Raw genomic sequence first — 60948 nt, 5'->3', positions numbered from 1 at the left:
ACCCTTTTCTGGTCTCAATTCATAAATCGGCAGGTCTGAACCCATTTGTCTCACCACTGTGTGAATTGTATCTTCCCAATAGTTACGGAGTTTTCCTGGTCCTCCTCTTGGTGTCAGGTTTTTAATCAGAACTCGCTCGCCAGGCTGTAGCACTGAACTCCTAACTTTAGTGTCATAGTACTTCTTACTTCTTTCAGCGGCTTTCTGAGCATTTTCATTTGCAATGGCGTATGCTTCTTCCATCCCTCGTTTCCAGTTCACGTATTCTCGCTGGTTACTGGAACCTGCCTCTGTGCACAATCCAAAGAGCATATCAACTGGAAGCCTGGGTGATCTCCCAAACAGAAGATAAAATGGTGAATAGCCAGTCACTTCGCAACGGGTGCAGTTATAGGCATAAACCAGTTTGTTCAGAGACTCCTTCCAATTTGACTTTTGTGTCTCAGTTAGTGTCTTTAACATTTGCAACAATGTTCTGTTCATGCGTTCCGCTTGACCGTTTCCCATCGGGTGATAGGGTGTTGTCCTGGACCCCGCCATGCCACTGAGTTTCTTTAACTGATGGAACAACTGATTTTCAAATTCTCCCCCTTGGTCATGGTGGATGCGGGACGGAACCCAAACTTCAGGGCAAAATCATTGAAGATGAGATTTGCAGCAGTTTTACCTGACTTTGATGTGGTGGCGTAGGCTTGAGTGAAACGTGTAAAATGATCAACAATCACGAGGATGTACTCATATCCCCCTTTGCATCTGTCGAGATGAAGGAAGTCTATACATACCAGTTCAAATGGCTGTGTTGTCACAATGTTTGTCAGAGGAGCTCTTGTTGCATGGGCTGGCCTTTTCTGCTTGACACAGCTACAAGTTTTAGTCACATAGTGCTCGATGTCAGATTGCATATATGGCCAGAAGAAGCGGTCACGTACTAGTGATACAGTGCGGTCAGTACCTTGGTGTCCCATGTTATTGTGCAACTCTTCCATCACTTTACCTTTGTACTGCTCTGGTAGAACTAACTGCTTGCGGGCTGTAGTGATTCTGTACAAAATGCCATCACTGTTTATTGTCAATTTGTCCCATTCTCTGAATAGGCATTTTGTCTTTGGACTGAATTTCTTTTGCTCTTTAACTGGCGGTTTGGAACCCGACAGTTTGAAATTGAGCACAGGACGGATGACTGGATCAGATTCTTGTGCTTCTCTAATCCCATCTTTTGGGATCGAGCTGGTTGTTGCAGTGGTTGTCTCACCTTCAGCTGATACTGACATAGATGCAGCTGAAAATGACCAAGGTACAACAGCCTCTTTCTGTACCTCAACTGCTTGTATCGTGGCGGCGATGGTGTCTGGTGGAAGCTCCTCAGAACATTCTCTCATCAGTGACTCTACATCCAGTGGCATCCTTGACAAAGCATCTGCATCACCGTTCTCTCTGCCTGGCCTGTACTTTATTGTAAAGTGGAAATCAGCCAAGTCTGCAACCCACCTGGAAGTGGTTGTGTTCAGTTTTGCAGTAGACAGAATGTAGCAGAGCGGGTTGTTATCGCTGTATACAGTGAAGGTCGGAGCATAGTACAAATAGTCATGGAACTTATCAGTGATTGCCCATTTTAGAGCTAGAAATTCTAGCTTGCTCGAGTGGTAGTGATAGTTCTTCTCAGCTGCTGTTAAGGTTCGAGAGCCATAAGCAATGACCCTAAGATTCCCCTCTTGCTTTTGATAAAGAACTGCTCCCAAGCCTTGGTGTGACGCATCAGTGTGTACAACAAATGGCTGAGTGAAATCAGGGAAACCTAAAACTGGTGGGTGAAGCAAACACTCAATCAGCTGTTCAAGTGCCTGTTGATGCTGGTCAGTCCACAGGATTGGCTTGTTTGAGGGCACCACATGACTTACTTTCTTTGTTTTTGTTTTCCGTGGGTGGTCAGGTAATTTCTCTGAATCTGCTTTCAGGAGGTCATACAGGCAGCTGGCACTCCTAGAAAAGTCATTGATGTACTGTCTGTAGTACGTGAGTAAACCAAGCATTTTTCCGAGCTGGCCCACAGTCTCTGGTCTGATTTCTTTCAATGCTCTTACTGCTTCAAAATCGGCTGGGTCAACTCGGCTGCCCTCTGCAGACACTATTCTGCCCAAATAACGGACCTGGGGTTTAAAGAGATCACACTTACTTGGTTTGAGTTTAATGCCATACTCTCTGAGACGCTGCAAAACTTTTCGCACATCATTCACATGGCTGTTGAATGTTTTACTGAAAACTAGCGTGTCGTCCAGATAAGGAATGCAGATGTTATCCCGGAGCCCTTCCAAACACTCCTCCATACACCGCTGAAAAGCTGCAGGAGCGTTCATGAGGCCGAATGGCATACGTATCCACTCATAGAGTCCCCACGGTGTCACAAATGCTGTCAGTGGTCTGCTTTCTTCAGAGATGAACCCCTGGTGATACGCTTTCCCCTGATCTAAGAGGGAGAACCAGGAATTACCACCTAAACTGTCCATGATGTCTTGGACCCGAGGGATGGGCTGGCGGTCGGGATGTGTCTTTCTGTTCAGATCTCTGTAATCTATACACAACCGGAGGGTCCCGTCCTTCTTACGAACGCACACGACAGGTGAGGAATATGAAGAGTTTGACTTCCTAACCCAGCCCTGGACTATGAGGTCATAAATGTAACCCTTCATCTCCTGATACAGTGGCCTGGGCACTGACATGTATGTGCGCTTTACTGGTTCAGAGTCCTTTAGAGAAATAGTCATTTTCAATCGTTCAATGCAGCCAATGTCATTGTCTGATCTGGAGAAGGAGTGACACTCTTCTCTAAGCATTTGCCTACCAATCTCTCTCTGTTCTTCGGTTAGGTGAGTTAAATCTACTGGTGGATCCCACTGTTCAGTAGCAGTACATGGGGTTCGAACGCTGGTGTGATTCACTGTGGCTGAGGTGACAGTTTTTTCAAAGACTTGGGCAGGTAACACAGTCATAATGGTTTGTACTGTACCGATTATTGTGCGTCCTAGCAGGGCAATGTCGTGGTCAGTGGGGTTAGAGACATCAAGCAGGATAACTGGAAAAACACCTTTACTGACTCTGACTAGTGTGTCAAAGAACTCAAGGTCATCTGGCCACTGCGGGTTCAGGTCTGGCTGGAAAAGCATTGTCATGTCATCTTTGAAAGGCTGGGAAGCTACACGGCACTCAATCTGAATGCTACTGTGTTTTGGTACAGCAACCTTCTCTTTCTTGGTTTTCACTGCGTATTCATCTGTCTGTTCTGCGCTAACAGCCTGTATAAAAGCTCTCACCTTGTTTCTTTTGAGGCTTGGGAAAGCTGTTTTTACTGTACTGTATAGTTTAGTCTTTTCGGTCATTGTCAGGATGTGCTCGATAACATTGAAACCTATGATGGGATGAGATAGGTGACAGCCTTTCATTACCAGCACTGGGATGATCAGTTCCTTTGTTTGGTCAGTTTCAGAGGCTAGCCGAAAAGTTGTTTCAATCCATCCCAGGTACGGCATTTCAGTCCCATTTGCTGCAGTCAACCTTAGATCATCAGGTGAGTCCAGGATTTCTGAAACATCTCTCAGCCTTGCGTTTGGGAGAGATTCCTCTTTCCATCGTTCATCAATGACCGATACCTGAGATCCTGTGTCCCATAGAGCTTGGAGGTGGTGGCGATTCAGGTGACACTCAATAAGGCACTGTCTGCCGACTAGCGAGGTGACCTTACGGGGGTGGCAACCTTGAGCTAGGGATGGTAAGGAGTGGGCATTTTCCTCTGTGCAGGAAAACCTTTCACTGGTAGAGTCACTTTTCAGGTGAGTGCATTTTTCCTTATGTTTAGTCCAATGTTGGTTTTGACATACTTTGGAACAGTACAGTGTCTCTTTACATGATGAACATTGTTTCAGGTTCTCAAATGACTCTTCTCTGGCACAATTTGCACATTTCTGGGACTTTTTGGTAGCTACGGTTAACACTCGTCCCTCAGCGGTAACCCGTTTCCGTTTAAAGGGGCCTCCTTGATGGTCTGGCTCCCAGGATTTTACATCCAGCTTGAAAATGTTCTCCACTCCCACATCGGAAGCAGTGTGTGCAGCGTGCATCTGTTCTGGCCTGCTGGCAGACAAAACACCTCCTTGGAGCTTGAGCAGAGTGGTTGGTATACCGGTTAGGTGCATATTGATGCTGTGCAGGGTCAAGTGCTTGGGACCGACTGTAGTTGCTGTAATACTGCTGCTGGGAAACAGGTGGCTGGGGGTCCCTATCTGGCCTCCTAACTGGGGTGGGGCATAGGCACAAGGCTGTGACTGAAACATAGGCTGCTGTAATGTCTCCTTAATCTGAGCAATCTCTGCACTGAGACCTTTTAGAGAAGCTACACCTGTCTTAAGTTCAGCTAACTCTGTTAACAGTTCTGCGGGTATCGTAGCTTTGGCTTCCTTCACAGGATACTTTGCAGATGGTATATCCTCTAACTGGACTACACTTACAGTTGTAGCAGGCTGTGGGGGCATTAAACCGCTTTTTGTTTAGTCTTCCTCTCTCATTAGCACAAGCAATGTTAAGCTTCTCTAGCAAAACCTCATCTGATGTTTCGCTCTCTAGCAGGAGAGGCTGCAATGTCTATCCTGATACTGTCACTCTGGAGACCCGTAAGGACTGTGTGAAAACACATGCTCTGGACTAGAGCAGGGTCATACTTAAGCCCTGATTCTGACTCCTGGGATGCAAACAGTACTTTTTGCCTCAAATCTAGAATGCGCATCAGGAAGCTTTGAGGGGTCTCCTTGCTATGCTGTGCTTCTGAAGCTAGCTGTTTGTAAAGCTCTGTTGCACTCTTCTCTTGGAAGTGGGAACGCAGGATACATCTGAGTGTGGGAAGAGTTAGCTGGGGTTTACCTTCCAAGTAGCTGCGTAGCTGTGAGCCTGGAGAAATAGCCCTGACTACTGCGTCTACTATTTCTACCTCAGGATATCCTCTGTTAAGTCCATTTTCAATCTGATGGGCAAGGCTGGAAAAAATCAGTTTTTCTTTTTGGCCCGGTTCACCTATCTGACCAGAAATGTTAAACTCTTTGCGCCAGTATGAGCTGGGCTGTGCATTGGGTGAGAGCGGCACGCTCCCCTGAAGATTGGCATGGTGTTGGGGCTGACGCAGAGAGTTACAGTTCTCAGTTCCTCTATTCTGTGGTGTGTTCCGGCTGGTTCAATATCATGGTCAATTTGCCCTGTTTTGTTATCTATGCCACTGATCATCTCTGTCATTTCGTCTCTAAGTAGCAACAATTCCGACATGCCGCCATCTTCTAACTCTGTGACTTCCTCTCTTCCAAGGAACATCATAATGCGAGTCATTAATGATATGCGGGATTTATCTTTAACATCTCTCCTCTGTTCGCCTGATATTTCAAGGAAATCACATATCTCTAGTAATTTGTCTTTAGTCAGGGTGTGTAATTCTCCTACTACCTCTTCCTGTAGTTCTTCCAAGGCGCTTGTCATGTTGACAGAACAGGAGGAACTGTTACTGTGCAGGAGTTGACTCTGAATTAGATGGTTCTTACTGTCTCTGATGGTCGATCAATGGCCTCAGTTGACACGTACTTAACCACTAACTTCCAACTTCCCCCAAACAGCAACACTTTCCTCACTGCAGCCTGCCTGAGTTGTTATGTGGAGATTTAGCTGGCTCGGAATTCAGCGACCAGGATGTGGAAACTGGACATCTGAGCAGCTATCTCAGCGGAGCCTCCAAAAATGTTACGCCCCTGAAAACAGGGGAGAAATAATCACGACAGTGATACGGTGTTGTATTCTCAATTCAACGTATAGTTCAATCATTTCACAAAAGTAACACATTACATAACAGAAAACCCATTATACAAATAACACAGCAAAATATCTTATTAACAACACGCACGTTCATTCACAATCGACATAAAATGGCAGATACTCTCAGTACGATGCTATCCTTCACTTCAACCGAGCAGGGCTAATATTACTCTCTTCAAACTTAACTCTAACTTCCTCAAGACGTTACTAAAACACACCTTAAACACTCTTGACATGTTCGCTAGTTATAACATTTAAATTACTATTTTTATCATCAATAAAGTACCTGAAAACAGGGGAGAAATAATCACGACAGTGATACGGTGTTGTATTCTCAATTCAACGTATAGTTCAATGAGAAAAGACCGCGAATTTCCCCAGGAATATGGGTGGAGACCAGAGCAATCGATCTCCGGCTCATAGATTAAGAACATTTCGTAGATCACAGATTAACACTTTTAGCCACCACAAAATAAAGTAATCAATATAACGTTTACACATTACTCTCACAATTCGTACCCTTTGACAGATTTGAACTTTAACACAATTATATGAATGTTATCAATCTCTATCCACTAATACTGAATGCATCTTTTTAACCTTAGATGTTTTAAGATCCTCACATACTATGAACTTACTAATACTTTTTAATGTATAACAGGCTATGAATATTTCCTTTAACCTGTCACATATGCTTGGGGTTATTGTTCATTTGGAAGACCCATTTGCGACCAAGCTTTAACTTCCTGACGGATGTCTTGAGATGTTGCTTCAATATATCCACATACTTTTCCTACCTCATGATGCCATCTATTTTGTGAAGTGCACCAGTTCCTCCTGCAGCAAGCACCCCCACAACATGATGCTGCCACCCCTGTGCTTCATGGTTAGGATGGTGTTCTTCGGCTTGAAGCCTCCCCATTTCCCTCCAAATATAACAATGGTCATTATGGCCAAAGTTATATTTTTGTTTCCCTAACGCTAGTCTGGCTTTTTTATGGCGGTTTTGGAGCAGTGGCTTCTTCCTTGCTGAGCGGCCTTTCAGGTTATGTAGATATAGGACTGTGGATATAGATACTTTTGTACCTGTTTCCTCCAGCATCTTCACAAGGTCCTTTGCTGTTGTTCTGGGATTTATTTGCACTTTTCGCACCAAAATACGTTCATCTCTAGGAGACAGAACGCGTCTCCTTCCGTAGTGGTATGACAGCTGCGTGGTCCCATGGTGTTTATACCTGCGTGCTATTGTTTGTACAGATGAATGTGGTACCTTCAGGCGTTTGGAAATTGCTCCCAAGGATGAACCAGTCTTGAATCATTTATTTGGATTTTCCCATGATGTCAAGCAAAGAGGCACTGAGTTTGAAGGCAGGCCTTGAAATGCATCCACAGGTACACTCGAATGATGTCAATTAGCCTATCAGAAGCTTTTAAAGCCATTACATCATTTTCTGGAATTTTCCAAGCTGTTTAAAGGCACAGTCAACTTAGTGTATGTAAACTTCTGACCCAATGGAATTGTGATACAGTGAATTATAAATGAAATAATCTGTCTGTAAACAATTGTTGGAAAAATGACTTGTGTCATGCACAAAGTAGATGTCCTAACCGACTTGCCAAAACTATAGTTTGTTAACAAGAAATGTGTGTAGTGGTTGAAAAACGAGTTTTAATGACTCCAGCCTAAGTGTATGTAAACTTCCAGACTTCAACTGGACATTTGTAGTAGTGATATCTAACACTAACATTAATATTATTATCAAATGCTATTAAGACAAATGAATAATTATAATTATGCGGACTGTTAATAATAGTAATTAGTAATGCCAATAATGATGTAATATACCAGTTAATTACTGCATGGGTGTGTAGGCCTGACAGCAGTTGTAGAATCTTTAAAAGAAATAGGTCACAACCATGGCATTAGAAAATAGAGTGGGTGTTCGTGTGCCTGGCTGGTCTCACAGTAAAGCTGCTGGTTTATTTATGCTTGGGTTTTATTTGAGGGACAGAAGAGGCAGGCGAGATTAAACTACCGTGGAAACAAATCACAGCGGCGAGGGCAGAATTCGATTTAAGCGCCTGCGCCACGTGCCCGCCATCAGGTTTTAGCTAGCGTTTTGTGTGTGTGTGTGTGTGTGTGTGTGTGTGTGTGTGTGTGTGTGTGTGTGTGTGTGTGTGTGTGTGTGTGTGTGTGTGTGTGTGTGTGTGTGTGCATATGCAAGGAACTCTGTTCATGTGCATGTACATGGATGAGTGCGTGTGATTGAGTGAGTGAGAATTTACTCTCTATCTATCACCCCTCTGTTATTGTACTCCCCTCTCCAGGTTATTATATATATCCCTACATCGCCCAATTTAATGAGAAAAAAAAGCAAGAGTCAGGAAATTATATTTCTAATCAGTCTCCTGCAAAAGGCCTCTTTTATTAACGCAGAGATGCTGCTCTCTCTCTTCTTCTCCCTCTCCTCCCCTCTCTCTCTCTCTCTCTCTCAGCTTGTTCTCCCTCTCCTCCCCTCTCTCTCTCTCTCTCTCTCGCTTCTTCTCCCTCTCCTCCCCTCTCCCTCTCCTCTCTCTCTCGCGCTTCTTCTCCCTCTCCTCCCCTCTCTCTCTCTCCTCCCCTCTATCTCTCTCTCTCTCTCTGTTAATGGCCTAGTAGCCAGCTAGACTACTCATCCTATTAAAGCTCTCAGCTCTGAAATACACACTCCTTCCACTCTCTCTCTCTCTCTGTTTCTCACCTTCCCTTCCTTTCTCTCTCTCTGACCCACCTGCTCCACCTCTCCTACAATAATTAGTACTGAAAGAAAATAATTAGTACTGAAAGAAAATGTTATTTCATTGAATGAAAAACCCCAGCATACTGGTGATCTCGAAGCTTCAAAACATTGTAATGGATTTTATTTTGCTAATGTTTCGTTCTCAATAGAAGTGCACCGTTGTGAAAAAAGTGCCAATATGTTCTTTCTTCTGGGAAATACTACAGTAGACAGATTTTGCACCACGGCAGAGGTTTACATCAGAGCTCTAAAAGGCCTCGTGAATTGTATAGCAATAACGTTAGCCTGAGCCCACAGCATGGGCAGTAGATGATAGAGCGCAAACACTGTGCATGAACCACCAACTTGTCTTACTGTTACGCAGATCAGTTCATCCGAATGTGATGGATATGATGATATTACGTCTTTTGTCGTTTCAATTCAATTGAAGAGACAAGAACAGGCTAGTTTGACCTCGTTAGAAGTAATGAAAGAATTTCTATACTCATCTTGACTTCTAATGTATTTTCTTTACTCTATTTGAAAATTACAGTTATTTCTGCCACTCTGTGTGTGTGTGTGTGTGTGTGTGTGTGTGTGTGTGTGTGTGTGTGTGTGTGTGTGTGTGTGTGTGTGTGTGTGTGTGTGTGTGTGTGTGTGTGAGAGAGAATTTTAGAACTTGGACACTGTCTCATTGGCCTAACGTTATATCCTAATTTGACTTTGGTGCAGGTCATGTTCTTCACATTACTGTCTCTGGTAAACACATACTATATCAAATAAAATCTATGTTTATTTGTCACATCCACAGGATACAGAAGGTGTAGTGAAATTGTTACTTGCATAGTTACTTGTCTTTTGTTTAGTCATGTAGCTAGCTAGCTAAACAATGAACCATAACCCCAACTCATAATGTTACTACCCCGCATGAATCTGCAGGTAGCTAACCAATCAGGTTCAATGCTAGCTAGCTAACATTAGGCTATAACTAGCAATGAGATACAAATAATATTACTACACAGATCATACACGTAACGTTAGCTAGCGAGCCAGCCAGCTAACATTAGCTTGCTAGCTAACAGTACACCTTAACTTGAAATGAAAATGACTTTCTGACAAAATGTAAAATGTGTAATATGTGAAAATGTAACAAGCTAGACTATCTTATGGATGGACGCTTCTCCCTCTCTGTCACGGATGCCAAGGCTACCCTTAGTTTGAAGATATAATCCGGAGACGGGTGTTTTATACAACAGTGTGTTTGTTTTCTTTTGCATCCCTCTGCATATTTGCAATCAAACGTTCTTTGTATTATCTTTTACCAGATCTAATGTGTTATATTCTCCTACATTCCTTTAACATTTCCACAAACTTCAAAGTGTTTCCTTTCAAATGGTACCAAGAATATGCATATCCTTGCTTCAGTGCCTGAGCTACAGGCAGTTAGATTTCATTTGTCATTTTAGCCGAAAATTGGAAAAAAAGGGGCCAATCCTTAAGAGGTTTAACAATTTTATTCGTATTTATAAATGGCATACAAGTTTGTTGTTAAGGCACATAAAATTGCACATGTTCCAGAAGGCATTTCTGCTTAACAGCATATTTAAAAGTAACCCATGTCATTATATTAAGATATTGGGAATCTCCTAGATATCTGATTATCACAAAAGTCTAATGACAACTGTGATACACAACTAATTTTAACATTAAAAAATGCTCCTGATTAATAACAGAGTTTAACAGAAAATGTGCATAATATAAATCTTAGCTGGTTACCCATGAAGTGCGTAGATAAAACCCCCACATAGATGAAGGCCCTCTGGAACATCTCATACCATTCAATAACCCATTGGGTAACACTTCCCTCACCATCATCACGTTTCTCCCAAAAATGCATTCGACAGGAAGACATTTTGGCTGCCATGTTGTGTTTTCAAACACTTGTCTCCATATATTCCTTTCTGCGGTGCTCCCTCACCATTTTCTGCATGGCTGTGTCTGGCTTGAGGTCAGTTCGTCTTAGAAGTTTCTTTGTTTTTGGATCAGTCCTTTGCCTGTAAAAGGGTAAGAGTGTAGACCATTCTCATAAAAAATGGGGTCAATTCATTTATTAATTTAGCTATTTCATTGTAATGTTTACAGACATAACGAACTACAAAAGATTCTCCCAGTCCTGGCAAATACTTGTTTATACTTCTTGTTTGCAGAACATTGAGAGAAAAAACTCAATCAAACTCAATGTGTTGCTTCAGTTCTACAGTTGTGCACGTAAGGAATGACAAACAATTGATTCCGTCACTACAGAAGGATCAAAGATTTACTTGTTGTAATAATTTGAGTGCACTATTAGTAGTAGTACATGAATGTATAATTCTAATCAATATTCAGAATCCAGCAACACACTTACATTTGTAGATGTTTCTCAATGTCCTTTCGCTCATAAACTGTTCCATCCTGGTTTTTAACTGGATCAATGAACATCTTCTTGGATAGCGGACAAATTAGATGTGAGGGAGTGAACTTCTTAGTCAACTCTTCACCCACCAATTTCTGTAAGTAAACAATATAGGATTATCTTACCGTGTATGCTGTTAAACAAAAGTACTTGCTGTTCAAACAAATGTAGAACCTGACAAACCTGGAAACCAAGAAGGTGTGCTGCTTATAGACATAGTAGTATACTACACACAACAGTGGTATGTGTTTCAGCATTTTATTCTTGATTTTTTATTTTATTATATATATTTCACCTTTATTTAACCAGGTAGGCTAGTTGAGAACAAGTTCTCATTTACAACTGCGACCTGGCCAAGATAAAGCAAAAGCAGTGCGACACAAACATCAACACAGAGTTACACATGGAATAAACAAGCGTACAGTCAATAACACAATAGAAAAAAGAGTCAACATACAGTGTGTGCAAATGGAGTGAGGAGGTAAGGTAATAAATAGGCCATAGTAGCGAAGTAATTACAATTTAGCAGATTAACACTGGAGTGATAAATGAGCAGATGATGATGTGCAAGTAAAGATACTGGTGTGCAAAAGAGCAGAAGTAAATAAAAACAATATGGGGATGAGGTAGGTAGATTGGGTGGGCTATTTACAGATGGACTATGTACAGCTGCAGCGATCGGTTAGCTGCTCAGATAGCTGATGTTTAAAGTTAGTGAGGGTAATATAAGTCTCCAGCTTCAGCGATTTTTGCAATTCGTTCCAGTCACTGGCAGCAGAGAACTGGAAGGAAAGGCGGCCCTGCTGTTGGCTTTGGGGATGACCAGTGAGATATACCTGCTGGATTGCGTGCTACGGGTGGGTGTTGTTATCGTGACCAGTGAGCTGAGATAAGGCGGTGCTTTACCTAGCATAGATTAATAGATGACCTGGAGCCAGTGGGTCTGGCGACGAATATGTAGCGAGGGCCAGCCGACTAGAGCATACAGGTCGCAGTGGTGGGTGGTATAAGGGGCTTTGGTAACAAAACGTATGGCACTGTGATAAACTGCATCCAGTTTGCTAAGTAGAGTATTGGAAGCTATTTTGTAGATGACATTGCCGAAGTCGAGGATCGTTAGGTTAGTCAGTTTTACTAGGGTAAGTTTGGAGGAGTGAGTGAAGGAGGCTTTGTTACGAAATAGGAAGCCGATTCTAGATTTGATTTTGGATTGGAGATGTTTAATATGAGTCTGGAAGGAGAGTTTACAGTCTAGCCAGACACCTGGGTATTTGTAGTTGTCTACATATTCTAGGTTAGAACCGTCCAGGGTCGTGATGCTAGTCAGGCGGGCGGGTGCCAGCAGCAAACGGTTGAAAAGCATGCATTTGGTTTTACTAGCGTTTAAGATCAGTTGGAGTGTTGTATGGCTTTTTAAAAAATGGTTTAAACCTTTATTTAACTAGGCAAGTCAGTTAAGAACCAATTCTTATTTTCAATGACGGCCTAGGAACAGTGGGCTAACTACCTGTTCAGGTATTTGTACCTTGTAAGCTCGGGGATTTGAACTTGCAACCTTCCGGTTACTAGTCCAAAGCTCTAAACACTAGGCTACCCTGCGCTCGTTTGAAGGTTTGTTAACACAGTGTCCAAAGAAGGGCCAGATGTATACAGAATGGTGTCGTCTGCGTAGAGGTGGATCAGGGAATCACCCGCAGCAAGAGCGACATCGTTGATATATACAGAGAAAAGAGTCGGCCCGAGAATTGAACCCTGTGGTACCGCCATAGAGACTGCCAGAGGTCCGGACAACAGGCCCTTCGATTTGATACACTGAACTCTGTCTGCAAAGTAGTTTGTGAACCAGGCGAGGGGGTCATTTGAGAAACCAAATCTGTTGAGTCTGCCGATAAGAATACGGTGATTGACAGAGTCGAAAGCCTTGGCCAGGTCGATGAAGATGGCTGCACAGTACTGGTTTTTATCGATGGCGGTTATGATATCATTTAGTACCTTGAGAGTGGCTGCACCCGTGACCAGTTCAGAAACCGGATTGCCAAGCGAAGAAGGTACAGTGGGATTCGAAATGGTCAGTGATCTGTTTATTAGCTTGGCTTTCGAAGACTTTAGAAAGGCAGGCAGGATAGATATAGGTCTGTAACAGTTTGGGTCTAGAGTGTCACCCCCTTTGAAGACGGGGATGACCGCGGCAGCTTTCCAATCTTTAGGGATCTCGGAGGATACGAAAGAGAGGTTGAACAGACTGGTAATAGGGGTTGCAACAATGGCGGCGAATAGTTTTAGAAAGAGAGGGTCCAGAAAGGGGGGGGGGGGGGGAACAGGGCTGTTGGCCGGGGTTGGGGTAGCCAAGAGGAAAGCATAGTCAGCCGTAGAGAAATGCTTATTGAAATTTTAGATTATCATGGATTTATCGGTGTTGACTGTGTTACCTAGCAGTGGCTGCTGGGAGGAGGTGCTCTTGTTCTCCATGGACTTTACAGTGTCCCAAAACTTTTTGGAGTTAGAGCTACAGGATGCAAATTTCTATTTGAAAAAGCTAGCCTTTGCTTTCCTGACTGACTGCATGTATTGGTTCCTGACTTCCCTGCACAGTTGCATATCGCTGGGACTATTCGATGCTATTGCAGTCCCACCACAGGATGTTTTTGTGCTGGTCAAGGGCAGTCAGGTCTGGAGTGATAATGAGGATTAGTCTGACGCTTTGCTTCAAATTCCTTGTGTGTGTGTGTGTGTGTGTGTGTGTGTGTGTGTGTGTGTGTGTGTGTGTGTGTGTGTGTGTGTGTGTGTGTGTGTGTGTGTGTGTGTGTGTGTGTGTGTGTGTGTGTGTGTGTGTGTGTCTCAGGAAGGTTATAAGTTAAAAGTCACAATTCTGTTCACATGTTTTCAATGTTTACATTTCAAATTTCTTGTGACACAATACATTTATGGGGTGAATTGGTTGAATTACATTTGATAACATGTTAAACAGGGGAGATTGGTTTACAATTGCTAGTATATCAAAACCAAAGTGTGTAATGCAGTTACTCGTTGTCCTTAGACTGCTTTTAAAGTAAGGAAACACATATCTAAATAAGTCAAATTGCTGAACAATACAAAAAAGAGGGGCGAGAGGAATATGTGCATTTACCTGTTCCATGTCATTCATTGAATTGCCTGCAGTTTCCTCTGTGTTTTTCTTGGCCTCTTGTTCATATTTTTCTCTGCTGGTTAGGAATTCCTCTGCCAAAATACTTTTACAAAACATTTTCATTTAGATAATATTAATGTAGGCATGAACTCAACATATTCAATATAATATATACAATATACCATTTGGAAACTAAGATGGATTTGAAATGACATCAAAATAATTCAAATGACTGTTGAACAATTATTTGACACTATACAAGTCAACCTGTCCAGTGGATCTTCAGGTTCAGGGACGATGAGCAGTCCATACACAGCATCCAAGATCTCTCTCATGGTTATGTTAGCCGAGTAGTTGCGGTCAAATATGTTGTGGCAGATACGGCCCACATTGTTTACGTTGCAGTGGTACACCTTTGTCCACATTAAGAGTATTTCATAATGGTTCATATGAAAGCATTTAACAAACATGATATTTCAGCCTGAAATCACACCAGAAACATATCGACAGAGCTATATTTGTGGTCCATTTTAGTCTGAGCTTCTGAGAGTGGCGGCATTTCAAATCCATGGGTGTTTTTGTTATGAGGTGTTCTCAATTTAACCTTACCCTAACCCTAACCACACACTAGCCTGCCTCAATTTAACCTTACCCTAACCCTAACCACACACTAGCCTGCCTCAATTTAACCTTACCCTAACCCTAACCACGCACTAGCCAGCCTCAATTTAACCTTACCCTAACCACGCACTAGCCTGCCTCAATTTAACCTTACCCTAACCCTAACCACGCACTAGCCTGCCTCAATTTAACCTTACCCTAACCCTAACCACACACTAGCCTGCCTCAATTTAACCTTACCCTAACCCTAACCACACACTAGCCTGCCTCAATTTAACCTTACCCTAACCCTAACCACGCACTAGCCAGCCTCTATTTAACCTTACCCTAACCCTAACCACACACTAGCCTGCCTCAATTTAACCTTACCCTAACCCTAACCACACACTAGCCTGCCTCAATTTAACCTTACCCTAACCCTAACCACGCACTAGCCTGCCTCTATTTAACCTTACCCTAACCCTAACCACGCACTAGCCTGCCTCTATTTAACCTTACCCTAACCCTAACCACACACTAGCCTGCCTCTATTTAACCTTACCCTAACCCTAACCACACACTAGCCTGCCTCAATTTAACCTTACCCTAACCCTAACCACACACTAGCCTGCCTCAATTTAACCTTACCCTAACCCTAACCACGCACTAGCCAGCCTCAATTTAACCTTACCCTAACCCTAACCACACACTAGCCTGCCTCAATTTAACCTTACCCTAACCCTAACCACACACTAGCCTGCCTCAATTTAACCTTACCCTAACCCTAACCACACTAGCCTGCCTCAATTTAACCTTACCCTAACCCTAACCACACACTAGCCTGCCTCAATTTAACCTTACCCTAACCCTAACCACGCACTAGCCAGCCTCAATTTAACCTCCTCAAATTTAACCCTAACCACGCACTAGCCTGCCTCAATTTAACCTTACCCTAACCCTAACCACACACTAGCCTGCCTCAATTTAACCTTACCCTAACCCTAACCACACACTAGCCTGCCTCAATTTAACCTTACCCTAACCCTAACCACACACTAGCCTGCCTCAATTTAACCTTACCCTAACCCTAACCACACACTAGCTTGCCTCAATTTAACCTTACCCTAACCATATCCACGCACTAGCCAGCCTCAATTTAACCTTACCCTAACCACGCACTAGCCTGCCTCAATTTAACCTTACCCTAACCCTAACCACGCACTAGCCTGCCTCAATTTAACCTTACCCTAACCACGCACTAGCCTGCCTCAATTTAACCTTACCCTAACCACGCACTTGCCTGCCTCTATTTAACCTTACCCTAACCCTAACCACACACTAGCCTGCCTCTATTTAACCTTACCCTAACCCTAACCACACACTAGCCTGCCTCTATTTAACCTTACCCTAACCCTAACCACGCACTAGCCAGCCTCAATTTAACCTTACCCTAACCCTAACCACATACTAGCCTGCCTCAATTTAACCTTACCCTAACCCTAACCACACACTAGCCTGCCTCAATTTAACCTTACCCTAACCCTAACCACACACTAGCCTGCCTCAATGTAACCTTAACCTAACCCTAACCACACACTAGCCTGCCTCAATTTAACCTTACCCTAACCCTAACCACACACTAGCCTGCCTCAATTTAACCTTACCCTAACCCTAACCACACACTAGCCTGCCTCAATTTAACCTTACCCTAACCCTAACCACGCACTAGCCAGCCTCAATTTAACCTTACCCTAACCACGCACTAGCCTGCCTCAATTTAACCTTACCCTAACCCTAACCACGCACTAGCCTGCCTCAATTTAACCTTACCCTAACCACGCACTAGCCTGCCTCTATTTAACCTTACCCTAACCCTAACCACACACTAGCCTGCCTCTATTTAACCTTACCCTAACCCTAACCACACACTAGCCTGCCTCTATTTAACCTTACCCTAACCCTAACCACGCACTAGCCAGCCTCAATTTAACCTTACCCTAACCCTAACCACACACTAGCCTGCCTCAATTTAACCTTACCCTAACCCTAACCACACACTAGCCTGCCTCAATTTAACCTTACCCTAACCCTAACCACACACTAGCCTGCCTCAATTTAACCTTACCCTAACCCTAACCACGCACTAGCCAGCCTCAATTTAACCTTACCCTAACCACGCACTAGCCTGCCTCAATTTAACCTTACCCTAACCCTAACCACGCACTAGCCTGCCTCAATTTAACCTTACCCTAACCCTAACCACGCACTAGCCTGCCTCAATTTAACCTTACCCTAACCCTAACCACGCACTAGCCTGCCTCTATTTAACCTTACCCTAACCACACACTAGCCTGCCTCTATTTAACCTTACCCTAACCCTAACCACACACTAGCCTGCCTCTATTTAACCTTACCCTAACCCTATCCACACACTAGCCTGCCTCAATTTAACCTTACCCTAACCCTAACCACACACTAGCCTGCCTCAATTTAACCTTACCCTAACCCTAACCACGCACTAGCCTGCCTCAATTTAACCTTACCCTAACCACACACTAGCCTGCCTCAATTTAACCTAACCCTAACCACGCACTAGCCTGCCTCAATTTAACCTAACCCTAACCACGCACTAGCCTGCCTCAATTTAACCTTACCCTTACCCTAACCACACACTAGCCTGCCTCAATTTAACCTTACCCTAACCACGCACTAGCCTGCCTCTATTTAACCTTACCCTAACCATTTAACATTTACATTTAAGTCATTTAGCAGACGCTCTTATCCAGAGCGACTTACAAATTGGTGCTTTCACCACACTAGCCTGCCTCTATTTAACCTTACCCTAACCACACACTAGCCTGCCTCTATTTAACCTTACCCTAACCCTAACCACACACTAGCCTGCCTCAATTGAACCTTACCCTAACCCTAACCACGCACTAGCCAGCCTCAATTTAACCTTACCCTAACCCTAACCACACACTAGCCTGCCTCAATTTAACCTTACCCTAACCCTAACCACACACTAGCCTGCCTCAATTTAACCTTACCCTAACCACGCACTAGCCTGCCTCAATTTAACCTTACCCTAACCCTAACCACGCACTAGCCTGCCTCAATTTAACCTTACCCTAACCACGCACTAGCCTGCCTCAATTTAACCTTACCCTAACCACGCACTAGCCTGCCTCTATTTAACCTTACCCTAACCCTAACCACACACTAGCCTGCCTCTATTTAACCTTACCCTAACCACACACTAGCCTGCCTCTATTTAACCTTACCCTAACCCTAACCACGCACTAGCCAGCCTCAATTTAACCTTACCCTAACCCTAACCACATACTAGCCTGCCTCAATTTAACCTTACCCTAACCCTAACCACACACTAGCCTGCCTCAATTTAACCTAACCCTAACCACACACTAGCCTGCCTCAATTTAACCTTACCCTAACCCTAACCACACACTAGCCTGCCTCAATTTAACCTTACCCTAACCCTAACCACACACTAGCCTGCCTCAATTTAACCTTACCCTAACCCTAACCACACACTAGCCTGCCTCAATTTAACCTTACCCTAACCCTAACCACACACTAGCCTGCCTCAATTTAACCTTACCCTAACCCTAACCACACACTAGCCTGCCTCAATTTAACCTTACCCTAACCCTAACCACGCACTAGCCAGCCTCAATTTAACCTTACCCTAACCACGCACTAGCCTGCCTCAATTTAACCTTACCCTAACCCTAACCACGCACTAGCCTGCCTCAATTTAACCTTACCCTAACCCTAACCACGCACTAGCCTGCCTCAATTTAACCTTACCCTAACCCTAACCACGCACTAGCCTGCCTCTATTTAACCTTACCCTAACCACACACTAGCCTGCCTCTATTTAAACTTACCCTAACCCTAACCACACACTAGCCTGCCTCAATTTAACCTTACCCTAACCCTAACCACACACTAGCCTGCCTCAATTTAACCTTACCCTAACCCTAACCACGCACTAGCCTGCCTCAATTTAACCTTACCCTAACCACACACTAGCCTGCCTCAATTTAACCTAACCCTAACCACGCACTAGCCTGCCTCAATTTAACCTTACCCTAACCCTAACCACACACTAGCCTGCCTCAATTTAACCTTACCCTAACCACACACTAGCCTGCCTCAATTTAACCTTACCCTAACCACGCACTAGCCTGCCTCTATTTAACCTTACCCTAACCCTAACCACACACTAGCCTGCCTCTATTTAACCTTACCCTAACCACACACTAGCCTGCCTCTATTTAACCTTACCCTAACCCTAACCACACACTAGCCTGCCTCAATTTAACCTTACCCTAACCCTAACCACGCACTAGCCTGCCTCAATTTAACCTTACCCTAACCCTAACCACACACTAGCCTGCCTCAATTTAACCTTACCCTAACCCTAACCACACACTAGCCTGCCTCAATTTAACCTTACCCTAACCCTAACCACGCACTAGCCAGCCTCAATTTAACCTTACCCTAACCCTAACCACACACTAGCCTGCCTCAATTTAACCTTACCCTAACCCTAACCACACACTAGCCTGCCTCAATTTAACCTTACCCTAACCCTAACCACACACTAGCCTGCCTCAATTTAACCTTACCCTAAACCTAAACACACACTAGCCTGCCTCAATTTAACCTTACCCTAACCCTAACCACGCACTAGCCAGCCTCAATTTAACCTTACCCTAACCACGCACTAGCCTGCCTCAATTTAACCTTACCCTAACCCTAACCACGCACTAGCCTGCCTCAATTTAACCTTACCCTAACCCTAACCACGCACTAGCCTGCCTCTATTTAACCTTACCCTAACCATAACCACACACTAGCCTGCCTCTATTTAACCTTACCCTAACCCTAACCACACACTAGCCTGCCTCTATTTAACCTTACCCTAACCCTAACCACGCACTAGCCAGCCTCAATTTAACCTTACCCTAACCACACACTAGCCTGACTCAATTTAACCTTACCCTAACCCTAACCACACACTGGCCTGCCTCAATTTAACCTTACCCTAACCCTAACCACACACTAGCCTGTCTCAATTTAACCTTACCCTAACCCTAACCACACACTAGCCTGCCTCAATTTAACCTTACCCTAACCCTAACCACACACTAGCCTGCCTCAATGTAACCTTACCCTAACCCTAACCACACACTAGCCTGCCTCAATTTAACCTTACCCTAACCCTAACCACGCACTAGCCAGCCTCAATTTAACCTTACCCTAACCACGCACTAGCCTGCCTCAATTTAACCTTACCCTAACCCTAACCACGCATTATCCTGCCTCAATTTAACCTTACCCTAACCCTAACCACGCACTAGCCTGCCTCAATTTAACCTTACCCTAACCCTAACCACGCACTAGCCTGCCTCTATTTAACCTTACCCTAACCCTAACCACACACTAGCCTGCCTCTATTTAACCTTACCCTAACCCTAACCACACACTAGCCTGCCTCTATTTAACCTTACCCTAACCCTAACCACGCACTAGCCAGCCTGAATTTAACCTTACCCTAACCACGCACTAGCCTGCCTCAATTTAACCTTACCCTAACCCTAACCACGCACTAGCCTGCCTCAATTTAACCTTACCCTAACCCTAACCACGCACTAGCCTGCCTCTATTTAACCTTACCCTAACCATAACCACACACTAGCCTGCCTCTATTTAACCTTACCCTAACCCTAACCACACACTAGCCTGCCTCTATTTAACCTTACCCTAACCCTAACCACGCACTAGCCAGCCTCAATTTAACCTTACCCTAACCACACACTAGCCTGACTCAATTTAACCTTACCCTAACCCTAACCACACACTGGCCTGCCTCAATTTAACCTTACCCTAACCCTAACCACACACTAGCCTGTCTCAATTTAACCTTACCCTAACCCTAACCACACACTAGCCTGCCTCAATTTAACCTTACCCTAACCCTAACCACACACTAGCCTGCCTCAATGTAACCTTACCCTAACCCTAACCACACACTAGCCTGCCTCAATTTAACCTTACCCTAACCCTAACCACGCACTAGCCAGCCTCAATTTAACCTTACCCTAACCACGCACTAGCCTGCCTCAATTTAACCTTACCCTAACCCTAACCACGCACTAGCCTGCCTCAATTTAACCTTACCCTAACCCTAACCCTAACCAGCACTAGCCTGCCTCAATTGAACCTTACCCTAACCCTAACCACGCACTAGCCTGCCTCTATTTAACCTTACCCCCTAACCCTAACCACACACTAGCCTGCCTCTATTTAACCTTACCCTAACCCTAACCACACACTAGCCTGCCTCTATTTAACCTTACCCTAACCCTAACCACGCACTAGCCAGCCTCAATTTAACCTTACCCTAACCCTAACCACACACTAGCCTGCCTCAATTTAACCTTACCCTAATCCTAACCACGCACTAGCCTGCCTCAATTTAACCTTACCCTAACCCTAACCACGCACTAGCCTGCCTCTATTTAACCTTACCCTAACCACACACTAGCCTGCCTCTATTTAACCTTACCCTAACCCTAACCACACACTAGCCTGCCTCTATTTAACCTTACCCTAACCCTAACCACACACTAGCCTGCCTCAATTTAACCTTACCCTAACCCTAACCACACACTAGCCTGCCTCAATTTAACCTTACCCTAACCCTAACCACGCACTAGCCTGCCTCAATTTAACCTAACCCTAATTTAACCTTTTAACCACACACACTAGCCTGCCTCAATTTAACCTTACCCTAACCACACACTAGCCTGCCTCAATTTAACCTTACCCTACCCTAACCACGCACTAGCCTGCCTCTATTTAACCTTACCCTAACCCTAACCACACACTAGCCTGCCTCTATTTAACCTTACCCTAACCCTAACCACACACTAGCCTGCCTCTATTTAACCTTACCCTAACCCTAACCACGCACTAGCCTGCCTCAATTTAACCTTACCCTAACCCTAACCACACACTAGCCTGCCTCAATTTAACCTTACCCTAACCCTAACCACACACTAGCCTGCCTCAATTTAACCTTACCTAACCCTAACCACACACTAGCCTGCCTCAATTTAACCTTACCCCCTAACCACACACTAGCCTGCCTCAATTTAACCTTACCCTAACCACGCACTAGCCTGCCTGCTCATTTAACCTTACCCTAGCCCTAACCACACACTAGCCTGCCTCTATTTAACCTTACCCTAACCCTAACCACACACTAGCCTGCCTCTATTTAACCTTACCCTAACCCTAACCACGCACTAGCCTGCCTCAATTTAACCTTACCCTAACCCTAACCACACACTAGCCTGCCTCAATTTAACCTTACCCTAACCCTAACCACACACTAGCCTGCCTCAATTTAACCTTACCCTAACCCTAACCACACACTAGCCTGCCTCAATTTAACCTTACCCTAACCCTAACCACGCACTAGGCAGCCTCAATTTAACCTTACCCTAACCACGCACTAGCCTGCCTCAATTTAACCTTACCCTAACCCTAACCACGCACTAGCCTGCCTCAATTTAACCTTACCCTAACCCTAACCACGCACTAGTCTGCCTCAATTTAACCTTACCCTAACCCTAACCACGCACTAGCCTGCCTCTATTTAACCTTACCCTAACCACACACTAGCCTGCCTCTATTTAACCTTACCCTAACCCTAACCACACACTAGCCTGCCTCTATTTAACCTTACCCTAACCCTAACCACACACTAGCCTGCCTCAATTTAACCTTACCCTAACCCTAACCACGCACTAGCCTGCCTCAATTTAACCTAACCCTAACCACGCACTAGCCTGCCTCAATTTAACCTTACCCTAACCCTAACCACACACTAGCCTGCCTCAATTTAACCTTACCCTAACCACACACTAGCCTGCCTCAATTTAACCTTACCCTAACCACGCACTAGCCTGCCTCTATTTAACCTTACCCTAACCCTAACCACACACTAGCCTGCCTCTATTTAACCTTACCCTAACCACACACTAGCCTGCCTCTATTTAACCTTACCCTAACCCTAACCACACACTAGCCTGCCTCAATTTAACCTTACCCTAACCCTAACCACGCACTAGCCTGCCTCAATTTAACCTTACCCTAACCCTAACCACACACTAGCCTGCCTCAATTTAACCTTACCCTAACCCTAACCACACACTAGCCTGCCTCAATTTAACCTTACCCTAACCCTAACCACGCACTAGCCAGCCTCAATTTAACCTTACCCTAACCCTAACCACACACTAGCCTGCCTCAATTTAACCTTACCCTAACCCTAACCACACACTAGCCTGCCTCAATTTAACCTTACCCTAACCCTAACCACACACTAGCCTGCCTCAATTTAACCTTACCCTAAACCTAACCACACACTAGCCTGCCTCAATTTAACCTTACCCTAACCCTAACCACGCACTAGCCAGCCTCAATTTAACCTTACCCTAACCACGCACTAGCCTGCCTCAATTTAACCTTACCCTAACCCTAACCACGCACTAGCCTGCCTCAATTTAACCTTACCCTAACCCTAACCACGCACTAGCCTGCCTCTATTTAACCTTACCCTAACCCTAACCACACACTAGCCTGCCTCTATTTAACCTTACCCTAACCCTAACCACACACTAGCCTGCCTCTATTTAACCTTACCCTAACCCTAACCACGCACTAGCCAGCCTCAATTTAACCTTACCCTAACCACACACTAGCCTGACTCAATTTAACCTTACCCTAACCCTAACCACACACTAGCCTGTCTCAATTTAACCTTACCCTAACCCTAACCACACACTAGCCTGCCTCAATTTAACCTTACCCTAACCCTAACCACACACTAGCCTGCCTCTATTTAACCTTACCCTAACCCTAACCACGCACTAGCCTGCCTCTATTTAACCTTACCCTAACCCTAACCACACACTAGCCTGCCTCTATTTAACCTTACCCTAACCACACACTAGCCTGCCTCTATTTAACCTTACCCTAACCCTAACCACACACTAGCCTGCCTCAATTTAACCTTACCCTAACCCTAACCACGCACTAGCCTGCCTCAATTTAACCTTACCCTAACCCTAACCACACACTAGCCTGCCTCAATTTAACCTTACCCTAACCCTAACCACACACTAGCCTGCCTCAATTTAACCTTACCCTAACCCTAACCACACACTAGCCTGCCTCTATTTAACCTTACCCTAACCCTAACCACGCACTAGCCTGCCTCTATTTAACCTAACCCTAACCACACACTAGCCTGCCTCTATTTAACCTTACCCTAACCACACACTAGCCTGCCTCTATTTAACCTTACCCTAACCCTAACCCTACACACTAGCCTGCCTCAATTTAACCTTACCCTAACCCTAACCACGCACTAGCCTGCCTCAATTTAACCTTACCCTAACCCTAACCACGCACTAGCCTGCCTCAATTTAACCTTACCCTAACCCTAACCACACACTAGCCTGCCTCAATTTAACCTTACCCTAACCCTAACCACACACTAGCCTGCCTCAATTTAACCCCCTAACCCTAACCACGCACTAGCCAGCCTCAATTTAACCTTACCCTAACCCTAACCACACACTAGCCTGCCTCAATTTAACCTTACCCTAACCCTAACCACACACTAGCCTGCCTCAATTTAACCTTACCCTAACCCTAACCACACACTAGCCTGCCTCAATTTAACCTTACCCTAAACCTAACCACACACTAGCCTGCCTCAATTTAACCTTACCCTAACCCTAACCACGCACTAGCCAGCCTCAATTTAACCTTACCCTAACCACGCACTAGCCTGCCTCAATTTAACCTTACCCTAACCCTAACCACGCACTAGCCTGCCTCAATTTAACCTTACCCTAACCCTAACCACGCACTAGCCTGCCTCTATTTAACCTTACCCTAACCATAACCACACACTAGCCTGCCTCTATTTAACCTTACCCTAACCCTAACCACGCACTAGCCAGCCTCAATTTAACCTTACCCTAACCACACACTAGCCTGACTCAATTTAACCTTACCCTAACCCTAACCACACACTGGCCTGCCTCAATTTAACCTTAACCCTAACCCTAACCACACACTAGCCTGTCTCAATTTAACCTTACCCTAACCCTAACCACACACTAGCCTGCCTCAATTTAACCTTACCCTAACCCTAACCACACACTAGCCTGCCTCAATGTAACCTTACCCTAACCCTAACCACACACTAGCCTGCCTCAATTTAACCTTACCCTAACCCTAACCACGCACTAGCCAGCCTCAATTTAACCTTACCCTAACCACGCACTAGCCTGCCTCAATTTAACCTTACCCTAACCCTAACCACGCACTAGCCTGCCTCAATTTAACCTTACCCTAACCCTAACCACGCACTAGCCTGCCTCAATTTAACCTTACCCTAACCCTAACCACGCACTAGCCTGCCTCTATTTAACCTTACCCTAACCCTAACCACACACTAGCCTGCCTCTATTTAACCTTACCCTAACCCTAACCACACACTAGCCTGCCTCTATTTAACCTTACCCTAACCCTAACCACGCACTAGCCAGCCTCAATTTAACCTTACCCTAACCACGCACTAGCCTGCCTCAATTTAACCTTACCCTAACCCTAACCACGCACTAGCCTGCCTCAATTTAACCTTACCCTAACCCTAACCACGCACTAGCCTGCCTCTATTTAACCTTACCCTAACCATAACCACACACTAGCCTGCCTCTATTTAACCTTACCCTAACCCTAACCACACACTAGCCTGCCTCTATTTAACCTTACCCTAACCCTAACCACGCACTAGCCAGCCTCAATTTAACCTTACCCTAACCACACACTAGCCTGACTCAATTTAACCTTACCCTAACCCTAACCACACACTGGCCTGCCTCAATTTAACCTTACCCTAACCCTAACCACACACTAGCCTGTCTCAATTTAACCTTACCCTAACCCTAACCACACACTAGCCTGCCTCAATTTAACCTTACCCTAACCCTAACCACACACTAGCCTGCCTCAATGTAACCTTACCCTAACCCTAACCACACACTAGCCTGCCTCAATTTAACCTTACCCTAACCCTAACCACGCACTAGCCAGCCTCAATTTAACCTTACCCTAACCACGCACTAGCCTGCCTCAATTTAACCTTACCCTAACCCTAACCACGCACTAGCCTGCCTCAATTTAACCTTACCCTAACCCTAACCACGCACTAGCCTGCCTCAATTGAACCTTACCCTAACCCTAACCACGCACTAGCCTGCCTCTATTTAACCTTACCCTAACCCTAACCACACACTAGCCTGCCTCTATTTAACCTTACCCTAACCCTAACCACACACTAGCCTGCCTCTATTTAACCTTACCCTAACCCTAACCACGCACTAGCCAGCCTCAATTTAACCTTACCCTAACCCTAACCACACACTAGCCTGCCTCAATTTAACCTTACCCTAATCCTAACCACGCACTAGCCTGCCTCAATTTAACCTTACCCTAACCCTAACCACGCACTAGCCTGCCTCTATTTAACCTTACCCTAACCACACACTAGCCTGCCTCTATTTAACCTTACCCTAACCCTAACCACACACTAGCCTGCCTCTATTTAACCTTACCCTAACCCTAACCACACACTAGCCTGCCTCAATTTAACCTTACCCTAACCCTAACCACACACTAGCCTGCCTCAATTTAACCTTACCCTAACCCTAACCACGCACTAGCCTGCCTCAATTTAACCTTACCCTAACCACACACTAGCCTGCCTCAATTTAACCTTACCCTAACCACACACTAGCCTGCCTCAATTTAACCTTACCCTAACCACGCACTAGCCTGCCTCTATTTAACCTTACCCTAACCCTAACCACACACTAGCCTGCCTCTATTTAACCTTACCCTAACCCTAACCACACACTAGCCTGCCTCTATTTAACCTTACCCTAACCCTAACCACGCACTAGCCTGCCTCAATTTAACCTTACCCTAACCCTAACCACACACTAGCCTGCCTCTATTTAACCTTACCCTAACCACACACTAGCCTGCCTCTATTTAACCTTACCCTAACCCTAACCACACACTAGCCTGCCTCTATTTAACCTTACCCTAACCCTAACCACGCACTAGCCTGCCCCAATTTAACCTTACCCTAACCCTAACCACGCACTAGCCTGCCTCTATTTAACCTAACCCTAACCACGCACTAGCCTGCCTCTATTTAACCTTACCCTAACCCTAACCACACACTAGCCTGCCTCTATTTAACCTTACCCTAACCCTAACCACACACTAGCCTGCCTCTATTTAACCTTACCCTAACCCTAACCACGCACTAGCCTGCCTCTATTTAACCTTACCCTAACCCTAACCACACACTAGCCTGCCTCTATTTAATCTTTTGCACTTGCATGTAACTCTAGGTGGCTTTGCGAATCAGAAAGTGTAAATGTTGTAAATGTTTCCCGGCTGTTGCGATTTAGACAATGTTATAGTTTCTCGTGAGTTTGGATAATTATGATGTTGTGGAAGCAAAACAATTACTTTCACATGCAGGTAAATTCCACCATTTTTGAAAATGTAGAAGTCCTGGATAATGGGAATAAATTCATTGTAACAGCAGTAAACAGTCACAGAATACAAAACACTGTCTTCATGTATTAATTTGTGTAAAAGGATACAGGTGTGACAAAGCGCACAAGTGGAGGTTTGACAGGGTACTCAGCACCAAACTGACAGTACAGTTCAAAGGCTCCATTCTCATAAGGTGTATCAGGGGGGCCTTGCATGAGAATCTTCCAAAACGCTGAAAAGGTATGGAATGAGATACAGGGATTAAATGTTTGAGACAACATAAACAACGATATTATTGTTTTTTGGGAGCAGGAATCCTGTTAGCATACGGGCACAACCGTATCACAACCGGACGTGATTGGGAGTCCCATAGGGTGAGTCACAATTGGCCCAGTGTCGTCCGGGTTTGGCCACCATTGTAAATAAGAATTTGAGTGAAGTAAGCATACCCATATCTTGGGGTTGTGACGATTTGTAACACTCCCTAGGAATTCATTAAGCATACTTGTAACACTTTATTTGCTGTGCCACTGAACCACTTTGTTTCATAAGGAATTATTATACCTGCTCATAATCAAATCAAACTTTATTGGTCACATACACATATTTAGCAGATGTTATTGCGGGTGTAGCAAAATGCTTGTGTTCCTAGCTCCAGCAGTGCAGTAATATCTAACAATTTACAATGCTTTATTAATTCAGTTATAGATGTATAGGCAGTTATGTCTATAAACATCTGTGACATGAATTGTAAGGCATTATCCTAAGCACATTAAGCATTAAGAATGTCATTATAAAGCAAAAGGGTATTCATAGCAAATGTTATCAAATCAATAACACTAAAAACAATACCCCAATACTGCTTACTTACTGAAGTCTGACTCTAATGGCAAAACTGTGCAGAATGGATGTGGGTCACAATGCAGACTCTTCAGCTCTTCCAGAATGCGTTTGTCCTTCTCCAAAAACCGACTGCTCTTGGATTCCTTGATGTTCTTTTTCAATGAACTATTTTGGGAGATGTTTTTGTGATTGAGAGACAGCAATCCATATTTTGAGACTTTTACTAAACCCACTGCCAAAGAACAATGGGCTTGAACAGGTAGTGATACTGTGCATGCAGAAATCACCACACAATGAAATGGAACATCACTTACTTCTCTGTCACAGTGACTTTACTGTTTAATTCACTTGGTAGAGAAACCTCTGGCTGCTCATCATAGCCATTTTTGGCGAAGAGAGAAGTTAAAACACTCTGTAAAGAATTAATAACAAATTAGCATTATTCGTTACAATCCGTATAATATCAGTGTTACTAATTTCCCTTATAAAGGGACATAATCACCATTTTTTTACCTTATACAGTACATTCTGAAAGTATTCAGAAGCCTTGACTTCTTCCACATTTTGTTACATTCTACATTAATACATTAATACATTCTAAAATGTATTAAATCATTTTTGTCCCTCATCAATCTACAAAAGAAGCAAAAACAGGTTTTTATCATTCATAAGAAATAAAAAACTTTTACATAAGTATTCAGACCCTTTACTCAGTACTTTGTTGAAGCACCTTTGGCAGCGATTACAGCCTTGAGTCTTCTTGGGCATGATGCTACAAGCTTGGCACACCTGTATTTGGGGAGTTTCTCCCATTCTTCTCTGCAGATCCTCTCAAGCTCTGTCAGGTTGGATGGGGAGCGTCACTGCACAGATATTTTCATGTCTCTCCAGAGATGTTAGATCGGGTTCAAGTCCGGGCTCTGGCTGGGCCACTCAAGGACATTCAGAGACTTGCGTTGTCTTGGCTCTGTGCTTCGAGTCGTTGTCCTGTTGGAAGGCGAACCTTCATCCCAGTCTGAGGTCCTGAGCAGGTTTTCATCAAGGATCTCTCTGTACTTTGCTCCGTTCATCTTTCCCTCGATCCTGACTAGTCTCCAAGTCCCTGCTGCTGAAAAACATCCACAGAGTATGATGCTGCCACCACCATGCTTCACCGTAGGGATGGTGCCAGGTTTCCTCCAGATGTGACGTTTGACATTCAGGCCAAAGAGTTCAATATTGGTTTCATCAGACCAGAGAATATTGTTTCTCATGGTCTAAGATTCCTTTAGGTGCCTTTTGGAAAACTCCAAGCGGGCTGTCATGTGATTTTTACTGAAGAGTGGCCACTCTATCATAAAGGCCTGATTGGTGGAGTGCTGCAGAGATGGTTGTCCTTCTGGAAGGCTCTCTCATCTCAACAGAGGAACTCTGGAGCTCTGTTAGAGTGACCATCAGGTTCCTGATCACCTCCCTGACCAAGGTCCTTCTCACCCGACTGTTCAGTTTGGCCGGGCGGCCATTTCTAGGAAGAGTCTTGGTGGTTCCAAACTTCTTACATTTAAGAATGATGGAGGCCACTGTGTTCTTGGGAACCTTCAATGTTGCAGAATTATTCATATTTTTTTGCCTCGACTCAACCCGGTCTCGGAGCTCTACGGACAATTCCTTCGACCTCATGGCTTGGTTTTTGCTCTGTCAACTGTGGGACCTTAGATAGACAGATGTGTGCCTTTCCAAATCATGTCCAATCAATTGAATTTACCCGAAATTGACTCCAATCCAGTTGTAGAAACATCTCAAGGATGATCAATGGAAACAGGATGCACCTGAGCTCAATTTTAGAGTCTCACGGCAAAGGGTCTGAATACTTACGTAAATAAGGTATTTCTGTTTTTAAACTCAAACTCTAAAAAGCTGTTATCGCTTTGTCATTATGGGGTATTGTGTGTAGGTTGATGAGGATAATTATTTATTTAAACCATTTTAGAATAAAGCTGTAACGTAACAAAATGTGGAAAAAGTCAAGGGATCTGAATACTTTCCAAATACAGTGTATATCATTATGTCCAGCACCATACATTTGTATGGCACGTTTCTACGTTCTGTAGTCAAAACGATAAGAAAAGGTCCTGAGAAAAAACATTCTGTGATTTTACAAAAACGACAAGAAGTTTCCAGCTAAGTCTCCGTGCCACAATAAACTTGTGGTCTTTGAAAATCATTGTTCAGTTTTTTTAAATCCTCAGGAGTCATTTTATTAGGACCTTTTCTTCTTATCTATAGAAACTGTATAAACTCGTCATTTTCACATACAGTGGGGCAAAAAAGTATTTAGTCAGCCACCAATTGTGCAAGTTCTCCCACTTAAAAAGATGAGGCCTGCAATTTTCATCATAGGTACACTGACATGGTGCTGGGGTAAAAAAAAGTGGTGAAGTGTCCCTTTAACTTATTTCATATCAAATACATGGAAACAAACATTAGTATCCTGTTTGAATAGATTTCACTTGATAAGTCCTACCTCGCTTGTAATGGAGGATGGGTTCATTTTTTCCTTAGGCTTCCTCATCTCCAAAGATAGAACTGTTTCCATTTCAAAGAGCTTCAGACCAGCTGTACCTGTCTCTGGTTTGAAACAGCACCCTCCTACAAGGCATGGACGAAGTAGAATTATAGTTGCCTCACTTTTATTACTTGATGCAAATATGAAGGAACAAATAGGGCATCTGTTGAGCCCCAAAAACACACCAGATGGCTACAACACATTTCAATAGACTCTAGTCTAGTCTGATGTGTCCTCTGAATTGATCCAAATGCAATTTAAGCTTTCAAAAAGATGCACACTGGTTGTAAAAGAATGCATCATAATGACAATCAGACCATTTAGACCAGAAAAGTGATTTAGAAGCTAAGTCATAGTTTAAAAACAAACTAATTCTAAACCCTTTACAATCCCTTTCTAAGGTATACTTCAAGTGTTACTATTACATTATACTGTGGTATTACAAGCATTTCGCTACACTCGCATTAACATCTGCTAACCATGTGTATGTGACAAATAAAATTTGATTTGATTTGATATTACAGTAGGGGGGCGAAAGGTTGCAGAATGCGGTTTGAATGTGTGAAGGGAAAAACGACTCTGGCATGTGTAGTAATAGGAAGTATTATTGGAATAGGCACTTAGGTAGTTTATTAGCAGAATTGCAAGCTACTGTAGTTCGAGTTGAGGGGCACATTTTCAGGTTAGAATTTGTCCCAATAATTGCGATGAAATTCGCCTACTTGTAAATATTATCACAACCTGCGTCTTGACTAGTTTCTGAAAGGTGTTGCATGTGTAATGATTTCTGTCACATTTCGTTACTGACTGTAATATTGAATGCTGACACCAAACACCGACACAAATATTTGATAAGTGCCATGTTGAAACATATGGAATGTTGCCTCTCTTCCACTTGCTTAGGCCTTCTTGTGTAAACGTTTGAGACAAGCAAAAATAATGAGAAAGTATTAGCACAAAAAAAATGCATTCATTCTGACCTTCATCCAGATTTGAACCACAAGGAAACCATCATTATGATGTCCTATGCCCACTGGGATGAGCTAGAATCTCCTTAGACATTAGACATTATAATGATGACCTAAGCCCACTGGGATGAGCTAGAATCTCCTTAGACATTAGACATTATAATGATGACCTAAGCCCACTGGGATGAGCTAGAACCTCCTTAGACATTAGACATTATAATGATGACCTAAGCCCACTGGGATGAGCTAGAATCTCCTTAGACATTAGATATTATAATGATGACCTAAGCTCACTGGGATGAGCTAGAATCTCCTTAGACATTAGACATTATAATGATGACCTAAGCCCACTGGGATGAGCTAGAATCTCCTTAGACATTAGACATTATAATGATGACCTAAGCTCACTGGGATGAGCTAGAATCTCCTTAGACATTAGACATTATAATGATGACCTAAGCCCACTGGGATGAGCTAGAATCTCCTTAGACATTAGACATTATAATGATGACCTAAGCCCACTGGGATGAGCTAGAATCTCCTTAGACATTAGACATTATAATGATGACCTAAGCCCACTGGGATGAGCTAGAATCTCCTTAGACATTAGACATTATAATGATGACCTAAGCTCACTGGGATGAGCTAGAATCTCCTTAGACATTAGACATTATAATGATGACCTAAGCCCACTGGGATGAGCTAGAATCTCCTTAGACATTAGACATTATAATGATGAGCTAGAATCTCCTTAGACATTAGACATTATAATGATGACCTAAGCCCACTGGGATGAGCTAGAATCTCCTTAGACATTAGACATTATAATGATGACCTAAGCCCACTGGGATGAGCTAGAATCTACTTAGACATTAGACATTATAATGATGACCTAAGCCCACTGGGATGAGCTAGAACCTCCTTAGACATTAGACATTATAATGATGACCTAAGCCCACTGGGATGAGCTAGAATCTCCTTAGACATTAGACATTATAATGATGACCTAAGCTCACTGGGATGAGCTAGAACCTCCTTAGACATTAGACATTATAATGATGACCTAAGCCCACTGGGATGAGCTAGAATCTCCTTAGACATTAGACATTATAATGATGACCTAAGCCCACTGGGATGAGCTAGAATCTCCTTAGACATTAGACATTATAATGATGACCTAAGCCCACTGGGATGAGCTATAATCTCCTTAGACATTAGACATTATAATGATGACCTAAGCCCACTGGGATGAGCTAGAATCTCCTTAGACATTAGACATTATAATGATGACCTAAGCCCACTGGGATGAGCTAGAACCTCCTTAGACATTAGACATTATAATGATGACCTAAGCCCACTGGGATGAGCTAGAATCTCCTTAGACATTAGACATTATAATGATGACCTAAGCCCACTGGGATGAGCTAGAATCTCCTTAGACATTAGACATTATAATGATGACCTAAGCCCACTGGGATGAGCTAGAATCTCCTTAGACATTAGACATTATAATGATGACCTAAGCTCACTGGGATGAGCTAGAATCTCCTTAGACATTAGACATTATAATGATGACCTAAGCTCACTGGGATGAGCTAGAATCTCCTTAGACATTAGACATTATAATGATGACCTAAGCCCACTGGGATGAGCTAGAATCTCCTTAGACATTAGACATTATAATGATGACCTAAGCCCACTGGGATGAGCTAGAATCTCCTTAGACATTAGACATTATAATGATGACCTAAGCTCACTGGGATGAGCTAGAATCTCCTTAGACATTAGACATTATAATGATGACCTAAGCCCACTGGGATGAGCTAGAATCTCCTTAGACATTAGACATTATAATGATGAGCTAGAATCTCCTTAGACATTAGACATTATAATGACCTAAGCCCACTGGGATGAGCTAGAATCTCCTTAGACATTAGACATTATAATGATGACCTAAGCCCACTGGGATGAGCTAGAATCTCCTTAGACATTAGACATTATAATGATGACCTAAGCCCACTGGGATGAGCTAGAACCTCCTTAGACATTAGACATTATAATGATGACCTAAGCCCACTGGGATGAGCTAGAATCTCCTTAGACATTAGACATTATAATGATGACCTAAGCTCACTGGGATGAGCTAGAACCTCCTTAGACATTAGACATTATAATGATGACCTAAGCCCACTGGGATGAGCTAGAATCTCCTTAGACATTAGACATTATAATGATGACCTAAGCCCACTGGGATGAGCTAGAATCTCCTTAGACATTAGACATTATAATGATGACCTAAGCCCACTGGGATGAGCTAGAATCTCCTTAGACATTAGACATTATAATGATGACCTAAGCCCACTGGGATGAGCTAGAATCTCCTTAGACATTAGACATTATAATGATGACCTAAGCCCACTGGGATGAGCTAGAACCTCCTTAGACATTAGACATTATAATGATGACCTAAGCCCACTGGGATGAGCTAGAATCTCCTTAGACATTAGACATTATAATGATGACCTAAGCCCACTGGGATGAGCTAGAATCTCCTTAGACATTAGACATTATAATGATGACCTAAGCCCACTGGGATGAGCTAGAATCTCCTTAGACATTAGACATTATAATGATGACCTAAGCTCACTGGGATGAGCTAGAATCTCCTTAGACATTAGACATTATAATGATGACCTAAGCTCACTGGGATGAGCTAGAATCTCCTTAGACATTAGACATTATAATGATGACCTAAGCCCACTGGGATGAGCTAGAATCTCCTTAGACATTAGACATTATAATGATGTCCTATGCCCACTGGGATGAGCTAGAATCTCCTTAGACATTAGACATTATAATGATGACCTAAGCCCACTGGGATGAGCTAGAATCTCCTTAGACATTAGACATTATAATGATGACCTAAGCCCACTGGGATGAGCTAGAATCTCCTTAGACATTAGACATTATACCTGTTGCATTGCTGATTCCATGGAGCATGTGGTTATCCACCTTTCCGACAACGATGGCATCAACAATAATGTTAAAGCGTATCAACTTGGTTGTGACTTCATCTGGTTTTGTCTTTGACCTACGAACACAATTCTTCATAAATACAATCCCAAATGGAACACTACCCTCTATGTTATTGCATTGCATGTAAAACAATCGAAAATATAAAAATATCCACAAACAGATTGTAATCACTGTTTTCCACACTGAAAAAAGTCTGAAGATAAATAAATCATTTTTTACCCCACATCATTCCCATCTGTGAGACATATGATGCGAAGTCTGCAGTCTGGAAATTGCTTTCCAACTTTTTCCAGTTCAGATGTGCCATGATTCAAGGCATCATACAGCACAGTGCGTCCATTTGCCTTAAGATTGTGTATGTGCTCCTGTAAGTGCCAAAATTGTTTACATGTAAATCGACTGTTTTTTTTTTAGAGAGAAAGACGCACACTCTGTATACTCCCAAACATCTAATGGGGATAACCAACATTCTTTGTTTTACATGTAATAAGATGTCACGTTAGCTGACATAATATACCAGATTAGATTTTACCTCACTTGAAAAAGATTAAAGAATGATACCATGAATCCCACAAAATCCCATGTTTGAGGGGAGTATGAGTATATGATCTTAGTACACCAAGGTCTGTATTTTATGGAACTGCTTTGCTATTTTGCATTCAGAAAATAGACATATATTTACCTTAAAGGTCTCCAGAGTCTCTGTAAATGTGTGGAGAGTGTTAACTGATGAGTCAAACTTCACCAAGCCAATGACGTGATGGAAATCGTAAGCCATGCTTCTAGTTGTGAAGTTATCAAACAGCTGTTTGATTGCATCCAACCGTGTCATTTTGTCATCTGAATCATAGCATGTCTCGTTCATGGAGGAGCTTGAATCCACTAGCACCTTAAGAATGTTGGATGGAGAAAACAGCAAAGTGTCACGTTCTGACCATCGTTCTTGTGTGTTTTCCTTGTTTTAGTGTTGGTCAGGACGTGAGCTGGGTGGGCATTCTATGTTGTTTGTCTGTTTCTGTGTTTGGCCTGATATGGTTCTCAATCAGAGACAGGTGTTAGTCATTGTCTCTGATTGGGAACCATATTTAGGTAGCCTGTTTGGTGTTGGGTTTTGTAGGTGATTGTTCCTGTCTTTGTGTTTGTTACACCAGATAGGGCTGTTTTCGGTTTTTCACATTTCTTGTTTTGTATATTGTTCATTTATCATTTTCATTAAAGATGTATCACAATAACCACGCTGCGTTTTGGTCCGCCTCTCCTTCAACAGAAGAATCCCGTTACACAAAGGAGGAGCTAACTTCACTGTTATAATGTATAATGTTACACCAACATACGTGTCATTCTAAGGTGAAGACCTTGGGCTGCTACTTGGTCTTTGCCAACATCTCATCATTGGAGCCATATCAATGGCTCATGCTTGCAGTGTCAACTGACCTTAGATGCAGAAATGTAAATGGAGACAGTATATTCAAATAAAATCTATCATAAATTACCAATATTGCCTCTTTAGGAGTCCTGGTGGTCATGAAAGTCTGGTCACTTCTGGTATCTCTCATTCTACAGAGAAATTCAAAACATACAATAAGCATTGAAGGGGTATGATGGAGATTATAGGTACATCCATGAATTTAACTCATTATCAATGTGATCCATGTTCATGAACTGCCCACCAGTAATTATGAAGCTTCATATAGTTTCAAACATAATGTTTGACTTGTTTTCATATAATAAGTATCTTACTCATGTGCCAATTCGTCCACATTCAAAGTTTTGTGTTTCCCAGCTAAGCAATCAAAAACAACGAACTCCTGAGGAGATCCTTTGGCTTTTTCAATGTAAACACCCAGGTTATCTGTAAAACAACAAACAATTATTTATAACCAAGCAAAGGATAAATGGCAAAACAGCAGAAGCAATGATTCAAATATATATTTTAAGCAGCACTTTAGTTTACGGTGCTGAAATAACATGGAAACAACTGGGAAGTAAGAGGAAACAACAGGGAAATAAGATGACAACAACTTGTCACGTTCTGACCTTTATTTCCTTTGTTTTGTCATTATTTAGTGTGGTCAGGGCGTGAGTTGGGTGGGCAGTCTATGTTTGTATTTCTATGTTTCGGCCTAGTATGGTTCTCAATCAGAGGCAGGTGTCATTAGTTGTCTCTGATTGAGAATCATACTTAGGTAGCCTGGGTTTCACTGTGTGTTTGTGGGTGATTGTTCCTGTCTCTGTGTTTTGCACCAGATAGGGCTGTTTTTGGTTTTCCACGTTTATTGTTTTGTAGTGTTCATGTTTATCTGTTTTTATTAAACATGAGTCAATATAACCACGCTGCGTTTTGGTCCTCCTCTACTTCACCACAGGAAAACCGTGACAGAATCCGTGACAGAATCACCCACCAAGGACCAAGCGGTGTGGTAACGGGCAACGGCAAAAGCAGCAGAAGGAACAGAGGCAGCAGCAACAGGAGCAGCAGCAGCAGCAGTGGGAGAGGCTGCACTACTTGGAGAAATGGACTTGGGAGGAGATTCTAGACGGGAAAGGACCCTGGGCAGAGCCAGGAGAATATTGCCGCCCCAAGGCCGAGCTGGAGGCAGCAAAAGCAGAGAGGCGGCATTATGAGGAACTAGCACGGCAGAGCGGATGGAAGCCCGAGAGTCAGCCCCAAAAATTTATTGGGGGGGGCTCACAGGGAGTATGGCTACGCCAGGTAGGAGACCTGAGCCAACTTCCTGTGGTTACCGGGGTGCTAGAGAGACCGGGCAGGCACCGTGTTATGCAGTGGAGCGCACAGTGTCCCCAGTGCGGGTGCACAGCCCGGTGCGGTACATTCCAGCTCCGCGTATCGGCCGGGCTAGAGTGGGCATCGAGCCAAGTGCCATAAAGCCGGCTCTACGCATCTGGTCTCCAGTGCGTCTCCTTGGGCCGGCTTACATGGCACCAGCCTTGCGCACGGTGTCCCCGGTTCGCCTGCATAGCCCAGTGCGGGCTATTCCACCTCGCCGCACTGGCAGGGCGACCGGGACCATTCAACCGGGTAAGGTTGGGCAGGCTCGGTGCTCAAGAGCTCCAGTGCGCCTGCACGGCCCGGTCTATCCGTCACCACCTCCACGCACCAGCCCTCCGGTGGCAGCCCCCCGCACCAGGCTGTCGCTCCGGCTCATCCTTACAGAGGTTCCCGCCTCTCCTGCGTTGCCGGAGCTTCCCGCCTCTCCAGCGTTGCCGGAGCTTCCCGTCTGCCCAGCGTTGGCGCAGCTTCCCGTCTGCCCAGCGCTGCCGGAGTCTCCCGCCTGTCCGGCGCTGCTGCCGGAGTCTCCCGCCTGTCCGGCGCTGCTGCCGGAGTCTCCCGCCTGTCCGGCGCTGCTGCCGGAGTCTCCCGCCTGTCCGGCGCTGCTGCCGGAGCCAGAGGCGCCAGAGCTCCTCAGCCCAGAGGCGCCAGAGCCCCTGCCCCTCTGTCCCGAGCTGCCCCTCTGTCCCGAGCTTCCGCCCCTCTGTCCAGAGCTTCCGCCCCTCTGTCCAGAGCTTCCGCCCCTCTGTCCAGAGCTTCCGCCCCTCTGTCCAGTGGGGTCATTGAGAGGGGTGGCCATGGTTAGAAAGCCACGGAGGCGGACAATAAAGCGGACTAAGACAATGGTGAAGTGGGGTCCGCGTCCCGCGCCAGAGCCGCCACCGCGGACAGACGCCCACCCAGACCCTCCCCTATAGGTTAAGGTTTTGCGTCCGGAGTCCGCACCTTTGGGGGGTACTGTCACGTTCTGACCTTTATTTCCTTTGTTTTGTCATTATTTAGTATGGTCAGGGCGTGAGTTGGGTGGGCAGTCTATGTTTGTTTTTCTATGTTTTGCGGTATTTCTATGTTTTGGCCTAGTATGGTTCTCAATCAGAGGCAGGTATCATTAGTTGTCTCTGATTGAGAATCATACTTAGGTAGCCTGGGTTTCACTGTGTGTTTGTGGGTGATTGTTCCTGTCTCTGTGTTTTGCACCAGATAGGGCTGTTTTTGGTTTTCCACGTTTATTGTTTTGTAGTGTTCATGTTTATCTGTTTTTATTAAACATGAGTCAATATAACCACGCTGCGTTTTGGTCCTCCTCTACTTCACCACAGGAAAACCGTAACACAACTGGGAAGTAAGAGGAAACAACAGGGAAATAACAGGACAACAACTGGGAAGTAAGAGGAAACAACAGGGAAATAACAGGGCAACAAATGGGAAGTAAGAGGAAACAACAGGGAAATAAGATGGGAACAACTGGGAAGTAAGAGGAAACAACAGGGAAATAAGATGACAACAACTGGGAAGTAAGAGGAAACAACGGGGAAATAAGATGACAACAACTGGGAAGTAAGAGGAAACAACGGGGAAATAAGATGACAACAAATGGGAAGTAAGAGGAAACAACAGGGAAATAACAGGACAACAACTGGGAAGTAAGAGGAAACAACAGGGAAATAACAGGACAACAACTGGGATGTAAGAGGAAACAACAGGGAAATAAGATGGCAACAACTGGGAAGTAAGAGGAAACAACAGGGAAATAAGATGACAACAACTGGGAAGTAAGAGGAAACAACAGGGAAATAAGATGGCAACAACTGGGAAGTAAGAGGAAACAACAGGGAAATAACAGGACAACAACTGGGATGTAAGAGGAAACAACAGGGAAATAAGATGGCAACAACTGGGAAGTAAGAGGAAACAACAGGGAAATAAGATGGCAACAACTGGGAAGTAAGAGGGAACAACAGGGAAATAACATGGCAACAACATGGTAACAACGTGGCAATAACCCATTCATAGTTAGTATTTAGCTGCTAAATACAGATATGCAGAGTGATGAATTTTCCTGGTTGTTACGTAGAAATAATGATTTGTTAAGAACTATAAGAAATTAATAATGAATAATGATTTGTCTAAAAACTATAAATAATAGAGGCTAATATGTAAATATTTATGGCCATTTCACCTCTTCTCAGCAGCACCGTACGTATTAAGAATAAACTTGGAACTTTCGTAGAAAGAATGGTTATTTAACAGAATAATTTGAGAAACTATATCATACTTATAATGTATGTGGACCAATCTCATAATTATCTGGTCATTACCATGTTGTTATTGACTATACTTAAGTATTTATTATGTCAATTCTGAGCCTGCTCCCTGGGCGCCGATGACATGGTGGTAGATTAAGGCAACCCCCCCCCCTCACACACACACACCTCTTTGATTCAGAGGGGTTGGGTTAAATGTGGAAGACACATTTCAATTGAATGCATTCCGTTGTGCAACTGCTAGATATCCCCTTTCCCTTCACTTGTTTCAGCACTGTAAACTAAAATGCAACCAAAAGTTGATATTCCCATAAAATAAATCAAATAGACGCTTCAATAACAAGCATGTGATAAACTGACAGCATGTGAAAGTGCTGTCTGTAAATGCAGTGTATCATATGTCTGATGAACCAAAGACATCAATAGTTCTGCTGCAATGTGAATGAATTGTACACATATTCATTTGCATAGGCCTAAGCAACAATAAGCGAACACCATGAGATGGGACTTTCCATGACCATAATAATCTCAAACATGAATGATACATCGTACCAAGACTTGAACTAGTAGGCACAAGGACCGGTAGCCTACCTTCTTTCAAAAGAACCAGACGTGGCCCATCCACTCCTACACCCTTCAACTGCAGTGGTGGAGTGACTGTCAGGTGAGGGTAAGCATTCAATTCTTCAGTCATCTTGGCAAATGTCTCATCTAGTTTGATCTGAAAGCTTTAATTTGATTAAACAATAAATCATGAATTACCAGTTACACTATCGATGCAGATAAAGTATTGAACGATACAATGAAAGAATCATACTTTTGACCAGTCACAAGTCCATATGAAACCCAAACAGGGAATGTTTTGATGGATGGAGGCAGACTGAGTAAAATCTTTTCCACATCGGTAGCTCTCCACATTGAAGTTTCTGTCAGGATCTCAGCAGAGCAGTTTGGGATTCTTTCTCCATCTTAGCAGTGGTAAAACACGTCATGTGCAATTACAACATTTGATCATGAAACTACTGTGCATGTCAAAGTTTAATTCACATATCAAAAGTGATACATTTTTCTGTTTACAAAAAAAACTAGACATTATTAGCTGCTCTTCCAGTGCAGACACGAACACATCTCAGCAATCATTAACATAGGTGCATGACTGTTAGTTCTGGGTTTGACTAAGAAATCAAATACACACTCTGTAGAGAACCCTGCAATTCTTAACTCTGAGGGAACATGCCAAAGTTTTAGCAAACCTGTTCCTATGTTTAACATTATGGCTGCAGTGAGCCAGTCAAGTCACAGCTATTGATACAAAACCAATGTTTAAACTCTAGAGCCAATTGATCTTGCGTTATGGAATTTGGTTCATGATATGATGGCATTTGATGGCATTTTACATACATTTTTGATGTACTGTAGAATTGAGTTGTGCAGAGCAGTTTCCCATTAGTATGGTACTATTGTAGCCTGAGTACCAGTCTGTTTATCTATCCATTCACTCCTTGCCACTCCTTGTTATGCCGAACATGTTTGGCATCACGCAGAGTGGTGGTTGTGGCATGTAAGCACAAAACAGGCTCCGGGTTTCAGGCCAGTACTATTGGCCATTGTGCCACATGTAGATGTTACTGAAAATATATTGTGCCCACAGTGCATATTACAAATACCCACATCTGCTGATGTTTTACCTTTAATTTTCTGTAGGACATACTCTCTTTCAAAGACATCTGGTAGTCCAGGTACTTGAACTGGGTCGCAGAAGCGCACTCCTGGTTGAGAGGTCAAACATATTGGTGCAAAGACCTCATGTTGTGAACTCTCTTTCTAGGGTAGACAAAGAGATAGAAAACACATACATATTGTGGTCATTTGTTTATGTTACATGCCAAACAAATAGAGGTGCAGTATCTCAGTTCCCCATTAAAAACATTTTATAACGTGCAATACAATATGATCCATAATGTGTTATCAATGGTATCTAAAAAAAAACACAAAAAAACAACGGGCATACCTCTGCTTTAGATATCAGGTAGGCCCAGCAAACTGGTGCATTCTCAAACACGTCAGGGTCTTCAATGATCTTGTCACCTCTTTTTTTATCGAGGCTTGGCAACAGCTCTCTGAAGAGAGTGTACAATCCCTCAACAATGGCAATCTAAAACAAATCAATGTTATGAATCTATTTGTGGACTTACATGATATTATATGTGTACTGTACATTAAGTTTGTGTTCAAAAATAAGCATCACCTTCTGGGTCCTACTTCCACTTTCATTTCTGCACAACAGCTGATACAAACTTTGTGCCAGGGGATTACATCCACTGAGCTTTCGAATGTACGCATTCACTTTCTTGAATCCCTCTCCAGAATGTTGAACTTTCTGTAAGGATATGAGGGAAGATCATTTAATGCATGATGGGTGGCTCGATGGGGCAAGGTACTGTAGGTTGAACATCCAATAGCACAAGCAAAGGAACACTGTAGCACTCTTAGTCTGGACATGGTAATACCAACATCTGAAGTTTTAATAAATGGTTCCCACGTCATGGTCAACATGACTGTAACAAGACAATGTAAATATCTGAATATCTCACAACGGTATATAGTGAAGAAAAGAAAGCACTGAGTCCTTTCTGGGTTTGTTGCACTGAGGGTACAGCATCATTCAAGAAGAATTCCATGTTGTCTGTTTTCTCATTGGGGAAGGAGGACAAAGAAAAGTGCACAGTTGTCTCCTCATTGATTCCACAATCTTGCAAAGTTTCTCCACGTTCACCTCTGCAAAAAGGTAAATTAGGAAGAAGTTATATTGAAGCTATATAAAGGTCAAATGATAAGATGTGCAGGGGTTTATTAATTTACATAATTTTGTCTGTTATTAAATGTATTAATAAATGATTAAATCACAATTCTATATGCACGTGACATTACTTATAAAGGAGGACATGTGCTGGGATTCCACTTTCATTAGAGAGCTTTTGTCTCAAGACTCTAATTGTGTCACTTGTCAAGTCCACCTTGACCTCATAGTCTCCCTGTTGGTGAAAAGCACAGTATATTCAATAATTGACAGACATTATTTACAGAGACAGCTTAGTTGCTACCGGAGGGCTATACCACGTAGCGAGATAGAGGAGTTAGCGGGCTAACTTTGGTAACCTCTTAAACTCTGGACAACCATTAACACAAAGCAGGCTCACCTTTTAGCTAGGTATATTTCTATGGCAACGAATCTTTCAGCTCTAACTTGCTCCGTGGCAGGTTAACTCCACTTTATCATTTATCAAATGTGAGACTTGAGTTGAGGACCAATCAAATGAGATTCCCTCCCTTTTGCAAAGATTGCGTCACATCATTCTCTTCATACAGACAATATTTGATGAAGACGACCGATTAAATATTTTATTAATCAAATCTTATTTTGTGTTAAAAACAGTAAGTAAAACTCTGGTTTGACTGTATTAATACAATTATTTATCGACTTAGAAAACAGCCTGCTCGTTCATGGATAAGCATACCAAAGATGGCATTAACAATACCCATAGTAAAAGCAAGGCAGCACTTCTAATAGCCTGCTTACCACTATAACCTGAATTTGCAGGATAACCTTTCTTTCATTTTGATTTCTACCACCAACAAAGAAAAAGGTGGCACTGGCTCGACCATGAATCTCTGTTCGCTTATTGTCTCAATTAAGTTATCGGCGTTCACCTAGCTGGGCTATCCACATCAATCAATCAATCAAATGTATTTATAAAGCCCTTTTTACATCAGCAGATGTCACAAAGTGCTGTTCAGAAACCCAGCTTAAACCCCCAAACAGTAAGGGGTTAGAATCACAGTTTTAAATACAGCTAAAACAGCTATAAATATATACATAAATTGAGTCCTGCCACGTTGAGCTTTGTATTTTTCAATAATGTGATGAATTCACCTTGAGCATAATGTGGCATCGAACATTCTCCTCTCCTGAGATGTCAGTCATCTCTCGTTGTGGCATGTGGGGGGCTTGTTTCAAGTTCTCCTTGGGTGTAAATATGGCATAAAGCTCACTTCCATTTTCAATGTGCCTGTCTTTCAAAGACCCTAAAATGGTTGAAATATAAAGATGCTTGTCAACACAAGGGATCTTCCATGTCTTTTCACCTCAAATTATATTATATGTATTTACAGTAGCCGTCAAAAGTTTGGACACAATACTCATTCAAGGTTGTTTTTGTGTGTGTTTTTTTTACTTTTCTCAACATCGTAGAATAATAGTGAAGACATCAAAACTATGAAATAACACATGAAATCATGTAGTAACCAAAAAAGTGTTAAAACAAATCAAAAAGCATTCCATGTGAAGCTGGTTGAGAGAATGCCAAGAGTGTGCAAAGCTGTCATCAAGGCAAAGGATGGCTACTTTGAAGAGTCTGAAATATAAAATATATTTTGATTTGTTTAACACTTTTTTGGTTACTACATGATTTTCTCATTTCGATACCAAACCCACCACTAGTGTGGGTGGCGGAAGAGCTTTATTTTCATATAAAAAATACTGAGCTATATTGTATGCAAAAGAAAGGGAAATGTATATTATGTTATACTAATACAATTCCACTGGGCCTGGGGCCCTTGTTAAGGTCAACGGCATCATGAACTTTAGCCAACTTTACTCAACTGGCACTACTATAAGTGTCACGACTTTTGGCGAAGTCGTTGCCTCTCCTTGTTCGGGCGGTGCTCGGCGGTTGACGTCACCGGTCTTCTAGCCATCATTGATCCATTTTTCATTTTCCATTGGTTTTGTCTTGTCTTCCTACACACCTGGTTTCAATCCCATTCATTACCTGTTGTGCATTTAACCCTCTGTTTCCCCTCATGTCTTTGTCAGAGATTGTCCATTATTGTTTTGTGTTGTTTGTATTGGCGCGCGACGGGTCCTCGTACCCAGTTTTGTTTTGTTTATTTATTCATGGTTTTGGAGTAATGTTTTCTACGTTATTAAACTACTCCATTTTACCAAGTTCAATTCTCCTGCCACCTATACACAAGCCTATGACAATAAGACCTAGTTGTAACACACTCAATACTACTAGTAGTACTAAGGTCCCGTGTGGCTCAGTTGGTAGAGCATGGCACTTGCAACGGCAGGGTTGTGGGTTTGATTCCCACGAGGAACCAGTATGAAAATGTATACACTCACTGTAAGTCACTCTGGATAAGAGCGTCTGCTAAATTATGTAAATGTACAATAAAGGCTACTATCCCATTGCAGATGGAATTAGCTGTTAGCTAAATCTGCTACAACACAATTTCACTTGTCTGCTGAGACTTGTGTTTTTATTGTCCCTGTTCAAATAAACGTAAATTACATTTATAATACAGTCACTATTATACTAGCCTCAAACTTTAAACACTAGCCTCTAACAATTTAAACTTCTAAACTCCTCCAACTAACATAAAATACTTCTGGACAGCTTATAACAAAATACCCTTTTTAGTCATGAATGTGAATGTGTTTTCATAATGGGGTATGTATAGCATACTGTATCTGGCATACGTACATGTGTTGAAGAAAGGATCATCAGTTAAAGGCATTCCCTCAATGGTGTAGAGGCACAGGGCTCTGGAATTCCCAATGGCCTCTTGGTGACAAATCCTTAGCATCAGATCTTCAACCGTGTTTTGGGCAGGATCCATGTCTATATTCAAAATATAGTCAAACATGAGGCATGTCACAAAGAAATGACTTTTAGTGATATGATGCTTTTGATGAGTTATAGAATCCCTTTGAATAAAATGCTCTCCTCTTTCCTATATGACCTGCTTCTATGTCTCACCTCTGATGTCTCTTGGCTCAGGACAGTGGGGATATGTGTACCGCAGATGGAAAGACTCCATCGATTTCTGTACAGGCATTGCTTGCTGTGGAGCTCTGAGTCGTTGGATGAAATCTTTCATTTTTTCAAAGCGATTCTTTTCTACATGACTGAAATCTGTTGGGAAAAAAATGAACCACAGACACTTTTTGACCAACCATGCAGCTTGCTAATAATCCCATTGTACGCTGATGTGTGCCCCACAATGGCAAATAACTTCAACCAAACAAGTGAAAAATGAATGGGGCCCAATACTGCAAGAACAATGTTTTCGATGTTATGACTAAATTAAACATTGTCACAATGTCACATCTAGATCTTATTACTCAGATTGAGGCCTGATAGCCATAGAAACTAGGACTTTAAAGTGAAATATCCATTGACCCCCTATTCATCTAAGTACTTTGTGATGCACCATTTACTGCCAATCTTTAGTATATTATATATTCATATGTTATTCATGTATTATATTATTGTATTATTAATTCAGTCTGAAGCGGCGATACATTCACAATGAAACCAAAACTGTGATTAATCAGATTTTCACCAGTAGGTTAGTCAGCTTGATAGTAACTAGCTATTGTAGGCCAAATACATCAGATATGCGATTAAAAACAGGTTGAGACTGATTGTATGTTAGCATTTTCGTCTATAATGACATGGGCTGGTATAAGAATAAATCACTCTTGGCTATGATGTTAAATGGGAAAGGGGATCCCTAGTCCGTTGTACAACTGAATGCATTCAACTTAAATGTGTCTTCCGCATTTAACCCAACCCCTGTGAATCAGAGAGGTGCAGAGGGCTGCCTTAAATTCAAGGCGCATCTAGCGAAGAACTACACAGTGCCAATATGGTGTCATTGAGTCAGTTACATGTCTGTGGCCTTACTCATTTTGTCTAAATCTTCACCATTTACGCCATCAATGAAATCTCTCTCATCTTGGACACCCAAAGTGAGGAATGTATTGTAGTAGGCCTCCAGTCTGTGCTGCGCGAGGAGATTGAATATCTTATCCATCTAGAACAAAATAAAGGGAAAACATTCCAACATTAACATTAAGGCTGGGCACCAACATTGATCATTCGATTTGATACCGTTATGAGTAAAGCATATCTTGATATCAGTTTATCCTCCTGTTAACCTACACTATTATGTAAAAAAAAAGCTTACATGACTGATTTTGAAAACACAAAACCCTCTCACAGCCTCTCAACTTTATAGCACACTTAAAGAATCCTTAAATGGTGAAGCTGCCACGTCCGTTTGGGATACTGCATCGAACACTGTTTTTTCCCCTCAGACCCCATGGCATGTGCAATAGAACAGCAGAATATGGACTGCACATGTGGTTTGCCACGCTGCAGGATGCTCCTCGCCCCCAGTTCATCAACAACACAAAAACAATAACAAAGGCACTGGGGGCGAACAGTTGCGCTGTTTCCCCAAATGTGGATTTGGTTTTTCACTGCCTGCTGAAAGGTAGGTTAGGTTAGGCCTGTGGTGTAGCTGTTCATAGTAATAAGGGATAGTTTATTTACATTCTGTCCTGTACTCTTACATTGTATATCCCGTTTCTTCTTACATAAGGACAGGGCCAGCTCTAACCTCTTGGGGGCCCCCCTCTTGACGGTGGAGAGAAAAACATGCGTTTTAAAGCAGCAATGTTGCAGTTTTATAGCAAGTTTTCAGCAGTTTGACATATTTTGCCATGGGGTGGAGAGCAAATTTTGCAATTTTATAGCACCTTCATGCAATTCTACTCATTCTGTCATTGGGCAGAGATACATTTTTTTCAATTTTAAAGCAAATTTCCTGCAATTCTACCCATTTTGCCATGGTGTGGACACAGATTTTATTTTTTGTGTGTTTTTTTTTTTTTTACATAACACTAAGAAACAAATATGTATTTATTTATCTTTTATTGTAAGTACAAAAGTGTCCTCTTTAGTGGTCATTAGGAAGTAAATATGAAACTAAATGTATATTACAGTCAATGGGTACAGTAGGTAAAAAACACTACAGAGGACATTTTTTGATAAGCTCTTATTTCATGTGAAATAACTTTTACACAGTGACAATTAATAATCACACAAAAGTTGTCAAGGTCACACCCCACACATGTGATATCATTGAAAGGCCCAGAATGTCCCCTCAAAGGGACAACAGGACTTCATCCAGAGGCTTGTATGGCCTCAGAGATATGGACCAAGAAATGATGTACACTAGAGAGGACACAAATTAATTGATTGTTAATTAACAAACAAGTTTTGCATCTCCAGGCCTCCACGCAACAAGCTGCATGCAAGCTGCTGATGAGCACCTTTTGAACATTTACATTTTAAAAGGTTGAATAAATCAGTTTAATATGTACCATCACAATAAATACATCATTTATTTAGTAAAGTCTAAAGAAACATTATGATATGAAGAAAATGCATGTCAGAAGAACAGAACATGAGTTGGCCAACTATGTTATCTGGCGATGCTCCATGCCATAGGCTGTAGGCTTGTTCATTTAGCTGACAAGACATGCTTGTAAGTCCCGTGCCATTATTTTATATTATAGGATTTTATAGGAAGAAGAAATAATTGAATAAAATAGTAAGGATATTTTTACCATTCCAGAGCGAATACACATATGAAGTGGCTATGTTGAGCGCAAAAGAGATCATTTGAAACAGGAAGAATGAGGAGTGGTTCAAAGCGCAGCGTGGTACGTGTTCATGATTTTTTATTAACTCAGAACACTTTGAACAAAAATAACAAAGAGTCAAACTAACAATTCTGTAAGGTAACCAAACTAAACAGAAAACATAGAAGCGGGCCCCGGACTGGGGACCCTCGTAGCGGGCCCCGGACTGGGGACCCTCGTTACGGGCCCCGGACTGGGCACCCTCGTTGCGGGCCCCGGACTGGGGACCCTCGTAGCGGGCCCCGGACTGGGCACCCTCGTTGCGGGCCCCGGACTGGGCACCCTCGTTGCTGGAGGCTCCGGACTGGGCACCCTCGTTGCGGGCCCCGGACTGGGGACCCTCATTGTGGGCCCAGGACTGGGCACCCTCGTTGCGGGGCCCGGACTGGGCACCCTCGTTGCTGGAGGCTCTGGACTGGGCACCCTCGTTGCGGGCCCCGGACTGGGGACCCTCGTTGTGGGCCCAGGACTGGGCACCCTCGTTGCGGGCCCCGGACTGGGCACCCTTGTTGCTGGAGGCTCCGGACTGGGCACCCTCGTTGCGGGCCCCGGACTGGGCACTCTCGTTGCGGGCCCCGGACTGGAGATCATCACTGGATGCTTCGTGCCCTGGATCATCACTGGAGGCTTCTTGCCATGGATCATCACTGGAGGCTTCGTGCGATGGATCATCACTGGAGGCTTCTTGCCATGGATCATCACTGGAGGCTTCGTGCCATGGATCATCACTGGAGGCTTCGTGCCATGGATCATCACTGGAGGCTTCTTGCCACGGATCATCACTGGAGGCTTCGTGCCAGGGATCATCACTGGAGGCTTCGTGCCATGGATCATCACTGGAGGCTTCGTGCCATGGATTATCACTGGAGGGAGGAGACGTATGGGCAGTCTGGTACGTGGAGCTGCCACAGGGCTCACCAGGCTGGGGAGACATGCAAGAGGATTAGTTCTGGGCGCAGGCACAGGACTCACCAGGCTGGAGAGACATACAGGAAGCCCTGTCCTTGGCAGAGGCACCGGATACACTGGGCCGTGGATGCGCACTGGAGGTCTCGAGCTAAGAGCCTGCACAACCCGTCCTGGCTGGATGGTGACTTTAGCCCGGCACGTGCGGGGCGCAGGCACAGGACGCACTGGGCTGTGCAGACGCACTGGAGACACAGTGCGCAGAGCCGGCGCAGGATATCCTGGGCCGTAAAGACGTACTGCAGGTCTAGAGAGCAGGACTGTGACAATCCTTTCTGGCTGGATGCTCACCCTAGCCCGGCAGATGTGGGGAGCTGGGATGTAGCGCACTGGGCTAAGAACGCGTACGGGAGACACCGTGCGTTCCACCGCATAACACGGTGCCTGACCAGTACGACGCTCCCTCCGGTAAGCACGGGGAGTTGGCTCAGGTCTCCAACCTGGCTCAGCCAATCTCCCTTTGTGCCACCCCCCAAAAAATTGGGAGTGGCCTCCCGGTCTTTAGTGCCAGCCTTGTCCCTGTGTAATCCTTGGCCCTTTTCCTATCTACCTCTGCCTTCCTTGCTGCCTTGACCTGCTCCCATGGCAGGCGATCTTTTCCGGCCAGGATCTCCTCCCACGTGTAGGATCCTTTGCCGTCCAGGATGTCCTCCCATGTCCAGTCCTCCTTACCACGCTGCTTGGTCCTTTGGTGGTGGGTAGTTCTGTAATGCTCGTCTAATGAAGAATGAGGAGTGGACCAAAGCGCAGCGTGGTACATGTTCATGATTTTTTATTAACTCAGAACACTTTGAACAAAAATAACAAAGAGACAAACGAGCAGTTCTGTAAGGTAACCAAACTAAACAGAAAACATAGAAATAAAGAAACTAGACTGCCCACCCTAGTCACACCCTGGCCTAACCAAAATAGAGAATGAAAACCTCTCTATGGCCAGGGCATGACACACTCTAAAAAAGGCTGGGTCAATAATGACACACTCCTCTGCTCCGGTGCCCAGTCTGGGCACGGCGTTCAGCCCGGCTTAATGGCCGGATCCGCAGTCTGAGCGGGTGCTACGTCCCGCACTAGAGCCCCCACCGGAGCCCCACCGATGCTAGTTGCCCACCCTAACCCTCCCCATCTAGGTTCAGATTTTGCAGTCGGAGTCCGCACCTTTGGGGGTGGGCACTGTCACGCCCTGACCATAGAGAGCCCTCGGGTTCTCTATGGTGTAAATAGGTCAGAGCGTGACTAGGGGGGAGTTCTAGTTAATATAGTTCTATGTTGGTGTGTGAGTATGGTTCCCAATTGAAGGCAGCTGAATATTGTTACTTCTAATTGGGGATCATACTTACATAAATATTGTTTTGTTTAGTGCCTATGTGCGCTTCGAATGTTGTTTTTGAAGTTTCACTGTAATAAATATGTGGAACTCTACTCACGCTGCGCCTTGGTCCACTTACTTATATAACGATGGTGACAACTTCCCAACTCTGGTTTACACTATTACGTATTAAATAGTATTCAATATTCCACATGTATACTTACGCTACATTATGACTTTTGGGCCTCATTAATGCTTGGGAGGGCAGTCTTCTTTCCAAATCATTACACTGTGTAAAGAGTGTGCTGAGAGTCGGGAAGCAAGTTCAGGGTGTGAGTGTTCTAATAAACAGAACATAATACAAAACAAGAAACACTAACAGCACACAGACATGAAACAGAAACAATGATGCCTGGGGAAGGAACCAAAGGGAGTGACAAATATAGGGCAGGTAATCAAGGAGGTGATGGATTCCAGGTGAGTCTGATGACACGCAGGTGCGCGTAACGATGGAGACAGGTTTGCGCCGTAATGAGTAGCCTGGTGACCTAAAGGCCGGAGAGGGAGCACAACGTGACAGTACTCCCTCCCCGACACGCGGCTCCGGCCGCAGGACGCTGACCAAAATTACAAAAATTACAATCCCGGGGATCAGGCGGGAAACCTGTCAGTCTGGCTGAGATGCGGGAACATCGTGACCTAGAACCCCCGGAGTGACAGCATACGTGACGGTACACCCTCCCCGGCGCGTTTGGCTCCAGCCGCAGGATGCCAACCAAAGGGACAATCCCTGGGATCCAGAGCGGATCAGTCGCCTCCGCTGAGGCGCAGAAACCCGACAAACCAGCTGAGGCTTGAGAGCCTCATGAGTCGGCTGAGACCTCTCCGGTTGCCTCAGTTGAGGCACGGGAACCTGTTCACCAGCTGAGGCATGGGAGCCTATTGAGCCTGCTGAGGCCTGGCAGCCTGTCGAGCCAGCAGCGGCATGGGAGTCTATCGAACCCACTGAGTTATGGAAACCCGTCGAGCCAGGTGAGGCAGGGGAACCCGACAAACCATCTGAGGCCTCCCAGGTAGCTCCAGGTTCGAACACCCGGACCCAACATCACCTCCAACACAAAAAATAACAAATAAAAACACCCCCTGATGCTTCCCTTTGGTGAGGCATCATTCTGTACAGAGTGCGCCGAGAGTCGGGAAGAAAGTTCAGGGAGTGAGTGTTTTAATAAAAATAAACATAATACAAAACAAGAAACACTAACAGCACACAGACATGAAACAGAAACAATGACGCCTGGGAAAGGAACAAAATGGAGTGACAAATATAGTGCAGGTAACAAGGAGATGATGGAGTCCAGGTGAGTCTGATGATGCTCATGTGCGCGTAACGATGGTGACATGTGTGCACCATAACAAACAGCCTGGTGACCTAGAGGCCGGAGAGGGAGCACACGTGACACACTGGTGATGGGAAAAATACTCTGAGGACTATGTCATCTTTAGTATCTTGAAAGTAGGGGACAAAGACATAATGTTAACACAGATTAAGTGGAGAGTCAAAATGGATACCCAAACGTTGGATGAACAATTGAGACACTCCTTTCATTTCAATATGATGTTAAAGTAACTGTCTGCATCCAGACTGAGGCCAGCTAGCTAGCTAACTCAGAAACAATTAGGCAAAAAAATCATACAGTAACTGAACCAAGATAAAAGCATGAGTTATAAGCTTGACAACTAGCTCCAACCATGTGAAATTTACTCAGAGACAGGAAATAGACCAAACTAATTTAGTAAAAAATGTTTTAAAAAAAGACAAACCGGGTGAGAAAGCTAGTTTGAGCTAGCTAGCTAAGCCAAGTTATCTAGCTAGCTACCTAATGTAAAACAATGCACGACACAGTAACATTAGCTAGCTTTTCCCCCCCCGCTTTTGGTCAACCACATCGCCTTGCCCATTTGTCCATCTAAAAGTAATTCCACTCAACAACGGCTGCACTGTATGGTAGACTTTCTAAACAGCTGAAACAATCCTCATTCACAAGCTTGCCGGATTACTTTGATATTCTGAATTTGGTGGGAGAATTAACCCACCAATTGGGTCATATCTCAATAACTCAACATAAATAACCCAACCATGCTGTTTTGAAAGAAAAAGTGACACAATGCCTGCAACACAGCAGTTGGGTCATCCAAACAACCCAGCATTTTTAAAATGGTAGATTTAGAGTTATTTGGCAACTAGTGGTGAGTGATATGAACATATATGGGCTGCATGAAGAAAACATAGGCTATTGATGATTTGAGAAAGTAGCAAAAAAAAGCTTGCGCTGTGTTACATTTTTAAGTAAAAATGAACATTTTGCCATTGCTTATGCCATGTTAATGACAGCTGAGTGAGAGTGACTAACAAAATCAATGGGGGCCCCCTGGAGGTCAGGTCCCCTAAACTAATTTACCAGTCTAAAAATTGCTAGCTAACATGGCTAATTGAGTGACTGTCAGTAACCAGGTTTTCATTATGTGAGTAAAGTACATGGCAGATAAAAAAATGTCACAACAGTCCTGATGGGAATAACACATTTGTCGCTAAACTTTCCAAATGTCGGCAAAACAAAATACACGAGACAAAGTATGTCTGTATAAGTAATTACGTGAGAAATGGGGGTGGAAACGCTTCTACGAGCAGATATTGATATAATAACCACTATATCAAAGTATGCCATTTACTAGGCTACAGATGAAATAAGTTATGATGAACTTCACAGGGTGGTGAAAGTGCAATGTGATGAGCTTGAGCTCCTTTCCAATACATGTCAAGGGTCTTATTCTGGTGACATGCTGATCAATGCTTGGCTGCCATTTGACAAATAAAAATAATATCAAAAATCAAAAATCAGATGATGGGCAGTTTGTGCGGGCAACCATGTTTTTTTTTTGCGTCAACCAAAGTTAAGAAGAAGTTAAGAAGAAGATGAGTTTTGTCTGTTTTCAGTATGCAGTTGAAGGGGGTGTGTCATCTACGATCATTGACTTCCCTTCATTCACTTCCGGAAGTTTACTCAAAAGATGAGTGAACCATTCCTCCACCTCATGATAACATCTTTGGTCTCACAGACATTTACATGACACCCAGAATGCATTGTATAATGTCAACAAACATGGCGCCACACATAGCTGGCAAATAGCTTAGCATTAGCTCATCATATTCAGTAAAACCTTCAAAAAAGTATTTTACGCGCATCATAGGTGTCCATTACAAGCTATGCAATAATCGGAATGCATTATTTGGCACCAGTACTTAAAAACTTAAATAAAACTGTAAATACATTATGCTCCAAACATGCATACTGTATGCTGCAGTAGAAACAACAACACAATATACAGTAAATAAGGCACTTACTTTGATAGGAATGCACACATGTCCAAAGTTATTACTTGTAGGGAAAACAACAATGATGGCAACGCCAGCCGGAAAATGTGCCATTGAGAAAAAGTTTGTGCAAGACTGTCAAATGTCTACTTGATCTGCAGAAACACTGGGGAAGTGCTTGGCCTCTCCCTGAGGAGAAAAGTTTGTCCGCTCAGTAAAGCCTCAAACATAAATTGTCCTCAACAGTGAAATGGGCTAATTCTATATGAATTAATGAAGTGGAACTGAAATTGACTATTGAAATTGACAAGTTGAAACATAGCCTATAGATAATTAGCAGGCAGTATGGGTTAACTGTCCTGTTGCATAACAATCACATTTTGAAACAATGAGTGCATTCTGACATCACATGCATAAAACAACTCACCCTGGGGAGACCGTTAGAGATATTTGACTATGTACAGACTCAGTGAGCATAGCCTTGCTATTGAGAAAGGCCGCCGTAGGCAGACATGGCTCTCAAGAGAAGACAGGCTATGTGCTCACTGCCCACAAAATGAGGTGGAAACTGAGCTGCACTTCCTAACCTCCTGCCCAATGTATGACCATATTAGAGATACATATTTCCCCCAGATCACACAGATCCACAAAGAATTCGAAAACAAATCCAATTTTGAAAAACTCCCATATCTACTGGGTGAAATTCCACAGTGTGCCATCACAGCAGCAAGATTTGTGACCTGTTGCCACGAGAAAAGGGCAACCAGTGAAGAACAAACACCATTGTAAATACAACCCATATTTATGCTTATTTATTATATCTTGTGTCCTTTAACTATTTGTACATTGTAAATATATATATATATATATATATATATATATATATATATATATATATATATATGACATTTGTAATGTCTTTACTGTTTTGAAACTTCTGTATGTGTAATGTTTACTGTTCATTTTTGTTGTTTTTCACCTTATATATTCACTTTGTATGTTGTCTACCTCACTTGCTTTGGCAATGTTAACACATGTTTCCCATGCCAATAAAGCCCTTGAATTGAATTGAATTGAATTGATATTTGGAACTCACGCATGAGGGTGCGTTCATAAATTCAATCTGGAGTGCCAGAGTGCGCTCAGAGTGGTCTCTGGGTGTTTGTAAATTCAGAGCGTTGTTAGATTGGATTGTCCGTTCATAAATTCGGAGCGTTTCACTCTCGGAGCCACACTACCAGGCAGTATCAATGGACGCTCTGGCCAAGGAGTAGGGTTGATCCGAGCGTTCTGACCTCACAACTGCAGTCAAGCACCCAAGCTATCTGGCTAACGTTGGCTAGCTTGCTAGCTACTTCCAGGCACAAATGAGAGAACACCTTTCATGTTATCCAGAGCGTTGGTGACTGTAACTGCTGCTGGAAACAATTGAATAATTCTACTACTTTTCATTCTACAACTAAACCTATTTTTTGTTATTTTGAATAATAAACCGTTCTAAAATAAAAAATAAATATTGTTGGATGTTGACCGTGTGTCTGCTCTAATGTTAAGTTTCTATCTCTATTTTTCTTAAAAATGTAATATGTAGGTGTATTTCATACTTAAAAAATTAAAAGTTACCTTGGTGGATGAATGTTGCTCCACTGGCAGTGCTGAGTTGCTCTGACTTCAGATTCTGTTTACACCCTTACATCTGTTGCACATTTATTGGAATTGGTGCAGCTAGATGGAAATGAAACCTATCTTCCTGGGTGGTATTCAATAGAGACCAAACAAAATCAAATGGGACAAACCCGGGAGGGTTTGTTCCATAGGAATCACCTGTTTTCATTTTCATTTGCAAACTGTTTTGCTACGGTGTGCACTAATGAATATGGTGTGCACTAAGAATATACCCAGGATCTTTTGTAACATGAAAGTTGAAAGTTGAAAGTGAAAGTATTTTGTGCCATTATGGAAAACACTAAAAGTTCATTTTTACTGAAAGAGCAATGCATGCATCCAATACACCTTCATGAAAACACATTCACATTCATGACTATTCTTGCCAATTATCACATTTGTAGGTACAGGCAGTTACAAAGTACATTTTAGATACAAATACAGGGCTACACATTACATTTGCCTGTTACAGGATATGTACTGTATAGAAGTTACGTTCATTGTAAAGGAGTGGCAATTGTAATTTACTACAATATCATTTAAAGTGAAAATGTCATGGAAGCAACTTATATTTTCAACCAATTTAGGCTTTTTGAAAGACAGGCACATTGAAAATGGAAGTGCGCTTGTAACAAACAGATACTTGGCAGATAGGGTAGAGTCAACGAGGACTACGACTGGGTACAAGGCCATGGAATTAGATCATGCTAGACAGAATTACAAAAACATATATTTTATTACACAGTTATTACAAATTCCAATGAAACAAGTGGTATAGCATGCAAGAATATGGTTACAAATCTTGGCTTCTTGCACCAGCTCAATAGATACTACAACAGTAGCTTACTTAAAGAAGTTAAATTGAGGATGAAATACGCACCAAAATATGTGAGATATCATACCACTCCAATATTATATACCAGAATATGTGAGATATCATACCACTCCAATATTATACACCAAAATATGTTTGAGATATCACTGCACTCAGACTGTTTGTTTATACACAGCACAACAAACAACGAGGAGTCACAAAAAGCTGGGTTAATTACAATAAGAAACCTGTTAAGGCTCCAAGCAATACACAACTTCAGCCTTCCCCTTTAACACAAATTAAAAAACAAACAGTTCAATTAAAGGGTTGCACTTTACCTCGCTGGGCGCCACACCTAGAAACAAGCAATACTTGACTTTTATAGCTTACCGATGGTCATCAACAATACACACCAAAAAAAAAATATTATGGAAATGGCATGGTTGGAGTCTAGCAGCTACCTCTCCCTGATCTGGCTTGTGCCCAGACAAACTCTAACAGTAACAGGGAATGGCATGGTTGGAGTCTAGCAGCTACCTCTCCCTGATCTGGCTTGTGCCCAGACGAACTCTAACAGTAACAGGGAATGGCATGGTTGGAGTCTAGCAGCTACCTCTCCCTGATCTGGCTTGTGCCCAGACGAACTCTAACAGTAACAGGGAATGGCATGGTTGGAGTCTAGCAGCTACCTCTCCCTGATCTGGCTTGTGCCCAGACAAACTCTAACAGTAACAGGGAATGGCATGGTTGGAGTCTAGCAGCTACCTCTCCCTGATCTGGCTTGCGCCCAGACAAACTCTAACAGTAACAGGGAATGGCATGGTTGGAGTCTAGCAGCTACCTCTCCCTGATCTGGCTTGTGCCCAGACGAACTCTAACAGTAACAGGGAATGGCATGGTTGGAGTCTAGCAGCTACCTCTCCCTGATCTGGCTTGTGCCCAGACGAACTCTAACAGTAACAGGGAATGGCATGGTTGGAGTCTAGCAGCTACCTCTCCCTGATCTGGCTTGTGCCCAGACAAACTCTAACAGTAACAGGGAATGGCATGGTTGGAGTCTAGCAGCTACCTCTCCCTGATCTGGCTTGCGCCCAGACGAACTCTAACAGTAACAGGGAATGGCATGGTTGGAGTCTAGCAGCTACCTCTCCCTGATCTGGCTTGCGCCCAGACGAACTCTAACAGTAACAGGGAATGGCATGGTTGGAGTCTAGCAGCTACCTCTCCCTGATCTGGCTTGCGCCCAGACAAACTCTAACAGTAACAGGGAATGGCATGGTTGGAGTCTAGCAGCTACCTCTCCCTGATCTGGCTTGCGCCCAGACAAACTCTAACAGTAACAGGGAATGGCATGGTTGGAGTCTAGCAGCTACCTCTCCCTGATCTGGCTTGCGCCCAGACGAACTCTAACAGTAACAGGGAATGGCATGGTTGGAGTCTAGCAGCTACCTCTCCCTGATCTGGCTTGCGCCCAGACGAACTCTAACAGTAACAGGGAATGGCATGGTTGGAGTCTAGCAGCTACCTCTCCTGATCTGGCTTGCGCCCAGACAAACTCTAACAGTAACAGGGAATGGCATGGTTGGAGTCTAGCAGCTACCTCTCCCTGATCTGGCTTGCGCCCAGACAAACTCTAACAGTAACAGGGAATAGCATGGTTGGAGTCTAGCAGCTACCTCTCCCTGATCTGGCTTGCGCCCAGACAAACTCTAACAGTAACAGGGAATGGCATGGTTGGAGTCTAGCAGCTACCTCTCCCTGATCTGGCTTGTGCCCAGACAAACTCTAACAGTAACAGGGAATGGCATGGTTGGAGTCTAGCAGCTACCTCTCCCTGATCTGGCTTGTGCCCAGACGAACTCTAACAGTAACAGGGAATGGCATGGTTGGAGTCTAGCAGCTACCTCTCCCTGATCTGGCTTGCGCCCAGACGAACTCTAACAGTAACAGGGAATGGCATGGTTGGAGTCTAGCAGCTACCTCTCCCTGATCTGGCTTGCGCCCAGACGAACTCTAACAGTAACAGGGAATGGCATGGTTGGAGTCTAGCAGCTACCTCTCCCTGATCTGGCTTGCGCCCAGACAAACTCTAACAGTAACAGGGAATGGCATGGTTGGAGTCTAGCAGCTACCTCTCCCTGATCTGGCTTGCGCCCAGACAAACTCTAACAGTAACAGGGAATGGCATGGTTGGAGTCTAGCAGCTACCTCTCCCTGATCTGGCTTGCGCCCAGACGAACTCTAACAGTAACAGGGAATGGCATGGTTGGAGTCTAGCAGCTACCTCTCCTGATCTGGCTTGCGCCCAGACGAACTCTAACAGTAACAGGGAATGGCATGGTTGGAGTCTAGCAGCTACCTCTCCCTGATCTGGCTTGCGCCCAGACGAACTCTAACAGTAACAGGGAATGGCATGGTTGGAGTCTAGCAGCTACCTCTCCCTGATCTGGCTTGCGCCCAGACGAACTCTAACAGTAACAGGGAATGGCATGGTTGGAGTCTAGCAGCTACCTCTCCTGATCTGGCTTGCGCCCAGACAAACTCTAACAGTAACAGGGAATGGCATGGTTGGAGTCTAGCAGCTACCTCTCCCTGATCTGGCTTGCGCCCAGACAAACTCTAACAGTAACAGGGAATGGCATGGTTGGAGTCTAGCAGCTACCTCTCCCTGATCTGGCTTGCGCCCAGACAAACTCTAACAGTAACAGGGAATGGCATGGTTGGAGTCTAGCAGCTACCTCTCCCTGATCTGGCTTGCGCCCAGACAAACTCTAACAGTAACAGGGAATGGCATGGTTGGAGTCTAGCAGCTACCTCTCCCTGATCTGGCTTGCGCCCAGACAAACTCTAACAGTAACAGGGAATGGCATGGTTGGAGTCTAGCAGCTACCTCTCCCTGATCTGGCTTGCGCCCAGACAAACTCTAACAGTAACAGGGAATGGCATGGTTGGAGTCTAGCAGCTACCTCTCCCTGATCTGGCTTGCGCCCAGACAAACTCTAACAGTAACAGGGAATGGCATGGTTGGAGTCTAGCAGCTACCTCTCCCTGATCTGGCTTGCGCCCAGACAAACTCTAACAGTAACAGGGAATGGCATGGTTGGAGTCTAGCAGCTACCTCTCCCTGATCTGGCTTGCGCCCAGACAAACTCTAACAGTAACAGGGAATGGCATGGTTGGAGTCTAGCAGCTACCTCTCCCTGATCTGGCTTGCGCCCAGACAAACTCTAACAGTAACAGGGAATGGCATGGTTGGAGTCTAGCAGCTACCTCTCCCTGATCTGGCTTGCGCCCAGACAAACTCTAACAGTAACAGGGAATGGCATGGTTGGAGTCTAGCAGCTACCTCTCCCTGATCTGGCTTGCGCCCAGACAAACTCTAACAGTAACAGGGAATGGCATGGTTGGAGTCTAGCAGCTACCTCTCCTGATCTGGCTTGCGCCCAGACGAACTCTAACAGTAACAGGGAATGGCATGGTTGGAGTCTAGCAGCTACCTCTCCCTGATCTGGCTTGCGCCCAGACGAACTCTAACAGTAACAGGGAATGGCATGGTTGGAGTCTAGCAGCTACCTCTCCCTGATCTGGCTTGCGCCCAGACGAACTCTAACAGTAACAGGGAATGGCATGGTTGGAGTCTAGCAGCTACCTCTCCTGATCTGGCTTGCGCCCAGACGAACTCTAACAGTAACAGGGAATGGCATGGTTGGAGTCTAGCAGCTACCTCTCCCTGATCTGGCTTGCGCCCAGACGAACTCTAACAGTAACAGGGAATGGCATGGTTGGAGTCTAGCATCTACCTCTCCCTGATCTGGCTTGCGCCCAGACGAACTCTAACAGTAACAGGGAATGGCATGGTTGGAGTCTAGCAGCTACCTCTCCCTGATCTGGCTTGCGCCCAGACAAACTCTAACAGTAACAGGGAATGGCATGGTTGGAGTCTAGCAGCTACCTCTCCCTGATCTGGCTTGCGCCCAGACGAACTCTAACAGTAACAGGGAATGGCATGGTTGGAGTCTAGCAGCTACCTCTCCTGATCTGGCTTGCGCCCAGACGAACTCTAACAGTAACAGGGAATGGCATGGTTGGAGTCTAGCAGCTACCTCTCCCTGATCTGGCTTGCGCCCAGACGAACTCTAACAGTAACAGGGAATGGCATGGTTGGAGTCTAGCAGCTACCTCTCCCTGATCTGGCTTGCGCCCAGACAAACTCTAACAGTAACAGGGAATGGCATGGTTGGAGTCTAGCAGCTACCTCTCCCTGATCTGGCTTGCGCCCAGACAAACTCTAACAGTAACAGGGAATGGCATGGTTGGAGTCTAGCAGCTACCTCTCCCTGATCTGGCT

At 43.8% G+C, this 60948-nt stretch overlaps 1 protein-coding gene across 3 annotated transcripts; it reads right to left on the bottom strand.

Moving 5' to 3' along the window:
• Positions 1-10095: 10095 nt before the first annotated feature.
• On the bottom strand, positions 10096-55847 carry LOC115142608 (uncharacterized). Of its 3 annotated transcripts, none has more exons than XM_029682198.2 (25): positions 55745-55847; positions 46672-46801; positions 45742-45897; positions 45466-45603; positions 43851-44002; positions 42848-42951; positions 42511-42694; positions 42165-42296; positions 41928-42071; positions 41605-41740; positions 40734-40884; positions 40508-40644; positions 36602-36713; positions 36355-36418; positions 35544-35750; positions 35081-35226; positions 34798-34916; positions 30816-30940; positions 28627-28724; positions 28341-28477; positions 27577-27701; positions 14450-14595; positions 14183-14285; positions 11008-11150; positions 10096-10654 (listed from the first exon to the last, which is right to left on the bottom strand). In XM_029682198.2, exons 2-25 carry the CDS (start codon positions 46799-46801, stop codon positions 10534-10536), a joined length of 3210 nt encoding a protein of 1069 aa, XP_029538058.2. In that variant the 5' UTR covers positions 55745-55847; the 3' UTR covers positions 10096-10533. The 3 variants fall into 3 exon arrangements, with proteins under 3 accessions (XP_029538058.2, XP_064857637.1, XP_029538057.2); XM_065001565.1 differs by lacking the exon at positions 55745-55847 and adding an exon at positions 54152-54266; XM_029682197.2 differs by lacking the exon at positions 55745-55847 and adding an exon at positions 54152-54266 and having other exon boundaries at positions 46693-46801.
• Between the last annotated feature and the right edge of the window lie 5101 nt (positions 55848-60948).

Source organism: Oncorhynchus nerka, linkage group LG15 (genome assembly GCF_034236695.1).
Source record: "Oncorhynchus nerka isolate Pitt River linkage group LG15, Oner_Uvic_2.0, whole genome shotgun sequence".
Lineage (NCBI taxonomy): Eukaryota > Metazoa > Chordata > Actinopteri > Salmoniformes > Salmonidae > Oncorhynchus > Oncorhynchus nerka.
The sequence above is the reverse complement of the archived record's forward strand: the minus strand, read 5'-3'. Positions and strand labels throughout refer to the sequence as shown.

Excerpts from the sequence above, each read along its gene's own strand:
- LOC115142608 (XM_065001565.1), bottom strand. The coding sequence starts at position 54,235 with ATGGCACATTTTCCGGCTGGCGTTGCCATCATTGTTGTTTTCCCTACA. Across the intron at positions 46,802-54,151 it reads ATGTGTGCATTCCTATCAAA|ATGGATAAGATATTCAATCT; the intron begins GTAAGTGCCTTA and ends ATTTTGTTCTAG. Across the intron at positions 42,695-42,847 it reads GCACATGTCCTCCTTTATAA|AGGTGAACGTGGAGAAACTT; the intron begins GTAATGTCACGT and ends ACCTTTTTGCAG.